At 41.1% G+C, this 71,311-nt stretch overlaps 5 protein-coding genes across 11 annotated transcripts in view; 4 read left to right on the top strand and 1 right to left on the bottom strand.

Annotated features, from left to right (window-relative positions):
- Positions 1-15,028, bottom strand: part of abhd17b (abhydrolase domain containing 17B, depalmitoylase) — a 15,695-nt gene extending 667 nt beyond the window's left edge. The window contains exons 1-4 of the mRNA XM_054772879.1: positions 14,553-15,028; positions 11,575-12,042; positions 3,460-3,639; positions 1-1,342 (exon numbers count right to left, since the gene is read on the bottom strand). The exon at positions 1-1,342 is cut by the window's left edge and continues 667 nt beyond it. Coding sequence (XP_054628854.1) covers positions 1,123-1,342; positions 3,460-3,639; positions 11,575-12,041 — 867 coding nt within the window. The 5' untranslated portion in view covers position 12,042; positions 14,553-15,028 and the 3' untranslated portion in view covers positions 1-1,122. The remainder of the gene's footprint in view (positions 1,343-3,459; positions 3,640-11,574; positions 12,043-14,552) is intronic.
- A 291-nt stretch (positions 15,029-15,319) lies between these two features.
- c4h9orf85 (chromosome 4 C9orf85 homolog) lies at positions 15,320-19,361 on the top strand. Its single transcript, XM_054772882.1, has 4 exons — positions 15,320-15,596; positions 15,754-15,860; positions 16,656-16,769; positions 17,131-19,361. The coding sequence occupies exons 1-4, from the start codon at positions 15,495-15,497 to the stop codon at positions 17,351-17,353; spliced, it is 546 nt and encodes a 181-aa protein (XP_054628857.1). The 5' UTR covers positions 15,320-15,494; the 3' UTR covers positions 17,354-19,361.
- A 5,260-nt stretch (positions 19,362-24,621) lies between these two features.
- Positions 24,622-34,531, top strand: gda (guanine deaminase). The gene is made up of 14 exons (XM_054772876.1): positions 24,622-24,807; positions 24,931-25,019; positions 26,289-26,460; positions 26,645-26,732; positions 30,876-30,981; positions 31,078-31,105; positions 31,359-31,466; positions 31,682-31,789; positions 31,851-31,948; positions 32,065-32,132; positions 33,190-33,336; positions 33,482-33,600; positions 33,677-33,704; positions 33,789-34,531. Exons 1-14 carry the CDS (start codon positions 24,679-24,681, stop codon positions 33,851-33,853), a joined length of 1,353 nt encoding a protein of 450 aa, XP_054628851.1. The 5' UTR covers positions 24,622-24,678; the 3' UTR covers positions 33,854-34,531.
- A 3,321-nt stretch (positions 34,532-37,852) lies between these two features.
- entpd4 (ectonucleoside triphosphate diphosphohydrolase 4) lies at positions 37,853-56,317 on the top strand. Of its 6 annotated transcripts, none has more exons than XM_054772872.1 (13): positions 46,206-47,278; positions 47,467-47,606; positions 47,695-47,892; positions 48,161-48,366; positions 49,022-49,172; positions 49,358-49,461; positions 50,096-50,155; positions 50,282-50,436; positions 51,158-51,324; positions 51,403-51,727; positions 52,450-52,535; positions 54,346-54,507; positions 54,728-56,317. In XM_054772872.1, exons 2-13 carry the CDS (start codon positions 47,599-47,601, stop codon positions 54,960-54,962), a joined length of 1,857 nt encoding a protein of 618 aa, XP_054628847.1. In that variant the 5' UTR covers positions 46,206-47,278; positions 47,467-47,598; the 3' UTR covers positions 54,963-56,317. The 6 variants fall into 6 exon arrangements, 3 of the variants coding, with proteins under 3 accessions (XP_054628847.1, XP_054628848.1, XP_054628850.1); XM_054772873.1 differs by having other exon boundaries at positions 54,656-54,873; XM_054772875.1 differs by lacking the exon at positions 51,158-51,324 and having other exon boundaries at positions 51,500-51,727.
- slc25a37 (solute carrier family 25 member 37) lies at positions 52,539-67,408 on the top strand. 2 transcript variants are annotated; one of them, XM_054772878.1, is made up of 4 exons: positions 52,539-53,492; positions 61,262-61,490; positions 61,611-61,667; positions 65,026-67,408. In XM_054772878.1, exons 2-4 carry the CDS (start codon positions 61,268-61,270, stop codon positions 65,550-65,552), a joined length of 807 nt encoding a protein of 268 aa, XP_054628853.1. In that variant the 5' UTR covers positions 52,539-53,492; positions 61,262-61,267; the 3' UTR covers positions 65,553-67,408. The 2 variants fall into 2 exon arrangements, with proteins under 2 accessions (XP_054628853.1, XP_054628852.1); XM_054772877.1 differs by lacking the exon at positions 52,539-53,492 and adding an exon at positions 57,234-57,608.
- Positions 67,409-71,311: the final 3,903 nt, after the last annotated feature.

Genomic DNA, 71,311 nt, shown 5'->3' with positions numbered 1-71,311 from the left:
TTTTTAGATATACAAAAGTAAAACGGAACTTCATGTTAAACTTCCTGAACTAAAATAAACCTACTCCAGGTACCACTTGAGGTCCTGATTGGCATTAGTGGTATACATCTTTAATCATATCAAACACATAAGGTAAATCAGTTATAGTTAGGTTTGCAAGCAATATCATCAATATCATCTATAGATTCTTCAATATTCTAAAACCCAAAGAAAACCAGGATCTTGTAATTGTTCTTCTTACATGAGGGCTCACATAACTCATCTGTGAAACTGTTGGAAATTGACTGCTGCATAGTGATACTAATCTTACAGGAACAATATTTCATGGTAAACTTACAAGTAAGATTAGTGGGAAAGAAAGAGGCAATAAACAAAAGTTTCAAGGTGTTGAAGGAAAGTCCATTCCTTTGCAATATATTATACTAAACATTTGGCAACACCGGCACAGCTGGGTTAAGTCAGTTTGTCTTACACAGTTCTTCAGTGACAGCTGATATGTGCAAATATCATGTATAATATATACAAACATACTGTTGTAATAATAATAATAATAATAATAATAATAATAATACAAAAATAATAATTCTACATCAGATGGAGAGATCAGTTGGATTGAAGAGAGTCCAAGTCGTGTTTGGATCAAGGTGTTACTAAGAACCTCAGAATCTTTGTGGCCTGGTCAGAGGTCTTCATTAACAACTGAGAACCACATCCTTTGTAAAAGGCAGCAAAAATGTGACGTACACACTCATACACAGGCTGTTCACACAGTATGTTGTTGTCTCTTCTCTCTTGCATTCACATACTGTAGCAATGTGCAATTGTGCAACATGTAAAAAAAAAAAAAAGAAGAAAAAAAAGAATAAAGTCCAATTACAAAACTGAAACAACAGTTAGTGTAGTGTTTTAAGTTCACAGCTGAAGTGGAGTGGACGGTACTGTCAGGCTTTGGACCCAGCCTGAACTGGAGCTCCGAGCAGAGGAGGTGGCTTATCATAAATTCTACCACCAAACCTTCCACAGGAGGAAAACACCACCTGCGTCCCCACAAGGAATGGCAATCATAATAAAACAAACATACACCACTATTGTTTTCCCCGTCACTTTTTGTTTCCAGCTCCTCTACAAGTTGACCAGCTCGTGTGCAACAAACTGCTTGAGTCTTTCCAGATACTGTCCGTAGAGTTCCACATCATTGTGTCCGGCTCCTTCCACCCACAGTGGCTCCACTGGGCGCTGGCAGCGCTCATACAATGCCAGGCCATGGGAAAAGTCGATGACCTCGTCGTCTGTGCCATGGATCACCAGGACCGGTGACGTCACCTTTGAAATCTTGTCAATACTTTGGAGAGAAGACAAGGAGAGTCATTAATGAAAGGCACTACTTATTAACCACATGAAAAGATAATTCAACAAGTTATCAGGGTTGTAAGAAGAAGACAACAAACATGTATGTTGCCATTTGACCGTTGGCACCTCACTAGCAACCATTTATTATGTCTTACTACAGACATGAAACTTGAGAAAAGGCGGTGTACTGCTTGTATAGCAGTATAACTTACTATCCCAGACTTGCCAACCCCCCCTCAAGTCCATGACACTACTACCACCACGCTTGACTGCAGGCAAGACAGGATTATCTTGGTACTCACTTGTAGCTGTGGCAATAATGGCTGTGTGTTGACTCATTTTCTATGGATAGTAAATACATACCCCTATACAGTACTGAGTAGTCTAATATATCCAAGTTTCATTTCTATGGTGGTGTTCCTTAAGAGGATATACTATAATAAAACGTTTGCTGAAATGTGAGGTTTGTGAGATACTGTAAGCTATCTTGTCAGACAACCTTTTATGTGTGTAATCTTTAAAAGTGTAAAGCAAATAAGTTGATGGGGCCCAGTATAGCACAGATAAGGAACATGTTCCTAGTGATTGGCTTAAACCAGTGGTTCTTAACCTCGTTGGAGGTACCGAACCCTTTTTTTTTTTACCCACAGTGTAAGAAGGAGAGGTTCCGCAGGTCCTTCATACCGACCGCTATCAGGCTCTACAACACCTGAACCATTTTGTATTCACTATGTCACTATGCATTCTTTACTTGTGTATCTTGCTTGCTGCTGTAACAGGTGAATTTCCCTGCTGTGGGATTAATAAAGTACTACTACTACTAGTGAAAAATAAAATATATATTTTTTTCAAATTCAAGACATAGGTATATATTTGTTTACTGGTGCACAAAATGACGGAGACAGGATGCTGACTCCCATCACGGTTCGTGATACATGTGAACCCATGCTGTACATATTCGTCCGACCACTTTCTTTTTTTGCTCGACATAGTTAGTATGGATTAAAATATTAAGAATGAAATCACACGACGTGCTACCACATCAGTCACACGTTGACTACTTCATGTTGCGTTTCATTTGTACTCAGAACTGGGAAGTCTGAATGAGAGTGACGTGATCTCAGAGTTAAAAGCGTTCCAGTTGCCAAGTCAGAAAAGCTTTACACTATAGCAATATTATTTATAAATTATTTACTGATTATTTACCGTTTACACGCAAGACAGTCATCATTGATTGTTAATTCAGAGGTGTGTGGATGCTCTGACTTCCAAGTTGAACATTCTGACTTCGGGGGGCGTTTCAGTCGGGCGTTCCCACTAGGAACTCGGAAATTCCGACTTCAAAGTACACCATGAGCACGCTAAATTCTTTGCAGCACTAACTGGCCAAGGCAAGCAATGTAATGTGATTATCTGCAGCCAGTGATGGCTCAGCGGCGACGTGTCATCACAAATTGACACGATGGGTCCGGTGTGTCTTAACCTCTGTGGCGGAGGCTCTGCCGAACCCCTGGGACAGACTCACCAAACCCCTAGGGTTTGATCGAACCCAGGTTAAGAACCACTGGCTTAAACTTACCTAGTACATTTTGAGCCAGATGTTCCTTAAAATATAAAGGTCTTGTTAATAATTTCATGAAGAAAATCCCTAAAAAAGGTGGTACAGACACTAGATATCTATTGCGGTGTTTCAAATTTAATCAATGATTGCTGTTTCATGGTTGACTATGGCCTATTATTAGTCGCAACATATTGAAAGACTAGTTCTGTGTAGAATTCTGGTCAGTAATGTTACATTGATGAGACATGACGTTTTCTGACCTTCACACTGCATGGAGTCAGCCATGGCATATCCGACATGATAGAATGGAAAAAAAGTTCCCCCATTTTGTGTAGTTTCTGGCTTCTTTCTTTGTCCTTCTTCCCTACTCTGTTTGAAACATTCAGTTTATTAATATTGAATCCTACTTTGCATTCATTCATTTATCGCGGTCGGGTCTAAAACCAATTAACCTTGATAAATGAGAGACGACTGGACTCTATATAGCCACATCCCCCCCCCCACCACAGAGTACGTTCATGCTTATGACATCCCATTTGTTGACTCACTTGGGGAAGGCGTCAAAGCAGTAAGTCTTCTTGGTGTCAGGGAAGGCCACCCTCATGCCGGAAGTGAGCGGGGAGTGCAGGATCACTGCGGCACTCTCGTAGCGAGAGGCAAGGTCCACAGAAGGTACGGTTCCAATACTCTGACCATACACGATGATGTTTTCTGGGCGGATGCCATACCTGCATAAAGAGACACATTTGGGTAAATTCTGTTTGCTTTAGCGCACACGCTGGCAGCCGTCCAATTTGGCCATCTGATAGAACAACAAACAGCGTGATAGGCAAATGTGGGAAAAGTAATTTGGTGTATTTTGGATGAAGGGTTCAAAGTAACAGAATGAGACAGGTGCACTCTAGTTCCTACAATAAATCCTACAGTTATCAGATCTGCAGTTGGCTTGAATAATTTCCAGTACCTGACCAACACACGCTGCTTCTAGGGCAAACACATTCACTCATGACTCACCGATTGCTCCCTTCTATATTAAGCACGCAAAACAAATGATGACGATAATGTACGTGTGTAAAATGGATGACTGGTCCTGTGACTCAGATGGAAAAAAAGCTAATAAGCTAAATCAAGATACTATCAATGGATTGGTTGCAAGAATGAATTAAAGAGGAGGACAAAAAAGAGGCAAAAGAAGACATTCCACAGCTGATTATGGCGACCTACTCTACTCTAGTAGCGAGTCAGCTGACAAGAGTCTGAGAACACTGCCTCTGCACATAATAGCTGTGTCCAACAAATAAGGTTAATTTTGTATGTGTCTTCTATTTTCATGTTTGTAGAATCCCAATACAAGATCCCAAATATAATAGAAATAGAAATTTTTAAAAAGCTGCTAGTCCTCAGTTGGCCTCTTTAAAAATGCTGACATCACAGGCCAGATGTTCCTGGCTCTGCCTTGTACATCGCAAAGTGATGAACAATACACGAACACCAAAGTCTACAGTGCTGAGGTGGATTATATGAAGCTGGAAACATGCACACTTAAATGCATTAGACATAACGTAAGCTTAGGAACACCCGCTTCAGACATAAACACACAAGACAGACACAATCCAGCTGTATCTACCATGGTCTCACGGTCATTTGCAGGCATATACAGTAGGAAGTGTTTAACACTAGTGTGTGTGTGCGCATCAGCTGGCCTTCACTGAGGATAAATAGAAGTGAAAAGTCTGGCATGAGACAGAAAATGCAGCCTCATGAGTGCCCTGCTGAGGGAAATCAGACTTCCATTACACTACTTTGGCTGTGAAATAATAAAAACAGTAGGGGAATAAAACCTCGTTTCTACCAAGCAGTAAAATTCAGTTCAGTTCAGTGCATTTTGTTGTAGTGTCCCCCCCAAAAATCTAATACTGAAGTAGTGATGTGTATGTATGTATGTATGTATGTATGTATGTATGTATGTATGTATGTATGTATGTATGTATGTGACCCATTACTACTGCTGTTGTGAAGCAGAAAACATAGGGAAGAAAGCCAAAGCAAGTAAACTAAGAAAAGTGGTTACTTGTACTGGACTAGACTGGACGTTCTTAGGCTGACATACTGCACTGGTGCCTCACTTCATTGCACTGCTGTTTTTATTGAAATCCACTAGTTATTGACGTTTTAAACAAGATTGATACAAAAAACAAACAAAAAAAATTGCGATCTGTGATTTTTTTTTCTTAAAAAATATTTCTCCAAAAAGTAGTCCTGAAAACGAGGGGTCATCTTAAAAGGTGCATCTAAATAAATTAGAACCTAGGTTCCCAAAGTGGGGTAGGCGTACCCCCAGGGTACACCAATTGTTATGGGTGTATGTGAATAAAAATTCAAAACAATTAGCACTTAACAGTCACAATTCCGAGTACGTCTGAACACCTGACGACACAAGAAGAACGGAGCAGAAAGGAGACAGAGCATGAAGTCGTTTATTGCTCTGTGTGCATTATATGAACAAATAAGTGTGATGATTATTTTGTGCATTAAGAGTGTTTAATAATATTTCATTTATATTGTTACTCCAATCCCTACATGGGCAGCAGTGAAAACCGGTCATTGTGAGTGGGGATTCCCCCCCAAATTAGGCTTTATGGTTGGTTGTATGTATTTTTGTACTTCGGATACTGCTTTATCGTGATTGTTAAACAGGAGTTCACTTCAGACTAGGAGACCGATTAAAGGCTCAGTAAGTTTTTGCAGTTCATTTACTGATTAGCGAGTGAACCAGTAGGTTACAATATTGAACTCTGACAATTTTTTAAATGTTATGAGATACTGAATTTGCATTTTGTATTAGCTTCAAGCCATAACAAATATAAATAACAAATAAAGACATACATTCTTGAAATACTTCACTGTGTGTAATGAATCCATTTAATATACTGTAAGTGTTTCACTTTTTTTTAAATTGAGCTAATGAAATAAATGAACTTTTCCAAAAAGATTCTAATTTATTGTGATGTGATGTGCCAACTACTCTTAAGGACAAAAAGACAGACAAGTACGAGAAGATTCCAGACACTGCTCATCTAAGCATTACGGTCAGTACATGCTCCTCCCAGGAGGCATATAAATGGATTGCTTTGTGCAGGAAAGCCACCTCGGTGCCTACTTTCCTTCTACAGCGCACAGGCAGACATTGGATCTTATAGATTCTGAATGGGCGTTTACCCTCCTACTCAACAAAGCACTATAATGATATTTTCCTAAGCCGTTAGTGACATGATTCTCGAAGGTTTATCCCTTGTTTACTATGAACCTGTTTATCACTGCGTGATAAAGTATCATCTGGCCCTCCTTTATCTTCTTTATCGTGGATTTGCAAGCATCACCGCACAAACCCTCACCATGTGAAATTATTATAGGCGGGTCAGCCTACTTACCAGGTGACGTGATATGGCAGTCTCTTTAAATCAAGAAAGTGCATTTAGCACACACAGAAACACAAGGATCTTGAACCTCTGACTTTCATTTATAACTGGGTCACATCCCACCCTTACCCTTGGTTTTGCAACATCTAGTCAAATGACCTGATCTGGAGCTATAGCTCCGTTGGTCAGCACCATGGTTCTGACAAGCTCAGAGCAACACAGCCGAGCACACAAGCCTACAATTTGCTGTGTTGAATCTTGGCTTGAATAGACCTCATCGCACCATAGCAAGCCATGCGCCATGGTTACAAGCCCTCCCCCTAACCCTCATCAATTTTGCCTCTTGACACAAATCCAATATTTTATGGGTCACATCCTTCCTTAGTATTCTACTTTTGACTCTTGGCTTCATGTGCTTTTGAAAAAAATTCCCAACCCAGAGTGAGCTATATATCCAATAAATGCTATTTTTAGTACATCCACAACATATGCACAGACACATTTCTCAGATTACCGTGCCATCTGTGTTACAGAAGGTCCCTTTTCCTGACCCATCAATTGTTACGCACCTTTTTACTCATCCCATCATGCGTTGGTTGGTAAAAAATTGTTTACTAACATGCAAGACCATGAGGACAAAAATAGGTGATAGGCTGTGTGTAACCGGTATATTGCTGTTCTATGTTAAGAGAGTGTGCTGAGCTGTCAATGCAATGGCTTGGATGTAAAATGCGTCCACAGCATTTTGGATGTATATGGCAATGGGCCGGGAAGTGAGTTGCTCTTGTTTGTTTTTCTGGGCCACATTGTGGGAAGGCCTTGGTCTGAAAGATCATTGGAAATCAGTTGCTAGGCTACCACTCAATATTAGACTTGCAGGATTGACTGCTGGTCCGCCCGCCTCCATCTCAGAGGGCAAAGAAAATGATACTATTCAAACGAGGACACACACACACACACACATAGTACTATATATGCTACATCTTTCACATTCTACAATTAGCTTCCTTATTATAATTGAGGCTGTGTTTTAGCCTGTTGGCTGAACGACTGAACCACTCCCTGCTCAGGTGAAAGGGCCTAATGTACCATGACTAACCAAACAAAAAAAACACACAGGAGGAGACTGTGTGTGACGCAGGAGCAGTGAGTTTCCTATTGTGTTATGAGGAGCCTACATAACTTTCTCAACACTCAACAACCTGGTAGATTTGCTGACTCTGGATAAGTAGCACAGACTGATAGATAACCTAAAGCACTGGTCACAAACCTTTTTGAGCCCATGATTTCTGGTCTCGGCTTTGAACCTAGACAAGACCTACACTACCATGCAGACATGTCCAATCGTGGCAAATCTCATCACAAACACTACTAAACATGTCGAAACCTTGGAAACTCCTCTGGTACGGAGCATGAATGGAAGCTAGCCGGTTTAGCTTAGTTTAGCAGAGTGTGCTAATACAGCTGTGTGTGTGTCTCTGGATGTTGAGGATCTTGGCTGACATGTCTCTTGAACATCGCGTGGAAGTCGGAAACAGTACCTCTGGATTGGCAGACCAGATTGGTGGTCCCCTTTTCAAGAAGGGTGACTGGAGGGTGTGTTCCAACTATAGGGGGATCATACTCCTCAGCCTCCCTGGGAAAGTCTATTCCAGGGTGCTGGAGAGAAGGGGACCCTTGCGAGGGTACTGGAGGACACATTGGAGTTTGCCCAAACGGTCTACATGTGCTTTGTGGACCTGGAAAAGGCATTCGATCGTGTCCCTCGTGGCGTCCTGTGGGGGGTGCTCCAGGCGTACGGGATTGGTGGTGTGCTACTACGTGCCAGTTGGTCCTTGTACAACCCGAGCAGGAGCCTGGTTCGCATTGTCATCAGTAAGTCGAGCCTGTTTCCGGTGAATGTTGGCCTCAGCCAAGGCTGACCAATTTTGTTCATAATTTTCATAGACAGAATTTCTAGGCACAGCCAGATCATCAAGGGAGTCCAATTTGGGGGCTTTAGGATCTAGTCTCTAGTCTATTGGCAGACGATGTGGTCCTGATGGCCTATTCGAGTTGTGACCTTCAGCGTTTAGTGGGGCGGTTTGCATTCTGGGATGAGACTCAGCACCTCCAAATCCAAGGACATGGTTCTCAGTCGGAAAAGGGTGGATTGCTCCCTCCGGGTTGGGAATGAGGCCCTTCCCCAGGTGAAGAAGTTCAAGTATCTCGGGGTCTTGTTCACGAGTTAGGGAAGGTTGGAGCGTGAGGTCGATAGGCAGATCGGTACAGCGTCTGCAGTGTTCTTTGTCACACAAATGTGTTCTTTGTAAGATGACACCGTGAGTCAGACTGTTAAATTGCTACATCAAACCGTTTTATATACTGACCTGCTATTTCCAGTCAATTGACAAGCTTGTTGTGAGTGCACTTATAGCTCGTGACTGGCTCCTGCCAAAGAAAGAGCTACAGTTTCCTCACTGACACATGAGCGGCACAGTATTTAAACAGTTTGTAGCAGTTCTGACGGAGCTGTCACGAGATTAGAATTTAGCCATAAATTAGCTGCACCGCTGTATAAGCCACAGAGTTAAAAGTTTAGGAAAAAAGTAGTGGCTTATACACCGGAAATTACAGTAATTATGAAATGAGGAGAAGCGGCATAGAAAATGGATGGATGGATTAAATTTACAACAGCAATCGACCGGGTAAGTCTCAAAGATGAACTGGTCAATTGCGATCAATGAGAATTCTCAAAAGAGAAGCCCAAGTAGGCAAAATCTTCTGGGGGAGGGAGGAAAAGAGGGGGGGTCAAGTTTATGGAGAGGATCCAATCTATCGGGATAAATGTGGGGGCTAATGTGGAGCTATGCATATAAGTACAGAAAGTGCAATCTTGATGATTCATGGTCAGCAGGAGTTAAAGGCAGGCACGCATACATACTGTACACACACACACACACACACACACACAAACTGTAAGAACAAATGTGCAGTGATATAAGGGACAATTGCCTGCACTTTGTAATATACGGTATAATAATAAATCATAACAATGCAATATTTCCTTTAATGTGTCATCTTTCACTCTAAAGTTGCAGAATTGGCGTTTGTGAGATGTATTTTCTCACAGGCAATTCGTAATTTGTTATTATTGGCGTATTTTCTTTCTGCATGAGCTACGTGCAACAGGTCGCCCCTCCGCCACACTTTGGACATCCATGCGTGTTTTGCGACTAAGGTGAGGTGCTGCCGGGCGACGGAGTGTGTCCAAGCTCTGTCTGTCTCTGTCGGGTTGCATTGTGAAGGTTTTGGAGCTTTCAGACCAGCATTGCGCTGCTGCTGCACAGAGGTGGAGATCCTGAGCGGCGGATACATCACCTTTGTTGACCTCTTGCATTTAATTACCGAATAAATGCATGACACATGAAACACTTCCTGTGTTTCACTTTTTTTGTGTTTATACTCGCTATATATAGCGCCCATGTCGCTCAATTGTCAACACGGACCTCCTTTATGTATGAGGTGTGTTATGAAGCGGAGTTATGGTCGCCACAATATGCCCTCATGTCGGACACATGCTCTGAGCAGCCCCGGACGTCAGGAGAACCCGATTATAGAGCAGAGGGACCTGCTGTGGCCGCCACGGTGCACTGTAGTCAGACAACCGCTCCGAGAGGACCCAGTGCAGTCATTATTAATGTTGATGGTAATTAATGGTTAATGATTGATTTTATCTGACAAATACTAGGTAGCTTTGATCAAGTAGAGAATTACTACAGCTTCTGCTTGGATATTCTTATTCTGCAAGGCACCGCAGCTGTTCAACTCCGATGCAAAAAACATCCACGTCACTCGCTGACACTGAGACCAAGGTACGTAGATTTATTGCAGGGTTTAAAGTGTTCGTAAAGCACTTCGTGTGCAGTTCAAATAGTGCCTTTCGTACTGCCACTTCCAAATTATGTTATCATTATTCATAGTAGCAATGCCATAGTTGAGTCTGATTGGTTTCTGGCTGCCCTATTCTCGCAAGACATCTTTCACCAAACGCGTTTGGAGAAAAGATGAACACAATTTAGACCACCATGTACTTGTAGATTTACTTTTCTCATCCAAAAGCAAAATCACTATCTTAGATCAGACACTGCAGGACTTTACATGTCATGACTTGTTGCTGAACAGTAGCCTTCATTATCCAAAGAGACAGGAATCACCATATGCATCTAACAGACTGACAGCATCATTCCAACAGTCTACCTATAGTAATCTTTATATCTAGACAGCATATGAAAAACGTCAGCACCAGTCATTCTTCCAATAAAACAGCTCAGCTTTTGCATGTCCTGATTCACAGAGATTAGAGAACAACCCTTACTCCAACTAAAAGTTAACAGAACCTAATTTTGGTAATGTGGTGACATAAGGGTGGCATAGCGATCCATCCTTTTTAGCTGGAGATGATATTCCTGCTCTCATCAGTTTGCTCGTCTTACAGCAGGAAGCGCATAGAAAAGAATCCTGGTAAATAAACAAAGGGGCACAAATATGTTGGAGGCAAAGATAAGGATCTTCATATCAGATGCATAGAAAGAAGGAAAAGGAAGGGATGCTGTTGGGCAGAGTGATCCTCACTGAGGCTACCACGTTTGCACTGATAGTGGAACTCATGAGAAACTAACATAGACAAAACAATAAACTGCGCATTTTGTCATCCTTGTGGACATTCCCAGAGAAGAATAAGCCATCAAGAAAACACCATGTGCAGAAAGACACCTGCACATGGTATTCATCAGTGTTGTGTGGGGTGCATATCTGACACGGGCTGAAGAACATTGGCACAGATTTATCATCCAAACTGATATCACAAAAGTTAATGGGATACAGAGCCAAGAACACAGAAAAAAAGGTAGCACCCACTCACACACCCATGACTGGCCTGTGTGGTCTGACAAACTACATTGCACTCAACAATGTCACAATCAGCCACAGTTTAACCTGCAATTAAATGGCCACAGCACCATGTAATAATATGATACAAAATGTGTCCTGACAGACTATAATGCTTGGTTTGGCTGTAGTTTTAGTTTACACAACCAAATGTTTAGAAACACCTTTTGGTTGACTGCAGTGCAGTTCTACACCTACACAAAACTGAAAATTGCTATCCTTGTAAAGGCAGATTTTCCCTACAGCTCTTGGGTCAGTTCCCATTGGCTTGTGCCGGTAATGAACCTTCCATCCATCACTTTCAACCCTCCTTACCGCGAGCGGAGCGCCTGCCAGGCAGCGTCTACATCAGCATACAGGTTCTTCTCTGAGGGTTTCCCTGAACTGGCGCCATAACCAGAGTAGTCGTAGGAGAACACATTGCAGTTGATCCGAGAACCCAGACCGATGTAGAAGCTGCTCATCTGGCCCAAGTCCACTGCATTTCCGTGGGAGAATAACAGTGTGTAGCGGGCGTTGGGAGAGCAGCGCACGAACATGCACGCGATTCGGTTGCCTCTGGAGGTGCGTGTCATGAAGCACTCGATGGCGTCCTTCTCGCGGGAAGAGTACTGCCAGTCGGCGCGCTCTGAGAGGTGTAGGGTCCATCGGCTGCCGCTCTCGTCACACATGAGGCTGTAGGTGGGCTCAGGTGGCAGGAAGGCCAGCTTGGCGGTTATCTTGCTGGGGCAGGGCGGACAGCAGAAGAGGCAACAAAGCTCGCTGAAAGATAGGTGATTCATCCTAAAAAAAAAAGTTAATAAATAAAAACTTAAAAAAACATGACACAAATGTGATGATTCTTCCAGCAGATTTGTCTCAGGAAAACAATGCAAGCAGATGAATGCCATTGACCTCTTGACTGATAATACCAACACTATTCTGTGAAGCAGCCTTCCACACATTCACACCCTCTCCCAAAATGGCTATCAAATCGATAATTGGTTGTCAACTGTCTGACGAACATTACATTTTCCTTTCCACTTTCTTGTGCACTCCAAAGTGTTGCTAAAATACAAAAAAGGGGAGGAAAAAAAGTCATTATATATGAGTTTTCAAATAAATGCACTAAATATAAATACAGTATTTACTATTTATGTGAGGCACCGTTTCAGGGATGTATGGCTTTCTTGAACTACCTTGATAAGGACATGGTCCCATCTGTTTTGAGAATCTTCTCAGTCTGCCTCAAGGCTGTAAAAGCACTCGGGCATCCATTCATCTAGCACCTGGACTCCACCTAAGGATGCCTTTTGAGTTATCTGGTGCCCCTGAGAAGCAGCAGTGCAAATTAGAGATTAACGCTGCATTTTGTTCACAACAAATCTGGTTGGTCAGCATGCTAAAGTAGCTTCCACAAAGGGATTTTGTTTGTCTCACGTCATTTCCAATGTATGTTGCAAGGGCTCGTCTGTATTGTCACTCTGAATGTGTTATTAGGCAGACACTATGTGCCTTTGTTAACTGTTGCTACTGTCTTGGCGGATAATGGAAAGTATGATACTAAGCCCTGCTATTCTAACACCTTCCTGCTATAGGAACACTTGTCTACAAATGAAATCACACATCCTTCATAGACTAACATTCTTCTATAGGTTTTAGACACAAAGTTTGGTGGTGTAGGCAAAATAGCGCACACGTGCGGTAAACCAGGACGTTGTCATCATTTTGTCAACTCTTAAATTTTAGCCATTAAGTCTGCTTGTTTGCTGAGCTGAATGTCTCAAGAGTGAAGAGAAAGCCTTTCTGTAGCATTTGCCACATGCCTTGGGGCCAATGCTTGTCCCACAATCATGTGAGTGGTTTTCTTCTTATTTTTTCCTATGAACATGGGTATACCTAAACACAAACGCAGTATCAAACTACTGCCTTTATATTGGTGCAAACATGGTCCATTGTGATCGACACTGTCGGAGGTATAGCACTTGGTTTATTTTTGTATTGTAGTTTGCAGTGCACTGCATCACACTTAAAGAGCTGTTTCTAATATTTCTGTTACTTTATTAGGCAACATTTGAGTTTTTATCCAGTATATTTTCTCACGGGACAATACTATAGAAATGAAACGTGGATATACTGTACAGTGCACAGCTTGTACAGATTTACTATCCACTGAAAATGAGTCAACACAGTGCAATTATTGTTAAATAGCTGGCAACACAAGTGAGTAGCAAGATAACGGTGCCTCGCCTACAGTCAAACAGCGGTGGTGTTAGTGTCATGGTCTGGTGTTGCATAAGTGCTACCGGCACTGGGGAGCTGTGGTTCATTAAAACAAAAATTCCAACATGTGTTATGACATTCTGAAGCAGAACACGATCTCCTCCCTGGGCCGCATGGCAGTTTCCCAACATGATGACAAGCCAAAACACACTTCCAAGATCAAGTGCCTTGCTGAGGAAGCCGACAGTGAAGGTGATGGATTTGCCAAGTATGACTCCAGACCCGAACCCAACTGAGCACCTGTCAAGCATCCTCAAGCGGAAGGATGCTGAAGAAGCATAAGGTGCATCTCAGGTCCACCAGTGATGGCATCATGGAAGAGTGGAAGTGGATTCTATAACACCCTGTGCAGTTCTGGTGACTTCCATACCCAAGAGGATTAAGGCAATGTGGGATAACAATAATGCTTACACCAAATATTGACACTTTGGCCACAATTTGGACGTGTTCACTACGAGGTACATTCAAGTTTAATTTCTATAGTAGTGTCCTTTGAGAGATACTGTAATAAAATGGTTGCTAAAATGTGAGGTGCAAGTACACAAATACAGCCTTTAAATATTTTTTTGGAAATATATCATATGGTTAAAATCTTTACCTATCATCAACACTGTAAAATGAGTATTTCTTAGGCCAATGGTGAAATTCGAATCGGTTTTAATTACAGACCGGTGGCTTCCAATCATTCTAATTAGCTGTAATTCATTCAGTTCACCTGCTCTTTTGAGTAAAGGGGTGCAGTTGCATCTCAGAGCAGCTAAATACATGGGTAGAATGTTGTTCCTTTTCCACATTTAATAAGCCTACAAATAGTCCATCGTCCCAGCTCTTGTTGGTGCATAAAATGGTGGGGAAAGCTAGCTGAGCAAGGTTACGCTGATTGTAAACCTGTTAGTTGAGGTTTCATTGACAATGACGAGTCAGTGTTTACAGTAAAGGGAGCCGAGGATTAGCGAAGATGCATGTCTGTGAGCGTGTTCCTTCTTTTAAAAAAAAGTCAAATAAAAGAGAATGTTGATTAGGGACATTACCTGGACGTCGGTTGTGTTTTCCTTCCTGTCTTGGGGCGACACCGTTTTGTCTTGTCGTTTTCTCAGCAAGCCAGTAAAGTGATGTTCTCCTCGACAAAAAAAAAAGAGACAAATTATCTCCTTTTGGGTATTCGCCCTGCGTCCTGTTGTTTGGCTATTTTGTGCCGTGGTAGAGCAGCTGGACAGTCACTGCTGGGAAACGGTTTCGTCCTCCACTTTTAGGCAGCTTCCGAAACTGACGGTTGGTTCTCTGTCTCTTTCCTCCCTCCGCTCCGTTTCTTCAACATATGATCCCGAATGATAACGATTCCACACAAAGATATATACAATTCGATGGCGACATTAAAATACAAAACTTAATAGCGGATAACCAAATTTGCTTTTTGCCGTCTGTCCGTGCTGGGTTTTAACGAGCAGCTGACAGCAGTATCACTTCACTCGTGAGATATCGCGGCTGAGATTGCTATCTTGGCTTCCAGCAAAGAAAGGGCGGTGATTGACAACATCTTTAACCAATAGTAGCTCGGTATAGAAAAAAGACCACCAATTGTATAGCTTTAAGGCGTGTATGGCGGATCCATCAAAGCAAGTGCAAGTAATATTTTGATTGACAACCACACAAACCAATCAGATATTACTATTGCGGAACTGCTTTACTAAATGCTGTCATTTTTTTCCTCCATGACGTAATTTTAGTCCATTGCAATACGTATTATTTAGTTTGTCCTTATTGTAACTTTGTAAACTGTCTGTTATTGTTAACATTATATTAACACACGCACAAATGACACCAAACACTTTGAGTGACACACCATATGGTGGCGACAACGAGCCAACAAAAAGTAACGCAGAGAAAAATGACTTCCGGGTCAGGTCTCTCTTCCTGCAAGTTGCTAGGATAACATGTTTTAGTCCATGTGGGGTTAATTGTTCACAATTCTAATGAGTTCACAAAAAGGCAACGTGTCTCGATCGCGAGGCCAAAGACACCAAAACACCACCGCCTTCAAAAACGACAAATACGGAGCGACAGCACAAGTAAAGGTACAAGTTCCACCCCTCTTGAGACCAGCATGTAGCTTTAGCGTTGTTGGTGCACTGCAATAACACATTTAGGATATGTATGTACAGGTATGTGTGCCTAATGTCGTCACTGAAATGGTAAAAAAGGCAACTTTTTTTAATGTCGTTGTCAATATAGAAGGCACAATCCAAGATCCACGATGGACTCTGTCAACACTGTAAGGGTGTTCTGGAGTGGAAAGTAAAGTACAACAAATATAAGACTCTGACACAGCCCCGGAAATGGTAAGAACGAATGCAATAAATCTGCCACTTAACAGCAGTAATATGTGTCCAAACGTGTGGACTCTCGTTAACAATCTTGTTTGCTCCACGTTTCAGAGAAGACGAGCTCAAATAGTTGTTTTTTGATGCTGTGTCATCAGTAGGTAAATGTGCTAGCCGTGTCAAAGCGCTTTACAAGTGAAAGACAATTTACCATTTAAAATAAAGCCTGGAACCCTGTCAACTATTAATCATTCAGCTACAGATGTGGGAGCTGTACGTTTTATCATTTTGTTTTTTTCCGCGAATAGACTGACCGAACATGATGACAAAATGTAATTGTAATGTTACCAGTGTAGCGCATATACAGCTTTTCTAATGTTGCTAACATTTGTGTACTCCTGTTCCATAGTTACATTGTTGTATCTGATATGTGGCATTTATTATGGCTTCACTGCATCACGTTTTTTGTATTATGTGTATTGTATTAATGTATGTAAATGTATTAATAGATTATGCTGTTTCGTGGTTGAATATGGCCTACTGGTAAAAACAACAACAACAACAAAAAAACAACAATACATATTTAAGCAAATGTTTTCGTATTTTTTTGTTCCAATAAACAGTTGGGCAACCTGTGAGACTTACAATATTTAAAATCTATTTAAAAATAGTATAACATAGGAGTCTTGGGGTTGGCAAACTTTCATCAAACTGAAAACGCATACAGTTCCTCCTATATTTATGTCAAATTCCCTGATGTTTTTGTTATTGTTTATACCATCTGAAGTATATATGCATGTCTTCCCTTTTCAGTGTCAAATGTTCTCAGAAGACAGTGAAAGATGCTTACCACGTTATTTGTAAGCCTTGTTCTCTTCAGCTCGACATTTGCTGCAAGTGCGGAAAAAAAGAGGACATTGTCATTCCGTAAGTGCTGTAGTATTCTATTATTGTCTGTTGGTTGATTCTTTTTAATACAAATTCTGTTTTATGTAATTACAATTTATTTTTGTAATTATGTACTTCGACACTTTAAAGAGACCATTCACATCGAATACATTACCCATTTTTTAAAATGAAAGCTATAAAAGAGTTACATCTATGGAGGTTCCAACAGAAATTGACAACTCTGTCTACCAGCAATTTATTATTTGAGAACGCTGCCATCTCTTGGTCATAAATCGCGCCACAAGTTGACAATAGAGGGCGGCAAAAAAGCATTGCTTTAATCTATTTATTTACCATGCCTGTTGACAGGATTGTACATGTATTTCCACCACTTTTACAGAGTTAACTCCCATTTGGGCCAAGAAGAAAAGGAGGAGAAAGATGGCGAATATAGAGGCAAAATGTGCAGAAAGATGGACATGAGTAACTTGGACAGTGATGATGACTACGATGAAGGTGATCATGAGGACAATGAAGACTGTGACAGTAATTCGATGCCAAAGAAGACGCACAACAAGTCTGCTCCACTTCCAGATATGTCCGGTGTGAACATTGCAAACTAAATGTGATGGCGCTAACTGGACGAGTGGACGCTTCGGCATGGAGGTTTTCTGGTCGTATTGAAATGTCAGCAACTAATATATTTGCATTTGCCAGAACCTAAAACACACACACTTTCTGGTTACTTCATTAGCAATGCCTACACACCCATCCATTCATCCATCCATCCATTTTCTATACCGCTTCTCCTCATTAGGGTCGCGGGAGCATGCTGGAGCCTATCCCACCCAATACAATAAATGTATACTGTGTATTCTCCTAATGCTACAATTAACTGGAGCAAGTATGTAACAACTCATTCTCCCTGTGCTTTGTGTTGCAAGATAGGTTCTCAGATGTATTATTTCTATTATCTACTACCAAGGTCACCGAGCCTGCACAATGCAGGCGACATAAAACACTGCAGGTTGCGCAATGCTTGAGCATTGTGTTTTTGTAACATTTGAGGGTCTGTGGCTAGAAATGGTAAAATATACACACACTAATGTTAGCGACACAGTTGCTGTGTCTTAGCTGCGAATGCTGTGGTATTCTACTCCACAATGTCAACTTTGCTGCAGTGGCCTTGTTTTCATGCTGCCCTCAAGTCACTTTGTCCAACAACTGCACATCAAGAAGTAAACACAACATACCCTGTTTCTCTTCCATTGTTTACGTGGCTGCTACTGGTATGTTCAATGAGGCTTGGTTTCCAGTAGTAGTTATGAAACTGAAAAGAACAACCACCACAAACCAAGGCAAGTAGTGTAGTGACACTGCAGCTGAAAAGTGCCGTTTGATATTGTTCAGTTTAGTGCTTTAACGACAATGCAGTAGTCACAACAGTGCATGATATGCTGCTTTCTCAGAAATCGAATCGTGCCCTTTGTTTAGCCGAGGAAGAATGACTGTAACACACATTGACACTTTAGGAATTGGCCTGTCATGATAATAAATCAGTTAATCGCACGATAAATAAAAACAAACTTGATCATTTTGCCGGCCTCGATAAATTGACGTGCAAGCGCATTCCAAAAATTTCTGGCTCCACCACCGAGGCTGGATAACAAGAGGTTTCACTATGTGCCTCTGTCTCAACGCCTAGGCGCGTTGGTTCTATAGCAGAATGAACGGAGTGAGTGAACCCTCCTGTCAGTCATTCAGTCTTTTTGTCCCAGTGGGTGGAGTCGAGTTGTGAGATAATTCAAACTTGTTCCGGCAATCAAGTCTGGCGTTTGTGTGTCTCATCGAACAATACAGTAAACTGACACCTAGTGACCAGTGTACTGTAGTAGAATATATATCATTCACGGTGTTCTTTAATGCATCTTCTGAATGCCATATGGTGATTTTCAATTTGTGGGCCACCGGTCTTCCCCCCCTTGTGTAATGACCCGATGTCCCTAAATGCAGCTCACGTCTGCGTTTTAGAGATATAAAAACAGATAAAAAGCGACAGCTCAGTAGTGCACGTAATGGATACACCTGTGCCGTCTTCAAAGACCACCATGAAAACACCTTCAAAAACCAACAACGTTTTATATCCATGCTGTGACCATGTAGTAACAGGTACATTCATGATAGCGTGATGCTTACAGTATTTCAGCCATTTTAAGCATTACTGGGGCTTCCTTGCTTGGCGCATTGATTTCACCAAGCAACGTCATAGAAATAAACATCTATACCTAGTGTTAAATTTTAAATTGGCATCCCGAATATGTAGCCTTACCTTTTGGTAGTGTCTGAGGCCTTGTGAGCGCAACACTGACCTGCTACGGGCACTGTTGCCAACTTTTGACTAAGAAAAGTAGGTATTGGCTTTCCTAAAAGTCACTAGATGATGTCATCGTACAATTTGCAAATCATTTGGATATGATGTACAATTCTGTAGGAAAAAAGCATAACCTCGTTGGAGAGACAAAAAAGTGAGTAAAAACACCTTGAATATGTTTACAACTACAAATAAACTTGATTCTTGGTATGTTCATTTCAAATTGTCCATTTCATCAAAATAAAATAGTGCCTTTCAAAGTTCTCCCATCACATATTGGTTTTTGACGTTTTTTAATTAGCACAATTGAACAGCGAATAACAGATTATGCTGTGTTTATTCTTATATTGTATATTTACATTACATACATTCTTTACACTGTATTCTTTACTTGCGTATCTTGCTTGCTGCTGTAACAAGTGAATTTCCCCGCTGTGGGATAAAGTACAAATACAAATACAATACAATACAAATTAGCACGGGTGAGTAGCACATTCTTGTGGTGAATATATGTAATAGCAACTGAGCTGCACAGTATAGATTCAAGATTCAAGAGTTTTATTGTCATATACACAATAAAACAGGTAGTTCTGCTATAGGCAACACAGTAGACTTATCAATTACTTATATTTACCTGAAGAATTGTAAATAATCCACGTCATTTTATTAACAAACACTAGCAATAGACTAACAATTAAATATAAACACTAATAAACACCCATCTCTTTTATCCAGGCTTACTGAAGATTAAGAAACATTTGCGTTTTAGATCTCGCTGTGTAAAACAGGGCGGGCTCCACCATCACGGCTCACGCATGCGTGATTCACTTGCACTTTCGATGCATAGAGCTCCACATCATGGCCTTGGGGCGGGGCGGACCTTTCAACAGCACCTGCCGCTGCTCAGTGAGAATACAAAATGCAGAACAATACGTGCTTTCACCATACCGGAACACTCCCCAACGACGCCAGAAAAATGTTTGCTAGATTTGTCGCTAGTCGCTTTTGAGAAAATATGTCGTCAAGGGGGGTTGGAATGTCACCAGATCTAGCAACAAAATCGCCAAGTTGGCAACATTGGCTATGGGCGAGTCTGTGGTGAAGCTAGTCGATAGCCGGCAGTATGTGTCAATATGCCAGTAATGTACTTAGATCGGCATAGCAATGTCAATAATAATAATACCAATGTCGCTGTAGCTTGGTCCGGGTCGGGGATGAGATCCTGCCCCAAGTGGAGGTGTTTAGGTACATCGGGGTCTTGTTCACGAGTGAGGGAAGGATGGAATGCGAGATCAACAAGCGGATTGGTGTCTGCAGCGGTGTGGACTCTACATCAGTCCGTTGTGGTTAAGAGGGAGCTGAGCCAAAAGGCAAAGCTCCCAATTTACCGGTCGATCTACGTTCCTACCCTCACCTATGGTCATGAGCTTTGGGTAGTGACCGAAAGGACAAGATCATGGGTACAAGTGGCCGAAATTAGTTTTTTGCGTAGGGTGGCTGGACTCTCCCTCAGGGATAAGGTAAGATAACCGATTCTCCTCATTAGGGTTGCAGGGGTATGCTGGAGCCTATCCCAGCTGACTTCGGGCGACAAGCGGGGTACACCCTGGGCTGGTCGCCAGCCAATCGCAGGAAGAAATAGACCTCGTATTATTATTAAACTGACCAGCTGAGTTCATCAGAAAAAACATTACATTTGTATATTTTGAATACATTCTGTTTATCTGAGAAGTAGAATCGGAGCAAACGGATTAGCTTGAGTTTCTTAAAGATGTTTCACCTCTCACCCAGGTCCAAGTCCAGGTGCTGTCATTCAGCTCATCAATTAAATCACCTGCTGAAGAAACTGGTTGGAGAGAAAACCTGCAGCGTCTCGGCCCTCCAGGGCACGAGTTTGATCTAGATGTCCTTACATGCTAAACAGATTTGTTTAGTGTAAGATATTCTTCTTCTGGTACGTAGTTTATATTTGACTTTATTTGATGTTTCATTGTGATGATTTGGAGTGGCCAGACTGGAGCAGGAGGGGAGAGAGAAGAAAAGGAGACAAAGAGGGGAGTCTGAGGACAAGAGGGGGGGCAGTACAGAGAGAGATGACAACAACAACAGGACTACATCAGCAAATGTCGATGACGGCCATAAAGTCAGTTTGCAAGAAGCGCAACTTCTCATTTTTCTTCAATTTATTTCCTGTCACTTGCGTCGTAGACACGATTGCGTGCAGTTGCTCTGGTGCATTTTGTCATTCATCATGTGGTGTTCATGCGTTAATCTCGGGTCTTCCTTCCTCAATCACAACACTACGACAGCTACAGAAGGATGAATCATTGATTCCCCATGATTTCAGTTTTTAATAGCATCGGATATCTTCCCTTGCACGCTGCTTCACTGCTTACATAGCCATCCACCCGTCACTCTGACCTTCTGCTGAGCCCGTGGAGATTTTCAACTGTTTGGTATCTCGTTCATTTAACTGTTGCAGCTATTTGAGCACACTGTGGATGTTTGTGTGTAAATATCACAGTCTTACATTGCTGTTTGCATCGAAAGAAGATACTTGGTGTGACACAACCATTGCAGGGGTTTATGGTATTTCTTAAGGTGTTTGTAAATATGGCGATTAGTATGGTTGATCAATCGGTTGTACAACATACCTCAGTACACTTCAACGGCATCTATATCATATTTATGGAGGAAGATGGAAGAATTGGTGCCCTCGAGGACATAGTAAGTAGTAAATAACAACTTAAAGACAGTATATACTCTCTATGTAATATTTATGTTATGAATTTTGCAGGTAAGGATCTCCGACACAGACCCACTCCACACTGTCTGAGTGGAAAAATGTCTTTTAATGGACACAAAAAGGCAAAGAGTGCAAAACAGGGTAGCAAAAAACAAAAGGCACTGTGGGAAAACCAGGAACAGGAAAAATTACAAAGGTGCCTAAGAATAGAAAGGTAGGAACAAAAAGGAATACCTCGGTGACCTGGGCGGTGTCACGAGGCGCTATGAGGACAGGAGACTAGCATCCAGAATACTTAGCAAGAGCAGACGCAAGAGTGACTAATACCAACCGGGGAGGCAAGTAGAGGCAGACGGAACAACAGCGTGTCTCAAGTGGAATGCAGACAAAGCAGTACAATCCCACATCGTCCTCCTGTAGCCAGATAGCTAAATACCCCTAATGGCAAAGTGGCTACAGGTGCGCCTCGTGGCACTGCCCTCTCAGGAAGTCGCAGGGGAAACATAAAAAGCAAAAAGGTAAAACAAAACAGAGACAACACAAAACCTAACAATGTAGGCCAATTACAAAATGTAATTGGATGAAATGATGTCATCCTGAAGCACTGAGCCAGCAAGTTCTACGTGCAACCAGTTCGTGCACTGAAGTAACCCTGAGTAAACTCATTTGGCATAGGCACACAGTCATTCCATTCATGCACAGGCATTTTTACATTAGTAATGTTTTGTGTTACTGTGGCCTTTTTATTTCTTTTAAACAAGAAAACATGTAAACATCCCACATTTTTGATGAATGAAATAGTCCTGCTGAAAATCTACATTATGTCATTAACAAAATATAGTGAGAACAAATAATAGTAACCCAAATTATTATTAACTCGCTAACGACTGGATTCTGAATCAAACTCAAAGTGGAAGAATAAGGTTACCGGTTGATTCATTTTAAATTTCCATTCATTATTCAACTCATAATGGGGATCATTCGTGTGCACAGCTTCCTGTATGCACTCCCTACACCTGGCATTGTCAACCCAAGCTAAGAGCCTGGTTGGTCAAATGTATTCTTTCACTGTTGTTCTTATGTATACAATGTCAGGGAAAGAGTCACTTTCACTTAGTCTACCAAAACCCAGTGCTTTCACTGAGTCTCCAACTACCAGTCCCTGTATTTGTCGCTAGCCGCTTTTGGGAAAATAAGTCACCAAGAGGGATTGGGAAGTCGGCAGATTCAGTGACAAAATGGCCAAGTTGGCAACACTGGGCTGCACATGAGATGAAAAGGAGGAGGAAGCCATTCACAGATGGAGAACACATGAAAGAATCATTCATAAAAATCTCAGAACATCTGTTGTCCCGATTTAAAAAGAAACAAGAAATGATTCAGAAAATGAAAGAATGAATCACTCTGCAAAGACAGTCAAGGACAGGACAGAATAGGATGGTCATTGATGACAATGCAGCGCAGGCGTTAACGCTGTTGAGGGAACAACACTCGTATGCAGAAATGTGAACTCTGATGAGGTTTTTTATGTTAAAGTTGGCTTCGTTTTGTTTTAATTTTAAACACATATGGTAACTGCTGAAAAAGGCTTACAGAGTTCAGTGTTTAAATGATTTGAGAGTAGGCCTACACATGCTCGCTGCACTTCTGTTGGTTGAATTGTGTTGTTGTAACACGTAACATTTAAAAAAAGATGATGCTTTTTACCAGTTTATAAGCAGTTTTGCGGCTCCACGCCATTTTTATTTTTATTTTTTACTGGAACAGGACAAAAACTGTCTCTTTTGATGCTAAAGGTTGCCAACCCCTGAGGTAGATAATGACACCTGAGGCAAACATTCAGCAATTGTTATTCACTATTGACTCTGCTGGCACATGTTTGTGTAACATTTAAAATGTTAATTCAATAGCTGATGAGTCACACACTCAAATCACATTTACCTGAATACTGTCAGCACTCAATGCCAATCCTTTTATTCAGGGGTGAACAACATTTTTCACAAAGTTTAACTTTGAATTGTACAAATATAAACATTTATTTGTTGCAGCTATTCTTTTAATCCACTAGCCGGTGGTGGTGTTCTTATATGCTTTTGTTGAAAAAAGTGTAGTTTGGCGCCGAAGAGGGACAATATCTTCAAGAAGAGCAAGGCACAGCTGTGGTATGTGACAACACACCAGCTATTGCAGTGCATTCTCAGACTTAAATATCAACCGTGTATTTTTACCTTTTATTGAATACTTGCGCTGGTACTACTCTGGTTATTAAATTGAAATATTCAACATTTTTGCGCTCTAAATGAAAGAGCATTGCATGTCTTCTTCTCAGGGTTAGAAGACATTAGAAAATTAGAATCTACTGTCATTATTACAAGTAAACCAAAGTCTGCTTTGTTGTCAATTCTGCCATATGCACAGCAGTGTCTAAAATGTTGATGTAATATTCCCATGCGTGCAGAATATTAGACACATAATGCAGTTCTACCCAAACCACGTGAGTAAACAAGTTAAATGAAGAACTCTCTGACAGTGTCACCCTAAACTGACCTTTTTTGGAGGCATATTTGTTACAGCCATTGTGTTGCATCTCATTAATCTGTACAGGTGTACCTAATATTTTGGTCTGTTTGCGCAAGGCGTTGTGTCCCAAATGAAAGCGTGACAAATGACTTCACACGGGCCACCTTACTGCACCCCATGGATATCCCTGTGCTCTCATTGGCTGCGCGCAGTCAGGTGTGTCCCTCGGCGGCGTATAACGCTGGAGCCACTGAGCAACAGCCCCAGTCTGCCGCAGGTGTCTGCCACTGCGGCGTGATTCTGAAGACGTGATGGCACACCATAACGGATCCTCAGATGGCACTTCGCGTGTCTTCAGAGGCATGTTTATTCATGCAACCCAGAAAGAAGCCGTGCAGGTCTTGCAAGATGCGCTGCTTGGAGTTAATGCCGAGGGAAAGGTTTGACTTTGAAAACATTTATTGCGTGGTATTTAATTCAACCGCAGCGATGCACTTTGCGCACTTTTTTTTGCAAGCCTGCTTTAATCATTGACTGTTTATTGATTCCCATTCTGTTATCAGATTGCCTTCATTGGAGAAGGCAAAGAGCTGGATAAACTATCTGAAACTTTTGGATTCAGCCCCTCAGCAGTAATCCAACTAGAACAACAGTAAGTATTTGATAATTCCTTTTAATGGGAGGTTGACTTCCCAAACCAACTTTACCATAGGAAATAATGTAAAGTCAGTTTGTTTCAGGCTCCTACTTTGTAAGTAAGCCTTTATTATCTGTATAGAGGTTTAAGGCTGGTGAGGCACTAACTCCTTTGGGGTTTATTTTAATGTTAATACAGGTTGTTCTTTTCAAATACTTCTTAATCCTTTACATTTTATTTTTGTAAAACAGAAAACCATTTGCGGTCTTACCTACAGTGTGGATGTTTTTGACCTTGGCAATATAATCCTCCAGTCAAATTCATAGAGCAGAGCATAGAACGATCTTTCATGTATTTGACTTGTTGCCGAGTGCTGACCCTTACTTGACACATTCATGCCGGGCTGCTGTTTGTATATTGCATTCAAGTAAAAAAAAAACCAACAACAAAAGAAGGAGCGTAGCAACAAGCACCATCTAGCTCACGCATGACCCCGCCCCTTCACGCTGAGGTGGAGTACTGCAGCGCCTCAGCGTATGCCATTTTTTATATTTTATATGTGCCACCCGACTCAATGTGCCACCCGACTCAATGCACTCAGATGTTCTATGCCTATAGAGACAAGGCTGTATTTGAGCAGGAAATGGGCAAATTCAACAATTTGTGGTTCAGAAATGTTTTTAACCGCTTCGAATGATACAGAAAACACATTCATAACACAGTTCAATGGACAAATATTTTTTTTTGTTATTTGTCTTTTTTCTCATGATGGTCGAGCCTTGCCTGACTGCTGACGACTGACGTCACTGCTGTAGAGGCAATATTTGTAGGAATATTTTAACATTTGTTATTGTCATAATAAATCTTAAGTAAAGTAAAATTGCTCACTCTTTGAAGATGTCTCACCAACACATCATGGAGAGCAATATTGTCACTCAGTGACTTATTTTTATAGATATTGCTTGAATCAATGAGGTGTTTTATAAGCAGGCAATAAGCAGGCAGATGCTTTCTTATGTTGCGGTAAGCTCCATTTTTAGTTCTATGGTTACCATTACACTTCTCCTTATAGCCACCACTGGTACACTTTCTGTGTTGGCATCATGTGTTCTAGAATCTAGATGCTCACTAAGATGAAGTCACACAAGATTTTGCTAACCCCCAAGTTTTGTGTCATTTTTTTTTCTTGAACTCCAAAGTACCCTCCACCCCACAATCATGATGAAAGTAAAATGACATAACATACAGTTTGGCGCTGTGACACAATGGCTGTCTGCATTGCAGTGAATTCTTCATGCCAGGGATGGTGGACACACACATCCACGCATCACAGTACAGCTATGCTGGCACGGCCCTGGACATGCCCCTGTTGGACTGGCTCAACAAGTACACCTTTCCAGTGGAGTTAAGATTTAAAGATTTGACTTTTGCACAGAGTGTCTACACTCAAGTAGTGGTAAGTGTGTGTCTGCGCTATATGCATGTTAGTCCACAAGCTGTTTAGTCAGATACCCTGTTGTTAAGCAACCTGTAGTCTGAGAAGTGTGTTAACTATTGCTTGGCTGAATCATGGATGGAAAATAGGAGAAGAATGTTCAAAGGCTGTCTTTATCCTGCAACTTGATCCATGTCATTTGCAGAGAAGAACTCTGAGAAATGGAACTACTACTGCGTGTTACTTTGCGACCATACATACTGACTCCTCTCTCCTACTGGGCCACATTGCAAGTAAGAACTCCTTCACTCGCACGTAATACTTTGTATTAGCAATAAGGTGAATCATTAAAAAAAAACAAGCCTCTAGAATCATTTATAACAAAGGGGTCAGAGTCTAATTGAACTCTCATATGTTTTGTGTTGTATGACGCCAGACAGCTGCTGATCGTCTTGTTTCTCAACTTTATAACAAACACGTCTTTACACCTTGTCCTTTTCATGCATTGCGCACCTGCATATGTAATTGCACTCAATAAATTGTTCATCTGATCATTGGGCCCATATTCAAGGTTAGGGATGGGTACTGAGGGCCGCACGGTGGTCTAGTGGTTAGCATGTTGGCCAACACAGTAACAGTCAGGAGATTGGGAAGACCTGGGTTTGAATCTCCATTGGGCATTTCTGTGTGGAGTTTGCATGTTTTCCCCGTGTGCGTGTGTGGATTTTGTCCGGGTACTCCGGTTTCCTCCCACATTCCAAAAACATGCATGTTAGGTTAATTGGTGACTCTAAATTGTCCATAGGTATGAATGTGAGTGTGAATGATTGTTTGTCTATATGTGCCCTGTGATTGGCTGGCAACCAGTCCAGGGCGTACCCCGCCTCTCACCCAAAATCAGCTGGGATAGGCTCCAGCACACCTGTGACCCTAGTGGATACAAAATGGATGGATGGATGGATGGGTACTGAAACTTGGTACCGTAAACGGTAGTAACCACACCAAAAAACTAAATACATACTGGTGCCTCATTTCAGCGCTGAATTAATACTTACTATTAAATTATTTCTTACTATTAATTTAGTGGCACTCAGGCAAAAATGTTGTGACGGTGTTAACCTTGATGTTAGTTTTTCACCTGCACAGACGATGGTGAGCATCTAGCGAAAATGCTCATGCGGAAACGCTCAAAAGTTTGGTTGTACTTCACTTCTAAAGATGCAGGCTCAGCCACCTGCAACAAGTGCTTGAAGGTGACATTGTGCAAGGAATGTCTTGTAAATAGATCCATTTTGTAGGATTGATTAGCAAACGTCGTTGTAACAGTAGTCTAACATCGCCAGAATTGTGTGTCAATTATCAAATTCTGCTTGAATTGTGGGGAATGTGTGCACTTAAATGGACTGTATGCAGCGGCCTAACATCTGAACATACTGCAAGTACTATATCCCTCCCTCTTCTTGCTTTGAGTACGCCGACGTAACACACACGCAACTAGTTTATGTTTGTTGTTAGCTAATGATAGCGATTTGGGAGAGTTTAGCTACTCATGTTATGTATCATTGAATGCATAGCTGTATCGTAACCACACAATGACTCCAAATTGTCAGTGGCCTCTCTGAGACTGACATGTACGTGTAGTGTATATGAGACAGCAGTGCGTGACAGCCGTGAACGGCAGTTGTTTTTATTTGTGCTGATCTAAAATTTACGAGACCTTTTATGCATTTTAATTCTTAATTGTGAAAAATATAGCCTTTTTTTTGTACAATCTGTTCTTTTAAATCACAATTGACAACATGCTAGCCAGTGGTGGTGTTCTTATATTTCTTGGTTTCAAAACAATGTAATTTAGAGTGAGGTGCACACATTCCTGTAAAGTACTTGTAATTTTTTATTTTGCACTTTCTCTGTTTTATGTATTGCTTCCGGTTTTGCTGTGGTAATTATGAAAATCTTATTTCATATCGGACAATTATTACTTATAGTTATAATTTTATTTATATTAGTGAAGTACTTAAATTGCTATTTTGTTCAACTTGCATGTCACAAACCTCTGTTAAAAAAACATTTTTTTGAACAAAATGTGTATGTTATCCTTTTTTTTAAGTACCTCACTGCTTCGGGCACTGTGTCAAAAGTACCAATTTGGCACCGGTATTGGCTAATATGTAAACAATACCCAACCCTACTCAACGTTAATGAATCCTCATCTTTGTCCCACCTGGACTGACTGCCATAAAATGTGGATTATCTTCGAAGCCTTAAAGGATTGATGATTGATGGCTTTTTAAAGTTTACTCACGTGAGCACTCATATTACAACAACACAACCAGAATTACATACACTTAACCCCAAAATTATTCTTTAAAGTGGTGGTTTTTATATTGTCAATGGGTATATTTTAATATTATTAATGCATTGCATTTATATTGAGGATAAGCAGTATAGAAAATGGATGGATGGATGTATTTATATCGAATTTTATATCAGAAAAACAGATGTCAAAGTGTTTCATAGTAAAAACAATATAAATGCATGCAAATATAAAAGTGCAGGTATATGCTAGTGTATGTCTTTGAGAATGAAAAGTATTTTAAGAAAGAGTCTGTGGTGCTCTCAGATGGTGCCTTGAAGGGCTCCCATTGTGCACAGTTTAGCCTGAAGAGGATTAGTAAGTATCTTTGGAGTGGAGGTTTCTTGTGTGTGTGTTTTAAGTTTGGTGAAGTTCTTGGAGATAATGTGGTGGGTTGCCATGCATAAGCACTGGTATGTGAGGGGGCAAAGTTTGTATTCAATCCTCACACTTACTGTTGGGATTCTGGATGTATTGAAGCTTCTGAAGGCTTCAGCCAGAAATCCCAACAATGATTACAAGCGTTACAGTAGTCCGGCCTGGTGGATACAAAGCTGTGGGCCAGCTTCTCAGCATCAAGCAGGGAGATGGTAGAGTTTTTTTTAAAGGTGCTATCTCTCCTTGGCTCCAAATTACACTTTTTTTGCCTACAAAACTAGTAGAAAACCACCACCAGCTACCAACGCTGAAATAAATGTTGAAGAAAATAAATGATGGACAGATACTTTATTAACTGGAAATGACACAAGTAAGTGGCATATTAAAAACATAATACATGTTGGAATTCATGTTTCCCCTCAATGAACCGCAGCTCCCGAGTAGCACTCGTGCAACCCCAAACCAAGATGCTACTACCACCATGTTTGGCTGCAGGCAATTATCTTGGTACTCATTTGTGTTTCCAGCTGTGCTGAGTTTTGAGCCACTTTGGTTGGATAGTAAATCTATACTGCTAGCCTCTACACCAGGGGTCAACAACGTTTTTTCTTGCGAGAGCTACTTTTAGAAAATGAAAATGGCCACAAGCTACTAATTTTTGTAGAAATGACTTTCATACCTTATTTCAACCCAAACAAATCAAATATGCTTGTTTTACCAAAACATTCACAAAATGCTGGTATCCACAACTCCCAAACTCACAACTTCAGAATACATTTCTTTCTAGTGTTGTCACGTTATTAACTGAAAACCTGAATGAAAAGCAGACCTGCGGGCGCCTCATGTGGTCGTGGGGGGCTACCTGGTGCATGTGGGCACTGTGTTGGTGACCCCTGCTCTACACTGACTCCGCTAAGGCATATCCGAGTTTCGTTCCTATAGCATTGTTCCTTGAGAAGATATACTATAATAAAATGGTTGCTGAGATGTGAGGGATCTTACCTTCTTACTTTTTTGAGATACTGTATCTCTAACACAACTTTTAACAGTCTTGTATGAGGTCCAGTCAATATATAAACTCCTGATCAAAATTTTAAGACCTGTTGATTTTACATTTTGTTCTGTTGGATATGAAGGAGGTTCTAAGTAGAGCTTCTACGTGGGGAGCGAGACAAAAAAAGTTCACTAAACAATTTATTGTGAACCAACAACCATTAAACTGAAATAGGCTGTTCATCAGATGATCAAAAGTTTTAGACCATAGCTAAAAAAACAACAACAAAAAAAACCTAAAACCCATCTAAAATAGATATCAAATTTAAAAAAAAGGACTCACTAATGAGTCGCTGCGCTATTCTTTTTAACCACCAAATATTGCTTTGGGCATGCTAGATGCCAGTGTTTCCAGAAGGCTAGGTGACTCTTCCCCTGATGGGGCGTAGTATGAGTGACAGCAGTGTCAACATAGATATCTGCAGGGCCTGTCATTATGTGATGGGCAGCTGACACGAGAGCAAAGAACATTGTTGAAAGCATAAGAGGCTAAAAATGTAAAACATTGTGATTCCTCGAAGTTCAGTGGCGCAGTTCCAAACCCAGTTTTAGCCTCTCCAACCCAACCTTTGTCAAAGCTAAACAGACTGCATGGAAGACAAAACATGATGCAATGATCTGAGATTGTTGTGTTCATGTTTTCTTGTAGATGACTTAGGGCAGCGAGCCTTAGTGGGTAAAGTATGTATGGACCAGAACAATTTGGTGAACTATTACAAAGAGACCCTTGAAGAGTCCCTTGCGGAAACACGCCGGTGGGTGTAAACCATTTCATTTTACAAACCAATGTGTTTTAATGTCTGTGGAATTACAGATTTGGTAAAGATAAACATTTTCTTTTCCTCTTCAAGGTTCATTTCACAGCTCTTGGCCAAAAAGGTAAGCTTGTGCAAGGAGAATTCCCCGTGATATATAATGCAAATTTAGTGTTGCATCCACATAGTAGCGACACTATTATTACACTTGTCTACAAAGCAGTCTGCTCATTGGTGTATTTTGACTGAAGCATTTTACAAGAACTTTTTTAATCTATGCAAAATTGCATAATATGTCTCAGAACATGATCCCTTTCAGAGCTCAAACCATCATCATTTTCAACCAATCTCCTTTGTGTCTCCTTCTGGTCTGTTAGTATGCTCTCGTCAAGCCAGTGGTGACTCCTCGCTTTGTCCCAACGTGCTCGGAAGCCTTGATGGGTCAACTGGGACAGCTTGCTAAGAATAACAACCTGCATATCCAGGTAACCGCACCATGGTAACCAAATCAGGCGCTGTCCACAGGGTGAGGTTGCCAGAGAGATTGATTTCGTGTTAAACCTTTTGGGAATACTACTGAAAGTTTTAATACATTGAATTTGCTGAAGTTCCGCGCAAAAATGTCCGGGTTTTCAAATGATAATTTGAGTTAATTCTATTATATTGTAATACACCAGTCTGTCCTGTTTTTTATTTCCAGAGTCATATTAGTGAAAATGTTGAGGAGGTGAAAATAGTGAAGGAGTTATTCCCTGATCATGACTCCTATACACATGTCTACCACCAACACAACCTGCTTACCAACAAGGTGAGGTCAAATCATTACATGGGTGAAGAAATCTGATGGTTCATGATGGTGTTGCTTACAGACGGTGATGGCACATGGTTGCTATCTCAGTGATGAAGAGTTGGCTTTGTTCAGGGAGACAGGAGCCTCTTTGTCACACTGTCCCAACTCCAACATCTCGTAAGTCAACTAGTTTGCTTGGTTTAAAAGTGTTTAAGACAACAGTCGATGAATTAGACTTTGTTGTATCTATTTCTTATACTCACTTTCTGATCGATGATGATTTGTCTACCCAGGTTGTGCAGTGGGATGCTCGATGTACGTAAGGTCCTGAAGCACAAAGTAAAGCTGGGCCTGGGAACAGGTGGGAATAGACTTACAAGACCTCCTTTGAACTCACTGAAAAGACTGTTTTGCAGTGCAAATGGAAGGAAACACAATTATGTATGGTAGTGGAAGATTCATTATTAATTATTCTTCCTGTCACCATACATCCTGAGCATATTTGGTAAATAAATTATAGCAAATAACTTAACATTTTTAGACCAAGTAAGTGAAATTGGATAATTTCCCGCAGCACACCTAGTGATCTCTCACGGCACGCCAGTGGCAGGTGGTACATTTGGTACGTAGGAATGGACCAGACAGATTTTTTCTTGGCAGACAGTCTGAGGGCTATTATTGTTGAAAAAATAATGTTAATAATAATTAGGGCTGTCAATTGATTAAAATATGTAATTGATTAAAATATGTAAAAATATTAATCGCACATAGTTAACTCATACTTAATCGCAATAATTAAACAAAGAAATACGTTTTTATCTATAATAAGTGTGCTTTTGAAAGATCATTTTAAAAACGGATTGCAATAAATGACTTTCTGCAAAGTGGGATTCCTATTTATAAATCGAATATTTTCATAGTTACAACATAGAATACCTGTTCACAACCTTTTCCATACGGTTTTTAATATTCTTAGAGCTCTCGAGACATACAATAACACCCCTACAGTCACCTTTACTCTCATATTACCCAATATAGTAGATATAATCAGAGAAAATAAGCCATATAAGACATACAGTAAATAAGACTCGCGCTTGTGTGTTTAATTAATTTAAAAGTTGTACATTTTTTACATTTTATTTAGTAAAAATCTAGGAATTTTCGCATTTCCTGATACAGTGCAGAAACCAAAGGTTTGTGAGGCAATCCCTCAGAAACTGGGTTGGGTAGCAGGTGCACGTGCCCCCATGTCGCCAATATAATGTTTTTAGAAAGATTTGTCACAGCCAGTCCATTCATGTAAATATGACCTGAAACGAGTCAGTACCTACCAGCCATGGACCTCAGCGCACGTCACAAGCTTTACACTGACTCCTCTAATGATGCACTCTTGATCCTTATGATGCATCCTGTGATAGACGTGGCAGGTGGCTACTCTGCCTGCATGCTGGATGCTGTGAGGAGAGCCATGGACACATCCAAAATCTTGACCATCCAGGACACAGAACATGAGACCCTCACCTTTGAGGAGGCATTCCGACTGGCTACACTGGGAGGCAGCCAAGGTAGGTCAAACCCTACTGATGCTGCTGAGTAGCTTTGATTAATTGAGCAAATATACCTGAATTAGTGCACTTTAAGATCTGCATATACAGGATGGAGAGGTGGAGTAGCCTTTTTTATTTTTTTTTACATGTATTTTGTTTCCAGCGTTGTCACTGGATGACCAAATTGGAAATTTTGAGGTGGGCAAAGACTTTGATGCACTGAGGGTGAATGTAGCGGTTCCTGGTGGGCCCATTGACATGATCCAGCTTGAGAAACCAAAGGTATGTTTGAAAGTGCAAGTATTAACCCTTTAACGCAAATCTAAACCTAACTGATTTGTCTTGACTTTATTTTCAGATTATTCTGGAAAAGTTCTTGAATTTGGGTAAGTGAGCAGTTTGGATTATTACTGACTGTTCTTTATTGTGCCACACATCATCACCTTTACGGTTTGGTTCCGGTCATGCAGGTGACGACCGCAACATAGTAGAAGTTTATGTGGCTGGAAGGAAGGTGGTACCATTGCCTGACTAGATCCTATGCCCAAAGTATCCATTGCATTGCTGGAAATGTTGCGTTTGTTCTCTAATGAGTGATACTGTAACACGAATGAGTCACAATGAAGCTACATGTCAACTTTTGTCATAAGAAACCATGCAAATGCAGTCTCTTCACTTTTAAATATATGGGATGAGATTATGTACAGTAGCATGTATTTTTCATACAGTAGGTTCTGTTTTAAATAACACTTTGGGGTGGTTATCCAAGGTAACTATAGAGACAGACTCATTTATAATGGCTTAATGATCAAGTGTGTGCAGCTTGAGAACATTTTATGACATGAATGCTTTTATTATAACATATCCTACTGTTCTTTTACTGAGTGCACTTTAAATGCCATGGATTGCAGAGGCACATGATTTTTTAAATCTCCCCACAGCTGTTTTTTTGATACATTGTGCAACTGTTGTATTGTGTAATAAAGTCAACATCAAAATCCAAATACTTGATGATGGGGAAGTACTAGAAGTTCACATATTTTGGGAATTTTATTGAACGGATTGTAAATTGAGCCTATAAAAGAAAACAGAAAAATCGTCACTTTGTAGACATTTTACACAGCACATTTAAATTGTGTTTTTGCATTGTACTTCCACGTGGGTCGCTCCATGGGAAACTGAAATAAAGAATACTGTGAATTCAAGTCTTTTCTTGTTTGTGATACGACCACGTAAAAGCGATGGAAGAGAACTCTACTGTATGCATGTGACGGTTGGCAACAATAACTACACTCATTTTATCCGAGAGGAGACTGAGAGCAGCAAGAAAACAAACCGCTGCAGCAAAGTGGAGACACTGCAGCAGTGTAACCTTTTAGGGTACGCTTGTGTTATACTGTATATTTGTCATCATCCTCATATGTTGTCATATGTATCAGAATGGCAGTCTTCAAGAAGACAGCTGAGCTTCCCATTAACATAATGTTCTTATGTCCAAAACCTAATTGAGACTGAATTGAGGATGTAGTCACGTATTACACTCTATTGTGCCTCAATTGCTTCAAAATACAATAAACTCTAAACAATCGACTGAATTCTTAACCACGACCGGGAATAAAAACCCAACCATCTGTGATTAAAAGCAGAAGTGAGTACAATTAGACAACCATGGATAATCGACAGAACTCTAAATGATCAATCATGCCTATATCTCTAATATGCACTATGCATTTTCTGAATGTATTGGTTATGCTATATTGTACACATCTGTGTTTGCACCTTTTTTTAAAAAAATAATTAATTAATTTGTATATGACTAGCTTTTTGTTTGCTGTTGGGACTTACTTTCTGTCCATATGTACTGTATCTGTAACAATCTCTGAAATCATTGGGATGTGTGTGAGAGACCTTAAGCAGTGGTCAGCAATAAAGAAGCATCTGGGCCAGACAGCAGGAAGGAATAACCACAAAAAAAAGACATGAAGACAACCATGTGCTCGTGACAATCTCAGTGCCACTGCAAATACTGCAGGATTATAGCAACAGTCACACCGGAGGAGGACAGTCCACACAGTACCAGATTTCTCATTCTTAAGTAGCCCTGATGAAATTAATCTCTGTAACTGACAATTACACTGCCGTTGACGCAGCTTGGGAGCGAGCTGCTTCACAACCACGTGGATGACGCTGGAAAATTTGCTCCATGGCTTTGTCAGACGAGGAATATGTAGAACAAGTGGCTGACTGGCAGTTTCATTCGGCTGTGCAACCACCACTGCTTGCTACTTTGCCACCATACACACCGACTCCTCTCTTTTGATGGGCCACATTGCAAGTAAGAACTCCTTCACGTGAATAATCCACACATTTTCTATGTTGCTTGTACTCATTTGGGTCACGGGTAAGATAGAACCTATGGCAGCTGACTTCGGGCAAGAGGCGGGGTACGCCGTGGACTGGTCGCTAGTCAATCACAGGACTGTTAAAGACAACCATTCACACTGACATTCACATGCCTTTATGGGCCTTGCTTTGCTCACTGGGGGACGCGAATGCTGAATTGCAAATACATGGAGAGCAACACAACTGAACACAAAATGCAATTTTTAAATTAAACTTTTTAGTATTAAGGGAGGCAAAAAATCCAAACCTACATGGCCCTGTGTGAAAAAGTGACCCTTAAACCTAATACCTGGTTGGGCCACCCTTAGCAGCAACAACTGCAATCAAGCGTTTGTGATAACTTGCAATGAGTCTCTTACAGTGCTGTGGAGGAATTTTGGCCCACTCATCTTTGCAGAATTGTTGTAATTCAGCCACATTGGAGGGTTTTCCAGCATGAAGCGGCTTTTTAAGGTCATGCCACAGCATCTAAATAGAATTCAGGTCAGGACTTTAACAAGGCCACTCCAAAGTCTTCATTTTGTTTTCCTTCAGCCATTCAAAGGTGGACTTGCTGGTGTGTTTTGGATCATTGCCCAGCTGCAGAACACAAGTTTGTTTCAGCTTGAGGTCACGAACAGATGGCTGGACATTCTAGTTCAGGATTTTTTGGTAGACAGCATATTGATGGTTCCATTTATCACAGCAAGTCTTCCAGGTCCTGAAGCAGCAAAACAGCCCCAGACCATCACACTACCACCACCATATTTTCCTGTTGGTATGATGCTCCTTTTTTGAAATGTGGCATTACTTTTATGCCAGATGTAATGGGACACACACCTTCCAAAAAGTTCAACATTTGTCTCGTCAGACCACCCCAAGACCATTTTCCCAAAGGTCTTGGGGATCATCAAGATGTTTTCCGTCAAAATTGAGACAAGCCTTAATGTTGTTTTTGTTCAGCAGTGATTTTCGTCTTGGAACTCTGCCATGCAGGCCGTTTTTGCCAAGTGTCTTTTTTATGTTGGAGTCCAGAACACTGACCTTGAATGAAGCAAGTGAGGACTGCAGTTTTTTATGATGTTGTTGTGGGGTCTTTTGTGACCTCTTAGATGAGTCGTCATTGTGCTCTTGGGGTCATTTTGGTTAGCCCGCCACTCCCGGAAAGTTCACCACTGTTTCATGTTTCCGCCATTTGTGAATAATGGCTCTCACTGTGGTTCGCTGGAGACCCAAAGCTTTAGAAATAGTTTTATAACCTTTTCGAGACTGATAGATCCCAATGTCAGTTATGTTTTAACAGGGAGACAATCACACATGCAGAGCCATGTAGGTTTGGATTTTTTTTTTTCTCCCTTAGTAATAAAAAGTATGATTTAAAAACTGGCTGATTTCTAGAGGGGCTGCCTCTGATGTGCACTGCCATCTTGGAAAATGTATTATCCCAGCTGACTTTGGATGAGAGACAGGGTCCACTCTGGAAACATTTGTCTGGTGAAACAATGACCGATCATAAACGGAGCACTGTGTAAATTGTGAATAGTCTTCATTCTTAAATGTCTTGTATTATTTATGCTATGATTTGAAATATACTACTTTTTAAAATTTACCAGATACTTCAGTTGAATTTGCACAAAAGTATCTCTATCGGATCGGTATCGCTGATACCAGCCTGAATTTTAGTCCGTTTTGGATAGGAAACGAAATCAGTGGCATCGCACACCACGAGTACTTTACCTTCCGTGAGCTGTATATTTAATATTTGTAAGTGTAATTTCAGATTATTTGTTTTCGTGTATTTTATTACTTTTCAGAATTCTGGACTGCTGTAGCTGTTTAAAGTGACACGTGATTGGATTGGATAAAAAGGCTAAAAATAACAAGTGCGCTTGACTTTGGCTTGAACTAAATGAGCAGTTGCTGCACTTATAGCATCGTGCCAGCAGATGCCGCACTTTTGCAGTGTCGCTGAGAGGCCATCGTTTGAAAGTATCGCGATTTTTGCTCTATTTTTGTTCATGTGGAGTTAATTGTGAAAAATCTAAACACAAAGTGTATCATATGAGTAAAAGGGCAATACGGTTTGGTTAACATATTAATTTGACATTATACTCTGCAAGAATAGTTCTTCAATAATAGCCCACAATGAAAGACGACGGCAAGAAAATGTACCTGACAGACAAGGCTCAGGACTTCAATATTACATCACCAGGAAGTGGTTTGGACGAAGTTTGTTGAACACTTTTAGAAGCTCTTACCTTTAAATCAGTGACAAGCTCGGCAGCTAAACGTTGGTTGCGATCCGCCATAAACAAAAAGAAGAAGAAGCTCGACAGATAAACGGTCAGTGAACTTCTTCAAGTTGAATCACTTTGTTAGCAGCAATTGAATTAAGCTGCAGAACAGACTGTACCAACGCCATTAAAAAGTAGTAAAGTATCAGAATTTATATAGGCTTATATAGGCTTATAGAGGCTTAATTTCAACACATTATTTTCCCTTATATGCAAATGTGATTTTCAGTCGATATTTGTGCGTGTTTGTGATCCTGTGTACATGCACTAAAAACACTAACACTAAATGTGTCCTGATGTGAAATAAAATACAGCGTCATCATTTGGTGTTGCTGGGACTGCTGTGACCTGAGAGACCTCTAAAATGCCCCTGTTTCGAGGGGACCATGCGGTGAAGCCCCAACCCGAGTGGAGGAAAATGGGTCTCAGAAGGATTACAGATGAAGGTGACCCTGTGCCGTCACTGACCCAACTTTGTCTTCTGAGCCTGGCTGATAACATGAAGGAGGTGTGGGTGAAAGATTACGCCGACAACTATTTGGACCACTATTCTTTCAGATACATCATGGGACCTTTCAATGTGCTGTGTGAGTTTTTATGAGTCTCACTGAGAAAGCCTTCAACATGTAATACAATCCAAGTAATATCCTCTCTTATAGCAGGTAATCTAGTTGAGGAGCTGACGCAGCTACTGTGCACAAGAAAGCAACTTTCCCGTGCTGCTCTCCATCTTTTGTTGGTGCCCCAGCTGAGAGGCCTATCCCTGGAGAGATGTCCTGGTCTGGTCACCTCCTCCCTGTGTGCCCACATCTCCGCACGCTGCCAGGTTAGTCACAAACTATTCCATTAGTTCAAACATGCTTAGAGTATCTCACATAAGTAAGTACACACTTAAATTTTTTCAACAGTATATCTTCACAAGTGACAATAATATAGAAATAATACTTGGATATACTTTATAGTAGGCATTGTACAGCTAGTACAGCAGTATAGATTTACTAGCCACTGAATATTACTCAACACACAGCCATTATTGTCTGAGTAGCTGGCAACACAAGTGTGTAGCAAGATAATTTTGTCTTGCCTTCAGTCACACATGGTGGTAGCAGCTTGGTCTTAGGCTGCATGAGTGCTACCCGCACTGGGGAGCTGCTGTTCATTGAGGGAATTGTGAATCCCAACATGTACTGTGGCATTTTGAAGCAGAGCATGTCCGTTGGGAAACTGGGAGTTTTCCAACATGATAACCCCAATTGCGGGACTTTATATATTGGAAGAAACACAACCATATTTATGGTATTTATGACAATATTGATATAAGAGAAGAAAGGATAAAACTGTTTAAACATATTAAGCATCAAAATGTCAAAGAACTGATTTTTAATTTTTTTTACTATATATATATATATATATACATACACTGCTCAAAAAAATTAAAGGAACACTTCAAAAACACATCAGATCTAAACTGGGGGAAAAATGATCTTGAATATCTTTCCTGATAATAAGTAGGTGATGTATTAGTAACAAAATGATGCCACATAATTTGATAGTAATTAAAATGATCACCCTATAGAGGGGGGAAATCAAAGACACCCCAAAAATGAAAGTGAAAAAATGATGCAGCACACTGGTCCATTTAGCTAAAATGTCATTGTAGCAACTCAAAATGTTTCTCAGTAGTTTGTGTGGCCCCCACGTGCTTGTACTCCTAATGAGACTACGGATGGTGTCCTGGGGGATCTCCTCCCAGATCTGGACCAGGGCATCACTGCGGTACCTGGACGCATGGAGGAGATTCCAGGAGACAGGTAGTTACTCCAGGAGAGCTGGACAGGGCCGTGGAAGGTCCTTCAACCCTCAGCAGGATCGGTATCTGCTCCTTTGTGCAAGGAGGAACAGGACGAGCACTGCCAGAGCCCTACAAAATGACCTCCAGCAGGCCACTGGTGTGAATGTTTCTGACCAAACAATCAGAAACAGGCTCCATGAGGGTGGCCTGAGGGCCCGACGTCCTGTAGTGGGCCCTGTGCTCACTGCCCAGCACCGTAGAGCTCGATTGGCATTTGCCATAGACCACCAGAATTGGCAACTACACCACTACACCATCATTTTTTCACTTTCATTTTTGGGGTGTCTTTGATTTCCCCCCTCTATAGGGTGATCATTTTCATTTCTATCAAATTATGTGGCATCATTTTGTTACTAATACATCACCTACTTATTATCAGGAAAGATATTCAAGATCATTTTTCTCCCAGTTTAGATCTGATGTGTTTTCCAAGTGTTCCTTTAATTTTTTTGAGCAGTATATATATATATATATATATATATATATACTGTATATTACAGGCCAAAAGTTTGGACACACCTTCTCATTCAATGTATTTTCTATATTTTCATGACTACAAGTATTTACATTGTAGATTCTCAAAACTATGAATGAACACATGTGGAATTATGTACTTAACAAACAAGTGTAAAATACCTTTATATTTTAGACATATATTTTATGTCTTGTATATGTGTGTATATATATATATATATATATATATTTTTTTTTTTGATAGCGCTGCAAACCCTTGGTGCTCCCTCAATGACCTGAAATGATTTTCACTTCAGAGGTGTGCCTTGCGGCTGCACGGTGGTCTAGTGGTTAGCATGTTGGCCAACACAGTCACAGTCTGGAGATCGGGAAGACCTGGGTTCGATTCTCCCTTGGACATTTCTGTGTGGAGTTTGCATGTTCTCGCCGTGTGTGCGTGGGTTTTCTCCGGGTACTGCGGTTTCCTCCCACATTCCAAAAACATGCATGTTAGGTTAATTGGTGACTCTAAATTGTCCATAGGTATGAATGTGAGTGTGAATGGTTGTTTGTCTATACGTGCCCTGCCATCGGCTGGCGACCAGTCCAGGGTGTACCCCGCCTGCCGCCCGAAGTCAGCTGGGATAGGCTCCTGCATGCCCCCGCGACCCTAAAGAGGAGAAGCGGTATAGAAAATGGATGGATGGAGGTGTGCCTTGTTGTAGGGCCTTAGTGGAATTTCTTGTCTTATTAATGGGGTTGGGACCATGGGGTTGTATTGTGTGTGTCCAGACTTTTGGCCTGTTTGGTATATATAATTATTTTATTTAAAATTTTACAATATATTTAAAATTATGTTATAATATCAACATAATTTAGTAATCTGATTAAATACCAAACATTATTAGGCAGATTTAACAGTGGAAATGGAAATCTATCAATCCTCCATCATCTCTGCATGTTGTATTTGTAGTTAATGTCTAAGCATACTTCAAATTGTGTATATAACAATATATGTAATATATAAAATAATAAATAAAAAAAGCAAAATGTTAGCAAAGTTTGTGGTGTTTTGAAAGCTTTGTCTTTATAAAGTATTGTACACTGAAATCAGCAGAATTCATAGTTTAGTACGGTAGTAATTCACAGCTCAAAGTTAAACGTAGGATGCATGGTAATATTCATATTTTGCTCCACCCCTACACACTATATTGTACCGTGCATCTCAGTGACTGTCTGTGTTCCTCAGTAGGTGCTGCTGTTTTGGTTGGCAACAGAGCTCAGCAGTTAACTCTTCAACTGTGGCCTTGTGGTTAGCATGTTGGCCACACACTCAGGAGATCTGAGTTTGAAACTACAGTACCTATGTTGGACATCTCTGTGTGCAGTTTGCATTTTCTCCCTGTGTGTGGGTTTTCTCAGGGTACTCCGGTTTTCTCCCACATTCCAAAAACAGGCATGTTACGTGAATTGGCGACTCTTATTTGTCCATAGGTATGAATGTGAGTGTGAATAGTTGTTTGTCTATATGTGCCCTGCGACCAGTCCAGGGCCTCGAGTGACCCTAGTAAGGACAAGCGATCATTCATAATAAAGATTATAGTTACCACCTGCATTTTTTTCTTGAGTGGGAGAAGGGAGGTGCTAAATGAGAAGACTGCCTTTCTTTTTTTTCGAAAATAAAAGTATTATGATTTAATTTACACGTTCCAACCCAAAATGATATCTTGCTCAGTGAATTTTATGGAGAGATGTTGCTTTAACTGGCAGAGAAACAAAAAAAAGAACCTTTATACATGGAACAAGTGTTTGGCCTGCAATAAAAGTTCACCATCAATTACTGTGTGGTGCTATTGTGGGCTGATATCAGAAGTATCTAACCCTGATTTTCCCACATAGGCCCTGCACAGTCTCAGCCTATCTGGAGCTCAGCAGCTGCCGTCAAAGGCGCTCTCTGACACCCTATACTGTCTACCTGCGCTGCGTTCACTTTCCCTGGCTGGTACACCATGTGACAGCGCTGCCATCAGGACCATCACCCTCTGTTGCCGTTTGCTGCGCCATTTGGATGTATCTCGATGTCATTTTCTTCCCCCGTCGGCTCTACTTTTGCTTGGAGGTTTCTGTCCTTCATCAAACTGTGTGTCTTCCAGCACATCTGTGTCTCCCCTACCTCTCTGTAGTTTGTTTGCTTTTGATATTGGATTTGGAGACTCTGCGACAGTGGCTGCCTACCTCCTCCTCTCTTTGCCCCACCTGGAGAGAGTGGCCATGGAGGGCCTCTCACAGGCTTGCTTGCTGATCCAGAACAGATATTTTGCACTGGCGGATGAACTCTCCACTCGAGAAGGACTACCCAGGTTGGAGGAGGTGTGGAGGAAGAGGAGGAGCATGCAGGGGAGCCATGCTTGGAGTAAGAGGAGCGGGGAAACTGAAGAAGAAGACACTCACACACTATTGGATAGTGATGATGGTGAGAGTGAGGATGAAGCAGCCACTTGCTCTTATAGTCTTGCAAATGATGAACACCTAACCCTGCGCTTAAGAGATGTTAAAGCCATAACATGTGATTCTCTGGTTAGTTTGGGCTGTTTATGCCCAAACATCAGTTCCCTATCTGTGATCACGGAGGAGGAAAATGGAGGAAAACTCCAAGCATCTGTCTTAGCCACAGGCCTGCAGCCATGGTCAGGTCAGCTGTGGAGCCTGTCAGTACAACACCAAGGCCCTCTGCAGGATCTCCTTCCTGCCTTACAAGTGGCAGGATCCTTCCTGATGTCTCTCACCTTGGAAGGCGTGAGAACAAATCCTCGCTCTCCTCTACTGGAGATCATCCGCACCTGTGCCAGACTTAAAGAATTAGTCATCAGTGCAGAGCCTCCCACCGCACTGGCGAATGAAGTGGAAGATTTAGTAGAGCAGGATGAGCGTGATCTTCCAAGTCTGCCTAGCCTTTACTCTCTGGCACTAAAGTAAGACCACAAATAATATGGACTGTATCTCACAAAAGTGTGTACACTTTATATTAGCAAGGGACAATACTATAGAAATGAAACGTGTACTGTATATACTTTAGAGTAGTCAGTGTACAGCTTGTACAGCAGTGTAGATTTACTACAAAAATGAAATGAAAATGAAAATGACAACACACAAACAACCATTATTGTCTAAATAGCTAGCAACACAAGTGAGTACAAAGTGTGACCTAAGTGTCAATATTTAGCGTGAGCACCATTGATATCTAGCACTGGCTCAATCCTCTTGGGCATGGAATTTACCAGCATTGCACAAGTTGTTATGGAGTCCTCGTCCACTCCTCCTCGACAATTTTCACATTTGGAACTGGTGGAGCAAGTGGATGTTAATCATCTTCTGCTCCTCCGCCTTCCTTCCACTTGAGAATGCCCACAGGTTCCCAATTGAGTTCAGACTGAAGACCAAGTTGGTCACTTCATTACCTTCACCTTCAGCTTCCTCAGCACGACACTTGTCATTTTGGAGGTGTGTTTCTGCTCGTGAGCATGTTGGGAAACAGTGGCCCAGTTTCCAAATGGACGGAATCATGCTCTGCTTTATACAATACATGTTGGAGTTCATGTTTCTCCTCAATAAATGGCAGCTCTCCAGTGCCGGTAGCACTCATACAGCCCTCGACCATTAAGCTACCAGCAGCATGCATGACTGTCGGCGAGACAAAATGATCTTGGTTGTCACTTGTGATGCCAGCTACAGTATATAGATAATAATGGATGTTTGTTGAGTCATTTTCAATGGATAGTAAATGTATACGGCTATACAAGCTTTACACGGACTACTATAACATATGTATCAAGTTGCATTTCTATAGTATATGCCTTGAAAATATACTGCTCAAAAAAATTAAAGGAACACTTCGAAAACACATCAGATCTAAACTGGGGGAAAAATGATCTTGAATATCTTTCCTGATAATAAGTAGGTGATGTATTAGTAACAAAATGATGCCACATAATTTGATAGAAATGAAAATGATCACCCTATAGAGGGCGGAAATCAAAGACACCCCAAAAATGAAAGTGAAAAAATGATGCAGCACACTGGTCCATTTAGCTAAAATGTCATTGTAGCAACTCAAAATGATTCTCAGTAGTTTGTGTGGCCCCCACGTGCTTGTACACATGCCTGACAACGTCGGGGCATTCTCCTAATGAGACTACGGATGGTGTCCTGGGGGATCTCCTCCCAGATCTGGACCAAGGCATCAATGAGCTCCTGGACGAGCTGAGGAGCAACCTGTAGGCGCCGGATGGACCTAAACATAATGTCCCAGAGGTGTTCTATTGGGTTTAGGTCAGGTGAACGTGGGGTCCAGTCAATGGTATCAATTCCTTCATCCTCCAGGAACTACCTGCATACACTAGCCACATGAGGTCGGGCATTGTCGTGGACCAGGAGGAAACCAGGTCCCACTGCACCAGCGTAGGTTCTGACAATGGGTCCAGGGATTTCATCCAGATACCTAATAGCAGTCAGGGTGCCATTATCTAACCTGTAGAGGTCTGTGCGTCCTTACAGGGATATGCCTCCCCAGACCATCACTGACCCACCACCAAACCGGTCATGCTGAATGATGTTGCAGGCAGCATAACGTTCTCCACGGCATCTCCAGACCCTTTCACGTCTGTCGCATGTGCTCAGGTTGAACTTGCTCTCATCAGTGAAGAGCACAGGGCACCAGTGGTGTAGTTGCCAATTCTGGTGGTCTATGGCAAATGCCAATCGAGCTCTACGGTGCTGGGCAGTGAGCACAGGGCCCACTACTGGACATCGGGCCCTCAGGCCACCCTCATGGAGCCTGTTTCTGATTGTTTGGTCAGAAACATTCACACCAGTGGCCTGCTGGAGGTCATTTTGTAGGGCTCTGGCAGTGCTCGTCCTGTTCCTCCTTGCACAAAGGAGCAGATACCGATCCTGCTGAGGGTTGAAGGACCTTCCACGGCCCTGTCCAGCTCTCCTGGAGTAACTACCTGTCTCCTGGAATCTCCTCCATGCATCCAGGTACCGCAGTGATGCCCTGGTCCAGATCTGGGAGGAGATCCCCCAGGACACCATCCGTAGTCTCATGAGGAGCATGCCCCGACGTTGTCAGGCATGCGTACAAGCACGTGGGGGCCACACAAACTACTGAGAATCATTTTGAGTTGCTACAATGACATTTTAGCCAAATGGACCAGTGTGCTGCATAATTTTTTCACTTTCATTTTTGGGGTGTCTTTGATTTCCCCCCTCTATAGGGTGATCATTTTCATTTCTATCAAATTATGTGGCATCATTTTCTTACTAATACATCACCCACTTATTATCAGGAAAGATATTCAAGATCATTTTTCCCCCAGTTTAGATCTGATGTGTTTTCGAAGTGTTCCTTTAATTTTTTTGAGCAGTGTATATATCATAATAACGCTTGTTGAAATGTGAGGGGTGTCTGCACTTGAGTGAAATAATGTATTTGACTACTGTCATGTTATTTTTCCCCTCTACAGTTTCTCATATGAGCATAACCAAACGAGGCCTATCATCTCCTGGATGTCCTTGATGATGGTGATCAGGTGTCTCCTGACTGGTTCCCCTTTACTTGAGAAACTCTCCTTGGTCTCTTTGCCCTGCCCCCTGAACGGCATTCTTCAACGTGTCCTGGATTTTGACGACTTTTCAGCTTCTGCTAACTGTGCTCTCAAACCACTCGGAAGGGTACAAAGACTTAACCTGCAAAGAACAAATGTGAAGATGATGACGGTGAAAAATATTATGCAGCGGAGCAAGAGGCTGAAGTATGTAGATGTGAGTCACTGCTGGCAAATCAGTCAGCAAGAGTGGTCATACTATAAGAAGTCAAGTACAGTTCAAGTCGTCTGGGTGTAGTGAAGAGACATTCAGTTATCCATCGGTCCATCTTCATGGGTGAGCTGGAGCCTGGTGAGAGGTGGGGTCGCCAGCCAATCACAGGACACATATAGACAAACAGCCATTCACACTCAGATTCACACCTACTGTATAGACAATTTAGAGTCTCCAGTTAACCTAACATGCATGTACAGTATACTCCTCATACGTGCCAAGAGAGACACATCTCCAGACTGTGAGGTGCATGTTCTAACCACAAAGCCACCGTCTTACAAAAAAATTGTAATTGCAATGCAGTTTGAATATTTCATCTGCAAAGCACTAAATTGTTTAAAATCATTGTGAGGTCACAATATCCTTAACTCATTCAATTTCAGCCATTTTTCAACCCCTTCAGTACCGGCCATTTCAAGATTATTATTTTTTTTTACTGATTTTTCAGGGCATACAGGGTTTTTATACATCAAAATAACTATTTACAAATATACCATTATTAATATACTATTGGAACTAATCTGTCAATACGTCTCTGGGAGCGAGCGTTCGGGTTTAAAAAACGTATAAATACGTCTTAGGAATTGAAAAAAATGGTACGAGGAAACTACATTTACAATTAATTATGCCGTGAGTGAACGTGATCCCACTTTGAGGGTGGTGGACACATTTCGTATCTAATCCAACTTTTTCTCTTACCATATTTACATTTTCATTCTGATGTAGTTTTGATTGTGCATTAAAGCTTGATTAAAAAGACAAGCTTCAAATATATAAGTCAATATTTGTTATTGTACAGTGTACACTATTAATATACTATAAAACTGTATTAATTAATGTGAACGTATATGCTGTACATTCGTCTCTTATTTTCTGTTTGTATTCAAATACATTTCTTTACATGCCGGCAGATGGGCGGTGTCGTTATTCGCGGAACTGCACCGCACGTTGGGCGAGTGGGTGTGCCTAAAGTCCGGGCAACTTGGAATAAAAATCAAACAGCCAAGATAACACGTCATTCACAAGGGACTTCTTGCAATTCGAGTTATGTCATAAAGATGGCAGTTGTACGAGAAAAGGAATAACCTTTAAGTTTTTATCCGTAAGTAATTCATTAATATGATGTCAGGTATATGTTGCTGTACCTTGTTGACGCAGAAGAGTGGCAAAATGTCTCAAATGTGTTCTTAAGATGTTGTCCATGGCAAACATGCTAACGCTAGCAAACAGTCTATTTTTAACCTCGTTTATATTCTATGTGTAAACAACAGTTACTATACCCTACAATAGATAACCCATATTTGCCGATTTAATGGGTTGGCATAAGAAAAACGGAATGGAGCAGTCCAAAAGCTCAACCTTCGTCTCACTAACTGATTGTGTTAAAGTCATGAGACCAAGAAACTGAAGACAATTTGCATCATGGGCAGGTATGTCGTGTTCATGTAAAATGTCCCCATGTGTTTATCATCAAACATATGCTAACCTCAGGTTTGTCGACCATCTATTTGTTGACAGGATCAGCTTTTCCTGCCTTTTCCCAGCGTCCTGGCATTTCAGTCTGTCGTCCCAAATGCTTCCTCGGCTCTTGCTACCTTCAGTCAGGCAGCTGCTTTTTGTAGGGCTGCTCCTCTTCCTTTTGGTAGCACTTTACCTGTTTGTTGTCACTGGAAAGTTGCCTGCCAGCTGGATCACAAAGGAAAACCACTTTCACAGGTTAACTAACCATTTTAAGGGATTATGTCCTAATTGCCACATGTGATATTATATCTAGTGCTGTCGAGATTAAAAAATGAGAGATTGATTAATTATGAAATGTAATTAATAATTGAATTCTAAAATCTTACCTGAAATTGCTGAGAAAGGCCCTCACCCTAGGTATTTTCATTTAAATTAATTTCGTTGTTGGAAGATGAAATTAGATTAAATGCATTGTATGTGCCTACACTTGAGGCCTTGCCTAACCATTTTCTTCTTTTTTCAGGCACCTGGCTCGGGTAACTGATGTGGATGCAACAGACGCAAGCAATCCCAACCTAAACTATGGGTTGGTCGTGGATTGTGGCAGCAGCGGCTCCCGGGTGTATGTGTACTGCTGGCCAAGACACAACGGCAATCCCCATGAACTGCTGGACATTCGGCAAATGAGAGATCAAAATCGGAAGTCTCTGGTCATGAAGATCAAGCCAGGTAAGAGAACCATGCAATGAATAACAGTAATGGTTACTACTAGGGGTGTCTGAGATCATTTGATTAGTCGAATATTTGATATATAATATTATATATTCATATTTGATAATAATATATATAATATTTGAGGAGTCTGATTTGACTATCAATCTCAACGTTGAATCATTTAAAAATGTTGTGATCAAGATTGTACCATTCTGACTACATTGGGGGTGACCACAGCTGCTCCTTAGAATACATTTTTACAAAGAATGTCTTTGTTTTTGTAATAAATAGCCCATTTTGATACAGAAATATCTCAGTTTGTGTTAAAGAACTGAAAATGTCGTGTGTTCAACAGAAGTTCTATACTTACCACGCATTAATAAAATCATTCGTTTCTGTGGCACAATCCAAAGGAGCTGAGGCGAGAGCTAGTTTTTTAACATTGACAGACTCATTGGCACATAATAGCTACTAAAAAAATCATACAAAGTGTGGAAGTATTTTTGAAAAGGTTTTTGTCGAAGTAACTAGTAACTACGATTGATGAACAAGATCAAATCTTTGGCAGTTGGCCTGACTTGCAAGTTAGAAATGAGCCTTGTGTTGTGTGGTAGCTAATAAATTCCTTAATGTTTATTGGCTCAGATGTCGCTTGTCTTTTTGCTTTTAGGAATTTCTGAATTGGCTAAAACACCAGAGAAAGCCAGTGACTACATATATCCTCTGTTGAGCTTTGCAGCTGAACATGTTCCCAAAGACAAACACATAGAAACCCCCCTCTATATTCTATGCACAGCTGGAATGAGAATTCTGCCTGACAGGTACTGTTTAATGTCATGAGCGTCTTATGTGTAGCTACACATTACTTTCTCTTGTTCAACTTGTTGTATAACAAGTTCAAGTCAGCCACACAGTACTTCCTCCTGCACAACTTGTTGTATTGCATGTTCAAGTTCAAGTCAAGGAAATAATGGTGGTTATATATATATTTTTTGTTTTGTATCAGTCAGCAGGAGGCTATTTTGGAAGACCTTCGAACAGACATCCCGGTCCACTTCAACTTCCTGTTCTCAGATTCCCATGTGGAAGTGATTTCTGGAAAACAGGAGGGTAAATAGTGACCTATACTTTCCATTAATCCAGTTTCTTTACTTACTGCTTGTCTCACAGGGAGACTATTGGAGCTTGTGATTCTGTAAATTAAAAATAGTCAAACAATTTATAAAATACAGTTAAAACTTGGTTAGCATCACAAATTTGTTTCAGAAGGTCCAACTCTAACCCAAACGGATGCCAACCAAATTGTTTTACCGTTAAAAATAATGTAAATCCAATGAATTCGTTCCAGAAAGCCAAACATGTTAACACAAAAGGTGCTTTTATATTTTTAGAATTATATTTTGACATACAGAAAACAATTTGGAATGCATACAAATGATGAATGAAAGGGATAAATGAGCATTGAAGGTCATCTTTACCTGCATTTAAGACGTGATTCTTGTCGTGACTGTTCCCAAAGACACAATGTAACAGTGAGATCAACCACCACCATTTTCCTATTTTTTCAGGAGTTATTTTTTACTTCAGCTGTTGTTTCTCACTATACTTCTCAATAACCCAAAATTAATAAAATTAAAGGAGCGAAAAACTGTTAAAATTTGAAAGCTGCTGGTCTACCTAGTTATTGTGCAACTTTGCATCTGTTCATTTAGTAACTTTCCAGGACATTTTTCAATTGTTTTAGGTGTTTATGCATGGATTGGCATAAACTTTGTCCTTGGAAGGTTTACCCATGCACACAATGGTAAGTACACCATTTGTTTCAATTCTGTTTTGTTTGTGTTACATTCGGTAACTCACATTCCGTACATACATGTGGATATTTAGTAAAACAGTAATGTGCCTTCCTCTTTACTTGTGTCCCTTCAAGATGGGGAAGCTGTCATAGAGGTCAATGTCCCAGGCAATGATCAACAGGAGGCACTGGTGAGAAAAAGGACTGCTGGTGTTTTGGACATGGGCGGAGCTTCCACACAGATTGCATTTGAAGTGCCCAAAACCGTGAGCTTTACCTCTCCACAGCAGGTTATTATCCACAACCAAATTCTCGTTCTGTGTGCTGTCTTTGGTTTTGTCACTCATCCCTCTCCCGTGTGTGTTCCCTGATGAAAACCCCTTGGAGACGATTTGCTCTCCCTTCAGCACTTATTGTAAGCCTCCTGCATGATTCCATTGCAGGAGTTTATATTGAGAATGGTACTTAACTCAAGCCCCAAGTAAAGAGTGCTGTAATACTGACTATGTAGTTTAATGAATTAATATCTGCTATTTATCTTTTATTGTTATGGTTATGCTGTGACTATTGTGAATCTAATGTCTGTAATGGCCATTCTTATAATTGCAAATACACTCACACTGGACACTGTATTAGATATATCTGCATATCTAATAAAATACAATACAAGAGCTGTATAAAAATATCTGCTTATAATAATAATGATGATGATGATCCCTTTTGAGGAAATTGTAAACATTTTTTTGTGGTTGCAGCGGTATACCACACTTAATTCACCAATGTCCATAATACGTAGAAACAACACTCAGTAGGATGAAGTGCAGTTGTACACCTAATGGTAAATTAATACCTTTTATGACAGCGACACGAGCTCGTGTCTGAATCTCATTACATTGTGTAGATGTACCTAGGTCTAATTGCATGTCAGGATGTGCTATCCCCCATTGTCTTACGCGTTATGAAATGTGAAACCAGTCAGTTATGTAATTTAATAGGGTTTGTGTCCCATAGGAGGAAATTGCCAAAAACCTACTAGCAGAGTTTAATTTGGGGTGCGATGCTCATCGTACTGACCATGTGTACCGTGTGTATGTGTCTACCTTCCTGGGTTTTGGAGGAAACACTGCACATCAAAGATACGAGGAGAGCCTCATCAGAAGCACTGCCACTCGAAATAAGTGAGCGCCACTACCAGTGCCGATCAAGCAGTTTGACTTGGTTGTCCATTCATGGCTGTTTCTATCTACTTTTGCCAGGCTGTTAGGTCAGCATATAGGGGAGACTGCAGAGTTCCCCCTCCTGGACCCATGTCTGCCCACAGACCTGCAGGATGAGATTGGTTTCTCTCCACAGAAGGTCCATCTGCGAGGCACTGGGGACTTTGACCAGTGCAGACAGAGTTTACAACCTTTCCTCAATCGCACAAATGATACTCAAACCTCTCTGAGTGGCATCTACCAGCCGGCCATTGATTTCAGCAACAGCCAGTTCTTTGGCTTCTCTGAGTTCTACTATTGCACCGAGGACGTGCTACGCATAGGCGGAGACTATAATGCTTCCAAATATGCTCAAGCTGCCAAGGTAACCAGCACATGGCAAAAGTTCATGTAACAAGAATGGCTATTTTGTAATGACTATTTTGTGTGTCCCTCTAAAAAGGTACCTTATTGGAAATGTGTGTGTTTTGTAAAAACCCAAACTTCTAAAGATGCACTCAGAAAAAATGAGTCAGCTACCAGTTTGCATAATTTGCAGTTTTCAGAAATTGCCATGAAGATCACTGAACACTGAGTACCGTAACAGTTTAATAATAATCCTTGTCAAATACATCATGACGATAACCATCTGCTTATGACTCGTATGCGTATGACAATGTTGATAATGGTTTAATTCATATTGAACATGCATGCAAATTACAGAGGACTCCTCACTCACATAATACAATTTACAATTCTGCAAGGAGTAGGAAGAAGCAAGCTTCTAGTATTAAATAATACTACCCCTCATCAGTTTCACATCAGTTGCAATACATTTGTTCAATGTACAACCGACTATCATGGTAAGAAATAGCTAATATAATAATAGCTGATGAAATAGTTGACAGAGACTCAGTTTGATGGCGAGTGAGAACATACAGTGTACCCACCGAAAATGAAGAGTTTGTAGTCAATGCAAGACTGTTTAGACATAGCATTGTGCGTGCACAGTGGTTCAGGTGTTTTCTTCCTTGTACTTTATAAACATGAACTTCTTGTACTGTTTCTTGATATGGCTCATTTTAGTGCATTGCTTCACATTTTCAGAGTTACTGCGCCACCCGGTGGAAGACTCTAAGGGAACGCTTTGATTCTGGCCTGTATGCCTCTCATGCTGACCTCCATAGACTCAAGTAAGTTCCTTGAATATCTTGAACAAGTGCCAGAAGAGATTTGCCCTAAAAATCTCCCACAAAACTACAATGAATAGCCCTGAAAGAAGGCTTGCAACAGCTGTCTATACAAATGTTACTGTAGTGCTTTATTTACAGAATAGATATACAGTCAAACTTGTTTATGCCTCTATCGACAGGTTGGTGTCCAGTTTGAATGTTGACCAGTAGAGGGGAAAAAAAGAAAAAAAGGGGGGGGGGAATTAATGTTGACCAGTAGAGGGCACTGTGTGACTGCGGATAAAAGTTGTACAGCACTACTAGGCTTGTTATTGTCCACGACCCAAAGAACAAAGCTGTGTTAGTAATGTCTTACGCTTGTTTTCAAAATTTTACTTTTTATACGGTAGAGTGTCATTACAGCTTTAGTTCATCGGGAAGTGACGGTGGGCGTCCCGAGCAGGAGAGCTCAGCTCAGTGCTATCTGTGAGTTTCGAGAGAGTTGGGATGTGTGTTTATGTTGGCGTGGATGTAAAGTCCTGCAGTGTTCTCCGCTGTTAATAAAGCGATTAAAGTGCATCGGCGATGTGAGTCTCTCCTTCCCCACAACAAGCGGCATTACAGTATTGACCAGTGCACATTGTCTCACATCAGGAAATAAACGGTGTCACTTGTTACAGGCATTGCCTGGACAGCTATGTAGTGGGGCTTGTTTAACCTTTGGCTTGTGGGCAAGCAGGAAGGAGAGGGGAGACGAGATGTGTGTGTGTGTGTTCTGAGCTGCTGTCTGGTGGCCGCGTTCAATAAATAAAGTTGGCAGAAGCAACAGGAGAAGTTTCCTTCTTTGCTTCGGAGCTGAATAACACTGACAAGTTAACAGACTAGTAGCGAACGGAAAAGAAGACGGCTTTTTTTTGTGTTGAATACAGAAGATGAGGACTTTGATGGATTTGTGGATGAGGATTGATCAAAAATAACGTGAGTACATTCTAAAATACTTCAATTAAGTACAACCGAACTCAGTTTTGCTCCCGCTGGCTTTTTAAAAACATATGCTAGCATGGTTTTATCGTGCAAGCAGTATTGTATTGTATTGTAGCGTTGCTGGGAGCACGTCCTGTTCCCAGCCTAATTTGCGGTAATGTTTTGGCGCAAATGCTCTTAAAGTTACATGTTTGACCAGGAAAAAGCAAGCTCAAAAGAAGACGGTTTATTTATGTGGAACAACTGACAGTTTGTGTGGATCTTGTGAATGATTGTGACTGAGCTAGGACTCAGTAATTAAAGTCTACACACGACGGCTTCATTGATTGAAAAACAAAACTTTTTCGTGCATGAAGCTTCTACTTGTGTCGGTAATTTGGCCGCTATATGCGGTCAGATATTGACCAAGGGAGACAAAATGGGTGGCCGCTGGCCACGTTAGACAGGTGACTGCTATACACAGGGTCCATAACATGTAAATTTGCTGCGGGGGATTTTTCAGTGGCCGTTATATCAGCCTGGCAGGTGGCCGTTCTATAAAGGTGGCCGCTAAGACAGGTTTGACTGTACATTATTTTCTGTTTTGAGTCTGTATGAAACCACTCAACCAATCCAAATGTTTTACATTATTCCTCATGAACCACAAAGCAGTATACAATTTAATAAAATAATGTTCAGTTTTATTGAAAGATTTTTTTATTTTTTAGCTGTTATCTACTGTGGGCACACACAGTTGATTGCACAAACAGCACTCTGGGCTTCACTTACTGCGATTGTGTTTTTTTGTTGTTATAAGGCTTAGCAATTGTACAGTATGCACTTTCATGATGCTTGATTATCTCTGCAGGAACCAGTGTTTTAAATCAGCATGGATGTATGAAGTATTGCATTCAGGCTTCTCTTTTCCTACCGACTATAAAAACCTGAAAACTGCCTTTTTGGTCTACGACAAAGAGGTGCAGTGGACTCTTGGTGCTATTCTATTCCGAACACGTTTTCTGCCTTTGAGGTAAGGCATCTTTCACCTGACGCTTTATGATATAACCTCATATACTGTAGTCTTTGGCTATCGGTATATGGCTATCGGTATAGCATGTATTGTTTATTTAGGTGGTGTTTTTTATGTACTTACTATATGAAAGCTTTTGTGTTTGCAGTTCGATATTTGCAGAGAGGATCTCTTGTGTACAAAGACGTTAGTCATAATCTTTTTTTTAAATTTATTTTAGGGACATCCAACAAGAAAGTCTAAAAGGAGTGCATGCTCACTGGCGGCACAGCTTCTCCTTTGTCAACAACCACTACTTATTCCTAGTCTGCTTCTTCGTTGTCCTACTGTCTATCATTCTGTACTTACTGCGACTTCGCCGAATACACAGGCGTGCTGCACAGCGCTGCTCGCCTTCCTCTGTACCGTGGCTGGAGAATGGCCTTGGATCACCGACACTCCCCATCAATCTATAAAATTTCACTCCTCTTCAAAAGTCCTCTTCACCACAATGTGTTCAAGGGGTCTTGGACAGGAAGTTCCCTTGAGAGCCCTCACTCCCTTTAGCCTCACTGAGCCACAAAAGAGTCTGTGTTTTAACTTCCATCTATCTGTTTTCTATGCCGCTGATTCTAATTAGGGTCATGGGGGTATGCTGGAGCCTATCCCAGCTGACTTCGGGTGAGAGGCGGTCACCAGCCAATCGCAGGGCACATATAGACAAGCAATCATTCACACCTATGGACAATTTAGAATCGCCAATTAACCTAACATGCATGTTTTTGGAATGTGGGAGGAAACCGGAGTACCTGGAGAAAACCCACGCACACACAGAACATGAACATGCAAACTCCACACAGAAATGCCCAACGGAGATTCAAACCCGATCTCCTGACCGTGTGCCCAACATGCTAACCACTCAGATGCCCTTGTTTTAACTTATTTTGTTTATGTCAAGTCAAAAATGTGCTGACTTAAAACGGTCATATTTTCTTATGAAAGATAAAACTATTCTTAACAAAAATTCTGCATATTTTGTTTGTAGATTTTTATTTGAGCCTTTGCCTTCTTCTGCCAGTGGCAGGGCTACGGGGCAACCCCACAGGCCATCCAGACGTTTCAGGTATCAACTTATTGCCACCCGTATGTGAGTAATGGTCTCACCTTGGCCATTCCAATGAAAAGTTTCTGGCTGCGCCACTGCTTTCTGCATTTTTAAGAGCATGTTAAAAGCACTTGTTCATTCTGCATAAGTACAACACAAAACAATCTGTATTTAGTGGCAGGATATAACGTCCATGCTGTATGTAATGACCAACAAGTTGTTGCCATACTCGTGCAATACATGTCTTGTCACTGGAGTCATTTTAAACACTCCTCTGTCTGGACTGCCATTATAGCTCATAGACCTGCTGACGTTCTTTTGTTTTGTTATAACACTGAGCATTGCTTGATGGTGTGAGTATTTATATTGTGCTTCATTTTAAGAAGCTGTCATGCGTGATTTACAAAATTGATGTAGTGAAATGATTGCACAGTGTTGTCACATTACAATACAGTAATAAAGCATTTATGGATTGTGATTTCCTTCCCTCAAAGTGTAATCACGATGTACCCTGTCAATTTTCCACTATAAGGTTACAGCATGAGTCTCGTACTCAACAGTGATGTGTAGCATTCCTACTTTTAAGTGGATTTCAAAGTGCTGTTACAAATTCTTTTGAGATAGCCCGGTGTTTCCGTAACCGGTCTTACAACTCGAAGGTTGGAACATAGACTGTATAACAAAACTCAATTAAAACATCAAGCATGGTTGACACGCCCACAGTGACTTCTTGTGTTTACATTTCAACCAATGGTCATGCAGTAATTACATCTCACCCATATTTTGTCAGCATCATATGCAGCTGACTTTGGGTTAAAGGTAAGTCCATACGCTCTATACCAGGGGTGTTCAAATTTTTTTTTTTTTTAAAGAAAAATTATTTTACACGCTACTGTATATTTTAATGTTTTGTTTTTTATGGTTATACATTACATCATAAACAGTTGAAAACGTTTAATTCATTATTTATTCAAGGCATTCTTTAGAATATATCCTGTCATTTTTTTTTTTTACTATACAATGCTTCTGTCGGTTTTTATTCCTTTATCAGTCAAGCTATCTAAAGCTATTAACTTTTCTATTACACAGTCTTTATCCTTGCTTTCCATCCATCCTTTTTCTACGCTGCTTATTCTAATAATCATTCACACTCACATTCATACCTATGGATAATTTAGAGTCGCCAGTTACCCTAACATCCCTCACTGAGCCACAAAACAAGCCATCTATAAATTTCCTAGGGTCGCTGGGGTATGCTGGAGCCTATCCTGGCTGACTTCGGGCGAGCGGCGGTCGCCAGCCAATCGCAGGGCACATATAGACAATCATTCACACCTATGGACAATTTAGAGTCGCCAATTAGCCTAGCATGCATGTTTTTGGAATGTGGGAGGAAACCGGAGTACCCGGAGAAAACCCATGCACGCACAGGGAGAACATGCAAACTCCACACAGAAATGCCCAAGCGGAAATTCAAACCCAGATCTTCCCGATCTCCTGACTGTGTGGCCAACATGCTAACCACTCAGCTGCCAGTGTTTTAACTTATTTTGCGGGACAGCAAGGTGTGGAGAGATAACTTCACATTGGTTATCTCCTTCCAAGAGCCCGCCCTTTTATGGAGTATCTGTAATGCGATTGGTTAGTTTTTGCGGGATCCACGCCTTTAGGTTTAGACGTCACTCGGGCGCTCTAACTGTGGCAATTGGCGAAGATGTTGTGGTTATCCACGCTGTGGACAACTCTTTGACAAGCATATTGTCCCTACCACAGACAGACAGTCCGTGGAAGTTTGGGGTGCGGGTGAGCTCGTCCACGCATGGAGTTGAGCTCGGACCGTGTGGTGGCAACGCTGGACATGTCGCAAACCCCAAGCCAGGGCGGCGAGCCTGTTAATAGTAGCGATGGTGACTACGAAAGCTTGCCGCCTCATGTGTCGGTGACTATACACATGACAGCGGGCGCCGTGGCTGGCGTGCTGGAGCACACTGTCATGTACCCGGTGGACTCTGTCAAGGTAACGGACGTATATTTACCGGCTGGACACAAGTTAACGGATTAAAACTCACACTGCGACGTCTAGCTGCTGCTTTGCTAACAAGCGTTAGCTTTGAAATGCCCAACCTGCTTGACCACAGTTAGCTTGTGTGGTTGTTACATTGCCTACTTGTCAGTCTGAGAGCATGCTAGCATATATGACACAAACAAACATCTGAGTTCACACTAGTTGTTTGCTCTTATGTGTTTTGTTGTAATTCAGTTTAACTATTGCGACTTGGTTGACGCCCTTTATTACAAATAAACGTATAATCTCACAAAACTAGCAGCAGTTAGTTGCTGAACTAAGTTAGCGTAATGTAAAATTGTTTCCTGTAGTGTAACATTATGACCTCTGCTTCCTTTGCTCAATATGATGTGAATGACGTCAGTAAAAGTCAACTCTACGGTGGCCGATAGATGCAAACGCTGAATGCTGCGATCATATAAAAGCTTCAAGAAAAAAAATAAATAAACAAATTCAAAACACAGATAAACCCCAAACCCAACTGCATGAGAGAAATGCTGCAAGTTCACAGAACAAAACAGAAGTTTGCCAGGGGAGCCAAACCTGTGCTATAACGTTAGTGATGTAAATCGTTTCAAACATAAAAAACATTACGGCTTAGTGTTCATGAAAAACATTATAAAATGTGCCTTTTTATTTCGCCTTTTCAAAAGTCAGCCAACTTTGTTCTAGGCGTCCCACTCATGTCTCCCTCGCTGGCAAACTTCCCTTTTGTTCCCTGAAGTTGCAGCATTTCTCTCATGCAGTTATTGCTGGGGTTTGTGTGTGTTTTATGTTGCATTTGTTTGTTTTATCTTTCAGTGTTTATATGACTGCAGTATTTTAAATTTGCAACATTGTCCCACAGCATTTGTTTTATGGTGTTTGTTTGCTTTTTTGACCACTGTACAAATCAGTGTATAATATAACATTAGAAGCGTATTGAAACTCTCACAAGACATCACATTCCTCTTACTATATTTGGTAAACAACAATTTGCATTGCATTTTAACAGCAATGAAGTCTGCTAGTCATAGGTAACACTTCACACCTCTCCAGATTTATCAGAAAGATTAGAAACAGCACATTTGCTATATAAATCTCTTATTTAGCCAATAAATTGTCAAGAATGCTCCCTCCGTGTTACCACAAAGACCAAGAAGTGTGGGCCTTGTCATCTAGCAGTTACTGCACTCAGGCATCATTTATCAACAAACTGCAGGAACAATTACTCCTCTACTCGCTATTGTATCTTCTTTGCGATTATGCAGCTGGACATCTTCTTGCCAAACAGTTCTCTGTTACTCAAACTTTCGTCATTTCCTCTTGTGCTTTTTTGGAATTTTCTCAAAAGGGCCTCACACTGGACTGAAGCTCTTGTTGAATTCAAACTATTGTTTGAATCCACTTTAATTACATTTGAAAGATACATGATATAATATGAAGGGTGGTACCCTAAAGATGAAAGTGCAATTTGCAGTAGTACAGTAGTTTATTCAGTTGTGTCATTGTCACACATCAATAAATACAGTATGAGGTGTGTTTATTTGCAGTCCACTGGACCTGCTGAAGACTAGTGTCTTGACCTGCCGAGATATGAGATGAGACACACCTATTGCGCCTTCACCGCAAGCCCAGAGGGTGTGTGTGTGTCTCCCTGTGTGCATGAGTGTGTGTGTGTGTGGTCTTATCTGTACCGCACACTCTTGAAATCAGCCTCAAACACTGAAGGGTGTGTGCACGGCATTGCCCTTATGTCGTACTGATTAGGAAACAGCCAGAGCTAAGATATGTACTACTACGCCTTTTAATGGTTTCACAGCACAAAGTAGAGGTCTCGGCTAGCAATAATGTAATGTAGCTTGTATCGTGTGTCATCATCATGTGGTTTGTTTATGTTTGCTGATGCTTGGTGCTCTGTCTTTTGATGCCAACTCACAATGCAAATGCAAAGTATATTCAGTGTAACATCTAATGCCTTTCCGGAATGCTGATCAGGAGCCGAATTGTTTGGATTTAAAATCAAATTTCCTCTAGTAAATGATGGAAATAGAATGAATCTATTCCAGAGTCATCATAAACCAGTTTGAAAAGCAGTGTTCTCAACATCCACTTCAGTGTTTTTTGCATGCCGATATCATTATCTGCAGAAAAACCAATACCCAATCAGCCGATAATACCGGCCGCTGATATTATCGGGCATCTCTACTAAACTCAGCTCATTTTTAGGTGTGTGTTACTTACTGGACAAACTTATTCAGCCGTGTTATACTCAGCGGCCAGAACTGAAATGTGTGTACCACTTTTCTTCATTGTCAGAAGATACCATTTTTTTGGTTACCAAAGTATTTTTCATCTTTGCCACCTCTGCTACCCTTCTGTAGTGGCATCTCAAAAAAAGCCCAAGAAAAGTCCAGTTAGATGTTCTCAGAGGTGAAGTCTCATGTGTCATAAGTCTCGTGTGACGTCCTATACAGTGGTTTCTCCATCTATGGATTTCTGTGTGGTTTTATAGGCATTGGCGGCAGTGGAAGGTTTGATCCTTGCTCTCTCCACCCAGTTACTGTTGTGTCCCTGGGCAAGACACTCCTCCGTCCACCTTGCTTCCAGTGCTACCCACACTGGTGTGTGAATGAATTTTTGGTGGTGGTCAGAGAGGCCGTAGGCACGAATTGGCAGCCACGTTTCTGTCAGTCTACTCCAGGGCGTCTGTGTACAGATGTAGAGTACCACCACCACCAGTGTGTGACTGAGGAGTGAATGAATAATGGGTTCACTTCACTGTGAAGCGCTTTGGGTACCTTTTCAAAAGCGCTATGTAAAATGTAATCCATTATTATTTATTATTGGCATGTCCAAGAAAATACGGGTCTAATTCCACATTACACAACAAAAGGGCATTTGCCTTTGCAAGTTCTATAGTAATTTCAAATGTTATCCCACACGGCAATTGTAAAGTAACTACTTAATGGTTACAAAAATGTGAAATGCAAACCCCTCAGTTGGTTAAAAATGTCTTATGGCTTGACCCAACCGCTTAGTATTGCAATATGTAGTGCTACGTTTTAATGTTGGCTGTATTCTGTTTTAAGTATAAATTTGCATTCAGGTTATGTTAGTACTTCGATAGATTCGAATGATAAAGCAACTAATTTCCCTGTACATAACAATGCGATTTGTGCAGCACAAATGAGTAAAAGTCAACATCATACAAGATTTGTGTGACCTAAGTTTCCACATACGTATTAAATAGAAACATAATAGCTCCTTTATTGTGAGTGCAAAAAAGGAAGGAAACACAGCAGAACATGCCGAGGAAGACAGACAGGGCCTATCTCCTCAGCCAGTGCCAGATCCATCTCCCTGCAAATAAAAACACGCTTTGTGCTGTTCAGATAACTTGGCATGGTGAAGTAAAACAAAGCGCACCAACCTCATGAGACCTGCATCCCTCAAACTAAAGAGCACTCGGCTGTCACAACCATGTGCCTGATTTTTAGACTACAATACATCCACTAAGCAGGCTTAAAGTAGGTGACCAAATGTAGTATAACAGATCCCTATAACAGATGTCAAACCTATTGAAGTAAATTGTGAGCAATATTATGTCTTTTTTTATGATTCAGACAAGGATGCAGAGCCTGCAGCCTGACCCAAATGCCCAGTATAGAGGTGTATATGAAGCTCTGAAAAGGATCATCCGCACAGAGGGCTTCTTCAGACCGCTCAGGGGTCTCAACATCACCATGATGGGCGCTGGTCCCGCCCACGCACTTTACTTCGCCTGCTACGAACGAGTCAAGCGCTCCCTGAGTGACGTCATTCAAAATGGAGGCAATAGCCATCTGGCTAACGGTACGACCTCTGACCCTAAATCTTCCAACTGTGGTGTTTAATAATAAAATATTAATGTCCTTATGGAAAGGAGTGCAATTTGAGTGATGATTGTATAATAGAGAGCAATTGTTTTCACAGGTATTGCAGGCAGTGTGGCCACTGTCCTCCATGATGCCGTCATGAATCCTGCAGAGGGTAACTAAACACAACATAACACAGCAGACAACTAATAATAGTACATTAAAAGTAAATGCAAACTTTTTGTTTAGTCCTCTGACAGTACAAGTGAAAGTTCTGTGCCACATCAAAATGTAATATACATACAGTATACAATACAGATAGTAGACGGAAATCGTAGCAGGTCATTACTCATGACTCGCGGTGTCATCTTAGATAGAAGGCTAAAATTATCACACAGCAACTTAACACTCAAAAGGTATACCTAAGACAAGTACCAATACGAGTTAAAAATAAAAAAACAACTATTTTAACTTCATCTCATAATGCATTTCGTCCCAGCAGAGCAGTTCATTTGCCAACGGCTGCCATGCTGAGCTCAAGAAGTCCCTCTGGTGGCCTGGCAGGGGCTATCCCTGCTCCAGAGTGTACAGTGATGCCTCGTGCGTGCCACAATATGTATTTTTATGACGTGGGCATGTGCGGCTTATATACTGGATGTACAAATCTGTTTTTCCCTCTAAATTTAGTGGGGGCGCGGCTTACACATCGGTGCGTCTTATACACCGGGTAATAGATAGGGGTGTCCCGATCCAATATTGATAAGGAGCAGGAGTGTGGCGGTATTTTTCACCAAACTCCAAAAGATGTTGCAGCTGACTGCAAAACTTGTCATGCACAAGTTTACTGTGGTGGCACAGAACTGGGGAAGTTTAATGCAACCAGAAGCATCACTTAAAACAGCTTGAGCAATTTAGCAAGACTACGGCGCCCACCCTCAAACATCCAACGCTATCCGAAACATTTGAAAAGCATGAGAAACTCCCACGGGATAGCATAAACTCATTAGCTCTAACAGAAAGGAGCCAGCCCCTGTCAGTGGTGAGTAATGTCTGGTTTAAATGCTTCATTGAGCACCTGGAACCTCGCTACAATGCTTATTGTCGATAAAACTCATACCCCAGATGCATCAAGAAGTAAATGGGTCAGTTTTTCTCAGTCCTACTCTGGCAGACTTGTCTGTTTGAATAATATCACTTGGTCAAGCCTTTTCTACCATTCCGCACAACAACACAAGTAATAAAATTATGCACGATTTGTGCCGATATCAGATCAGTATCGGTATCGGCCGATATTGAAGGTTGCAATATTGGTATCATATTGGAAGTGAAAAAGTTGTATCAGGACATGCCCAGTAGTAGACAGGTACTGTAAGTGCATGGTACATGTATGCATGTTACAATGTTTTGCATTAATTAGAAATTTATGTAGGAAATATGAATGCAGTGTGAGATTACCTTAAAGTGGACAGTTATTGATGGTCAATTTTATGAAACATGAATCTAAATTGTCCATAGGTATGAATGTGAGTGTGATTGGGTGGCGACCAGTCCAGGGTGTACCCCGCCTGTCGCCCGAAGTCAGCTGGGATAGGCTCCAGCATGCCCCCGCGACCCTAATGAAGATTAAGCGGTATAGAAAATGGATGGATGGATGAATTTGAATTACAATTCATATGGACTAGTATACAGTACTTACAAGTGGTGCATTCTCTTTCTTCTTTTTTATTATGCTTGTCTCTCAAGCTTTTATGTCATCTGTACTGTATAATCTGCATAAATGCAACAACAATAACATAATCGAGCGTTTAAGATATAATTTAAGAATTAAGAATCATTCAATAAAATCAAATGTTATAGTTTCATGATTCATTGATTACTTACTGTGTTATTCATATTACTCATCAGTTTATTAGGTAAATTAGCGAAATACAAGAGCTGTATCAAAAATTCTGCTTTTATAAAAATGTTTTGATTTACACTGTCAGAGTGCTACTACATCATATTGAGAGGTCTTAAAGGGATAGTTGGGATTTTTTAGACATTAAGTTGTATTACATCCCCATCAGCAGTGGAGTGCATCACAATTACTTACCCCCCACTTCGTCCCGTGAACCGAGTTCTGCTCGGATTTCTTGTGATGAGGAACATAGTTCCGGTTAGTTGGTGAGCCACCTAAGTAAAGAGGATGGCTTCTCAAAGCAATAAGTTTTCAAAAGAGTAATATGTTTGCCTCCTTGAAGAAATCAGACCTCACAATCGCTCTGCGTTACTTTCCTGTCGTATCGCTGCACGCTGTCGCCTGGCCATTGTGGTGTATGTGTTCCACAGTGTTTACATGCCCGGATGAAGACCGCTGCGCAGCTGTGGAGCTGGAGCAGCTGTGGAACACATGTAAATCTACCGCTGTGGAGCACATACACAACGATGGACAGGCGTCAGCGTGTGGTGATACGACGAGAGAAAAAGTAATGCGGAGCGATTGTGAGGTCTTGATTTTTTCGAGGAAGCATTTTTGTGATTCAAATGTATTACTCTTTTGAACGCATATTGTTTTGATAAGCCAACCTCTTTAATTAAGTGGCCCCACCGACTAACCGGAACTATGTTCTTCGTCACCAAAGCCCGACCAGAACTCAGCTCATGGACGAAGTTGGGGGTAAGTCACTACTCCACTGATGGGGAGATCATACAACTTCATGTCAAAAAATCATAACTATCCCTTTAATAATCGAGACAGCTCTCACCACTGCAAACTACAACCACAATGATAAGATGTTAACGTAATACCTCTCGGACAGTGTCCATCAAAACTGAGCATTATTGACTTTGTGGATGGAGCATTTTTGACACTGCTATTAGATCTCATTATATTGTGTACCTAACAAAGTGTCCAGTGAGTGTTTATTGCGGTAATTCTAAAAAATCTTAAAGGGACTGTATGCAGCAGGTTTCTCCAGCTGCCTAGAGGACGCCAACGTTATATCCTACTGCTAGCATTATATACCGCCTCTTCCTGCTTTGAGTATGCCAACTTAACACACGCACTAGTTATGTTTGTTTCCAAATTGCTATCATTAGCTAATTTAGATAATGATAGCTACTAACATTAGTTACCATTGATTGTTGTTGAACACTTCTCTGAGATTCCTTTTGTGTGTGTGTACGCTCCAGGGACATGTACTTGATTACCAAGAGCCGTGTGTGACAGCCATGAACAGAACTTATTTTATTCATTCAATCATAATTCATCATTCAATTTACGACAATTGTTTTGCAGTTTAATTCATAATTGTGAAAAGTACAACCTTTTTTTTGTACAATTTGTTCTGATAAAACCACCGGTGGTAACTTATGCTAGCCGGCGGTGGTGCTCTTATATTTTTTGGTTTAAAAAAATGTCGTTTAGAGCAGGTTGCATACAGTCCCTGTAAAAGTGGTGGTCCCTCCACACTCCAAAATGCTGAAGTGAACGTCCACAAAATGCTTGCATTAAAGCCTCCTAAATGTGTTCCCTGTTATCATGTACAACCCAGTGGTGAAGCAGAGGATGCAAATGTACAACTCACCCTATCGTGGACTTTGGGACTGCATGCGGACAGTGACACGCACGGAGGGCGCGGGCGCCTTCTACCGCAGCTACAGCACACAGCTGACCATGAACATCCCCTTCCAGGCCGTTCACTTCATTACCTACGAGACCATGCAGGAGTGGTTAAACCCTCACAGACACTACCACCCTGGCACCCACATTGTGTCCGGCGCGGCAGCGGGCGCCATTTCCGCTGCCGTCACTACACCGCTTGACGTTTGCAAGACGTTGCTCAACACGCAGGAGAACGTGGCGCTCACCTCCATGAACATCAGCGGCCATTTAACAGGAATGGTGAATGCTTTCAGGACAGTGTACAAGCTTGGTGGTTTGGGGGCTTTCTTCAAAGGGGTGCAGGCTCGGGTCATATACCAGATGCCCTCCACTGCCATTGCCTGGTCCGTGTACGAATTCTTCAAGTACTTTCTGACAAAGAAAGAGGCAGGGCCTGTGTCATTAAATGGAAAGTGAACATGGCCTGGTATGATGTTTGAGGAAGTAACTTTGTTCAGGTGTGACTGAGTGATGTGCCTCCTTGTTCTTGCACGTACATCTTAGACGTGCAGGGTTTTTTGTTGTTCTAAAGTCACAAGGGCAAATGAAGTCATCTGTCAGCATTTTTTACAACATGCAGTGGCCAAGTTGTCTTCAATAGTGTTTATAGTTCTTGATATTGGAGCTATTTATTTATTTGTGAGGCTAGTATTTTTATGGATTACGTAAGGAGGAAACTCAGTGCCGCTTTATTTGTGTATTTATTGTCAACAAACAGTCCTTTTTTTCACTTCAATGGAAAATATGAATACTCACTCCTTCCAAGTGCCTCATTACATCTTATATGGAACAATTTTTTTAGTTGAAGTAAAAAACTTTATATTTGTGTACCTTCATGTTTTATATTTAAGGATGGGAATTTTACTCCATTTTTCTTAATTGACTATGGAGAAAATTCATAACTGAATGATCTGAACTTTTGTTTCAATGCCAGAGTTGTACTGACCGGCGTGAAGTCATAGCGGATGTTTTCATGGATGTGACTCAACTTCCCATTGCTGACGTCACTTGCTTTAGACTTCATACTAGTGAGCCTGAATCTACAGCGCCTCTGCTGGTTGAAACCGTGAACTGCACTCCATTTTAACAGTCACTTCCACGCAATGACAGGATTATAAGCAATCAATGAATTTACGGATTTGTATGCCCATCCCTACTTGCCTAGTTTTTCTTCTTGAAGAACACCTGTATCTCATCCTGAAGGTGTCTACAGGCCATGAAGGTCCACCTGCTGGCCCACATGGCAGCACTGCGCTGCTGAATCACGCACAATCTCCAATAGAGTGTACTAGACAGAGGGCAGCTATAAGAGCCGATATGGCCATTAAATACACAGACTTTAAATACCTTGGCTTTCTGAGTGAGCTGTTACAGACTGCGGCATTTTTACCTGAGTGTATGTAAAATATGCAATATACATTTTTTAGTTTTTCGCTCCCCCTTGCTTTGAGCTCACAACTTTTTTAAGACATTCCTTCAACTGTCGACAGAAAATGCCGTACTGAAGTGTTTTGTTATGGTGTTGATCTTGTACAGAAAGCTGAATCTTAACCCACCAAAGACATTGTATTGTATAGAGTGGTATTTTTCTATGCATTGCTTTTTAACCCACCATATCCACTCTTAGTTGTCCTCCTCCATATCCAGAGGCTAATTTTTTTGTATGTTCACAGCCACGTTGTGGTGAGTAAGTGTCTCTTCCTGCCTCTGCATTGTTTAAAATGGGCATCATTTACTCTTCCTACAACAAAAGTCCATTGCTAATCTTCCCGCTCAAGCAATGGCAGTTTGAAGAGGAAATGTTTTGTTATTGTAGGTTTTCAGTTCATATGGATATGGTAAAGATTGTCTTTATCATTCAATCTGTTTGTTTATATACGCTTTCCATAAGTCGTAGCAGCACATGCAACATTTCACATGAACAAATGGGAATGCTTTTTTAAAGCTTTATTTAAATTTGCAGCAACTTAATTCACTGCTCTTGGAAAAAAAAACTCGAATAAAAATTGTGATGATCACGGTGTAATTCTCATCTGTCATCCAGATCAGCACTGGTCATTGAGTGCAAAATAATGAAGGGGTGTGAGGATTATTTTTTTTTTCATGTCTTTATCTTATGCTGTTTATGCACAAATAACTGAAAATACAATTGGGTTGACTTTTCCATCTGCAGGATTTGAATCTCTTCGTAATATGCAATCAGGAAATCTTTGTGACAATGCTGCTACAGTATGTAACACTGGAGCTAAAATAAACATGCACGTGACGTATAATGTGTGTCTGTGTCAGTCTGTTATGTAGCCAGCAGGGGACACTCTCGGGCCACGTTGTACTCAAAAGCACGTGAGTCACTGACATAAGGATGGCTAAGTAGTGAACAGTTCAGCATGATTGTCTTTTATCTGTAGACATTACTTTGGAAGGACCACAATGGTTCGAATTCAGTTGACATGTATTCCTTTGTAGTCAAAATGTAGTTGCATGTTTTGGTCACATTCTCTACAACCTAGCTTATATACTTAATATGGCTACAATGTACAATATCTTTGAATTACCCAGCTTTCTATTTACTGGTAGTTTTCTGGTAAATACAGCACAGTGTATACGCTAGATATGCTCACTTTTTGAGGCCAACACCAGGAATAAGGTGAAACATAAAATATTACTAATTAGCCCAACATTAGCAGATGTAACTGTCACAGGAGTCCTTGCGTGAGTACTCAGCCCGTTCGTCTTCTTATATTACAATATTTGCTGGAGGAATAAGCACTCTGAGGCATCAATCAACTGCAATAAAACGCTTGTTTTATTATAACAAGGAAAACATTGTACAAGCAAAAAAGTAAAAAGGCCACAAAACAAGTGACACACAAAACACTGCCATCTAGTGGTCACAACGAGATACAGCATTTGAAAATATTTCATGAAAATATAACATGAAAAAAGAAAGTTGTTGTGCCAATTTATTTATTTTTTAAATGGAAAAATGTTAATATGTCAAAGTTGTGTAACGTTGAGCGTGCATAATTAAGGTTAGTATAATAATTAGTATAATAAGTAGTGTTAACTTAACGCATTCACACGCTGCATGCTGGCGTGCCAGCCATCATCCCTCGCTCTATTTTAGCATTCATAATTAGGGATGAGCAGTTTTAGACGAGTATCCGGTACGGATAATGCATTTTTGCCGAGTACGAGCATGAAGAGAGTACAGCTCATCATTATCCGTAATCATGATAAAGCAAAGTCCTCCTTGGGTAACTACTTATGTATTCACTCGTCACGCTCTGTGATTGGCCAGTCACACACAATGGCCGCCCCTCCCTGACAAACTCGCTACAGGCATAGAGAGGAACCATGCCTTGTTTTGTTTGTTTCGTAAACCAGACTTGACAAAGTAAGTTGATAACCATCCAAGAACCGTTAAATTCTGTTTGGGGAATTTAGGATTTGTTGAGTTGCATCTTAAGCACAAAGCCTGGGATGGTTGAGGTACTTTCGCAGAATACCCTCATTGATAAGTTTAATTAAGGAACATCACGTTTACCAGTCCTGCATGTACCTTGCCTCACACCGGAAGACACCTGAGATAGACTCCAACATACTGTAACCGCGACCCTAGTGAGGACAAGCTGTAGCCTACAGAAGATGGATGGATGGATGGGCATCACATGTTTACACTTGCACAATTCAACATGCCCAAAAAAAAGAAGGAAGAAGCAGAGCTTATTTAACCCTGCGCCTTCTCCGTGTCTCTGCAATTTTTGATAGTTTTGTTCACTTCTTGTCTGTAATTCTTGTATAACATTTTTCTAAATGTCTAACTTTGTCATTTGTGTTGGCCTGCTGAGACTACTTATGATTGTTAATCACCTCATTCATACAGGATCTGTTAGTGGTTGGACCAGAAATACATGTGCAGATAACTTCACACCTAGTTGAGACGTTGACCACCTGACCTGTAACTACGTAGTATGTATGTAGTATGACAATTGAAATGAGACTTGTTATTGCTTATAGGACTTCCTTCAGACTGGGACCAGAGTGCTTGTGCTGAGCTTGAGACTTTAACCATGAGATCCAGGACATGCTCAAGACCTAAAACAGATTACCTGGGACTATACCGTTTGCCTGGAACGTTCTTGAGACTATCGGACCACCTAACCTAGGGCTATCATGAAACTTGAGAGGTAGAGACTAAAAGCCTGAACTGCATTACCTGCGACTTGCTTAAATGGACATGATCATGATCTAGCTTGAGACTTGGACTTCGAGAACTTGATCTAGTTCCATACCAGAACTGAACGAAATAACTGGACCACGACCAGGTGTTCTTTGTGTAGCATGAGACTTAGACTACAAAACCTTGATTTAGCTTGGAACCCGACCAAATGACTTTGATGTACTTTAAGACCAGGACCACATTCAGGGGCACTGCTTGCCACCAGGGAAGGCAGGCAACTGCTTGGGGTCCCAGTGGGGGCCCCCCGAGGGCTGACAAACTTTCAACTTCTACAGCAGTGCTTCTGGTTTGAGGGGCTCCCTGTGAATTTTTGCCTAGGGACCCAACAGACTCTAGGATGGACTCTGACCACATGTACTTGGTCTAGTTTGAGACATGGACCACGTGACCTTTAGATGACCTCATCATAGTCTTGTTTGTGGTTCTTCCTGTGCTGGATGGCATTTATTGGACTGTTTACATGAAGGTAGATACTTGCTGATATGCAATGATGGAAAAACATTCCTTATCGGGATGTAGACAGTGGCAAGCTTTATTCGGAGCCGGCATGTCCTGACACATGTACACAGGTGCACAGTTGTCCCTGATGAGTCCGTGATCATGTTGTTTACCTGAGACCTACAATGGACAGCTTCATCTACAGTCCATCTGCCGGACTACTTTACGTCTTTATAGCCGAGATAAGCTCTGGAAAATGCCAACAACCTCTTCTCTCAATGTATGCTGGTCTTTTTACGCAAAAACATTCATCCAGTGATGGCTACTGATGCAAAACTATGCCCACGGCCTCGCTGGTTGGTAACATGGGGGATCCAGTTACATTATCCAAGGAAGTTTATGATAGTGGTTGAAAAGATGGGGGCTGCTTCAAAACTTCTTATCAGACCCACCAAATTTGTCAGACAGTCACGGCACATTGCAGCACTGACAAAGGCTTCCTTTGTGGTCAGGTTTGGTTTGCTTCTCGTGTCTTGATGAGGATCTGCTGGTCTTTCAAAGAGCGTCTTGGACACTTTTAACTCTTTATGGGGTTTTCTATCAAATACTTGTCAACAAGTCTACCCTGGACATTGTTGGACACGATTCCAAAACTCCATGTATTTATTTATTTTTATTGCTAGTATTTTTGTTCGTAGTATTATGCAAAAACTACATTAGTTAGTCTAAGGGTGGCGCAAGAAACAAAGAAAATCTTGTGAAATTTTGGAGTGGATCAAAGGTGTACATTTAGCAAGTTGTTGAGACTTCAGCCGCTTGAGTCATTGCAGAGAATGGAACTGTCCACCCCTGAATCAAACGGACACTGTCTGTTTTGTGGTGTCTTATGTAATCTTCCATGAATCAGGAAGTAGCGCCTCCATAACTCCTCGTTTGTTGTTTGAAAACGTGCCCAACCTTTGAGACGGTTTTTCCCATCACTCCAGGTCATGGTTGTGTGTGAGTGACAGGAAAAAAAGCTCTGACCCACTTGGGTAGAAGTCGTTTGGTGTCATGTGTTGGTTTCCATCTACAATCCATCTACAATTCCATCTACAAATGTTTTTTCAAAAATATAATAACAAATTATGCTGTTTTGTGGTTGAATACGTCCTATTATTAGTCAAAGCATATGCATATTGAATAGTCACGACATCTCGCGAGATCCAAATGTGATGATATTTCTTGCTTAGAGAAAAGCTGTCTGGCAAGAACATGTCATCCAGAAGCCCATCAGACTGTGAATAATAGCATCGCTACTGTGAATGATACCACGCATAATATACAAGTTGCAGTGCACAAGGCAGGATTGGAACCGCGCATTGAGTGCTTTACGCACAGTATGAACCTTGCTATCTATCGGTCTAACCTACCTCAGTGTTCACTCATCACTCAGCGGGTGACTTTTTTATCGGAGTTCAACAGCTGCGGCTGTGTTAATGTCCAACCAGTAGCT

Source organism: Dunckerocampus dactyliophorus, chromosome 4, assembly GCF_027744805.1.
Source record: "Dunckerocampus dactyliophorus isolate RoL2022-P2 chromosome 4, RoL_Ddac_1.1, whole genome shotgun sequence".
NCBI classification, from domain to species: domain Eukaryota; kingdom Metazoa; phylum Chordata; class Actinopteri; order Syngnathiformes; family Syngnathidae; genus Dunckerocampus; species Dunckerocampus dactyliophorus.
Note: the sequence above shows the minus strand (reverse complement) of the source record. Positions and strands in the feature narration are given on the sequence as shown.

Excerpts from the sequence above, each read along its gene's own strand:
- c4h9orf85 (XM_054772882.1), top strand. The coding sequence starts at position 15,495 with ATGAGTTCACAAAAAGGCAACGTGTCTCGATCGCGAGGCCAAAGACAC. Across the intron at positions 15,597-15,753 it reads GAGCGACAGCACAAGTAAAG|AAGGCACAATCCAAGATCCA; the intron begins GTACAAGTTCCA and ends TTGTCAATATAG. Across the intron at positions 15,861-16,655 it reads CTGACACAGCCCCGGAAATG|TGTCAAATGTTCTCAGAAGA; the intron begins GTAAGAACGAAT and ends TTCCCTTTTCAG.
- gda (XM_054772876.1), top strand. The coding sequence starts at position 24,679 with ATGGCACACCATAACGGATCCTCAGATGGCACTTCGCGTGTCTTCAGA. Across the intron at positions 31,467-31,681 it reads ATAACAACCTGCATATCCAG|AGTCATATTAGTGAAAATGT; the intron begins GTAACCGCACCA and ends TTTTATTTCCAG. Across the intron at positions 33,601-33,676 it reads TCCAGCTTGAGAAACCAAAG|ATTATTCTGGAAAAGTTCTT; the intron begins GTATGTTTGAAA and ends CTTTATTTTCAG.
- entpd4 (XM_054772872.1), top strand. Across the intron at positions 51,325-51,402 it reads AGCACTGCCACTCGAAATAA|GCTGTTAGGTCAGCATATAG; the intron begins GTGAGCGCCACT and ends TACTTTTGCCAG. Across the intron at positions 52,536-54,345 it reads GCTGACCTCCATAGACTCAA|GAACCAGTGTTTTAAATCAG; the intron begins GTAAGTTCCTTG and ends TTATCTCTGCAG.
- slc25a37 (XM_054772877.1), top strand. The coding sequence starts at position 57,411 with ATGGAGTTGAGCTCGGACCGTGTGGTGGCAACGCTGGACATGTCGCAA. Across the intron at positions 61,491-61,610 it reads CAATAGCCATCTGGCTAACG|GTATTGCAGGCAGTGTGGCC; the intron begins GTACGACCTCTG and ends TTGTTTTCACAG. Across the intron at positions 61,668-65,025 it reads CGTCATGAATCCTGCAGAGG|TGGTGAAGCAGAGGATGCAA; the intron begins GTAACTAAACAC and ends TGTACAACCCAG.